Genomic DNA, 72,089 nt, shown 5'->3' with positions numbered 1-72,089 from the left:
AAGTGGAATTCTTACGATATGATTTCATTCAATCTCTGCAAAAACCCATCTCTGACTATGTGTTCAAACTGCATTACTACATTTTTAGATGAAAGCTTGAGGCCAAGCATATTGAAAAAGCCATTTGGATACCTTGCCTCCAGATAAGAAAGATAAAACCTTGACTTCCTTCAAGAACCTTCGAGAGAATTTTGAGAGAAGGCCGACACTGACACAAATTCTTACTCGAGAGACACAGGAATTAGACAAAGGTCTTGTCGCACCATACAAAATTAGTAAACTGCTAAGACTGGAAATGCTCACAACATTGGCGAGTCGCTTATCCTGCCTTCAGTGTCCATAATAATATCTGATGTCATGAATTTTAGTGCCAAAACAATTCAGACAGTTCCTTTGAGCAACTCCATTGCTGCCAGAAGAATCAATGAGATGGCACAGGACACTGAAGAGGGATTGATCAGTTCAGTCCCATTCAAGAAATTCTCTTTACAATTAGATGAAACTACTTTATAAGATAAGGACACTCTTCTTATTTATTTATTTATTTATTTATTTATTTATTTATTTATTTATTGAATTTGTGCCCCTCCCATTTAGTCAACTGACTACTCTGGGTGGCTAACAACATATAAAATAAACAATTTAAAATTGTGGCTTATATGAGATTCTGGAATGGTTCCAAACTGACAGAAGATATGTTTTTTGCCAGGAGGATTAAAATATATACTAAGGGAATGTCTATTTTTGAAGAAGTTAAAAGTTATTGAAGCAACAACAATATACCAATTGAAAATGTAATTGCTTATGCAAATGATGGTGGCGGTCAATACAGAGGATTCATCATCCATCTGAAAACAGCTATACTATTCATTGCATCATTCACAGGGAGCACCTACTATCTAAGAACGTGGGAGGATGCCTCAATATTTTGCTTATCACAAAGACCATAAACTTCATCAAATTCCATGCCCTTCAGGATTGTCTTTTCTGCCAGCCATGTGAAGAAAATAATGGAGACTTCCAGGCACTGGTGCTGCACACTGAGGTTGGTTGGCTTTATTTATTTGTTACATTTATAGCCCGTCCATCTAGTCATACCACCTACTCTGGGTGGGTAAGAACATATCAAATCTAAATACAGTTTAAAATCATAACACCATATTACTAAAAAACACAATGATCCAGATGGGAGAAGGCACAAAGAACAAAATCAGACAGTGGATGGAGGAAAGGCTTGCTTGAACAGCCAGGTTTTCAGTTGGCGTTTGAAGATGCCCAGGGAAGGGGCCTTATGGATCTCAGGAGGGAGGCTATTCCAAAGACGAGGGAAACTGCCTTCAAAATTTTGTTACATCTGGGACACCATAGTTTCTTTCATGTCTGATAAAGAGCATGGAGAAAAACCTGTTGATGCTAAAGCAGATATATTTTATCTGGCACATACTTTTCAGAAACTTAATTTCTTAAACAAGACCCTACAGGGCAAAAACAGTAAGTTTGCATACAGTAAGGAAGCCACTGTTTCTTTCCTTAAGAAACTCAAAGTCTGTTGGCACAATATAGGACATTGGAAATGTTTGCAATTTCCAAACCTGAAGAGAATTGCAGAGGCACTAAAGGACAATGACCTGACTGCAAGAAAGATTAAAGGATATACAAGAAAGATTAAATGACCTGTTAAACCTGAGTATCCTGGATTGGATTTTGAATCTATCTGAAGTACAACGCACCCCAGTTGAGGAAGAAATTAAAGAGTTTGTTTGATCATCAGAGTTATTTAACTGCAAATCGTCTGTTCCGTCAGTTTCAAAATGATTTTTGGATCAAGAATGATCTGCCAAATAAATTCCCAACACTGTGTGAGAAAGCCCCAGTTTTTTATTGCCTTTTCCTCAACGTATTTGTTTGAGTGTGGATTTAGTAAGGTAGTTTCCTAGACATAATCTGGGAACAGAATTGATATTGCAACAAGAGGTGACTGCCGACTGTCATTGTCTAATAGCATGCCTGATATCATGAAATTTGCAGGAAAGCACAAGGCTCAAGGATCATATTAGGCCTAACAAATGTTTAATTTTATGCCGTCTTTTAAAAAGTTTTGTCAAATATGTCAGAATGTTCATGTTTTCATAATCTTCAATAATAAATGATATTATGTTTATCTGTTCATGTTGTATCCTTGTTTGATGTGGGGGGCCTGGAACCTGAGAAGACTGCCTAGGGGGGAACATAGCCAAAAAAAAGGTTGAGAATGGCTGATACAGAGGATTTAAAACATGGGACAAAACTGTGTTTTTTAATAAGGAGGACAACAATTGCAACAAAAATGCACAATATGCCAAAACTAAACTTTGATTTAAAAATGCATAATGCATGATAAAAAGCAAAAGGCAGTGTGCTACTTATATACCACCCCATAGTGCATAGAGCACTATCTGGGCCATTTACAGTTTAAATATGCAGGCTTCACACACACACATACATTGCAAGCTGGGTTCTCGGTTTACTCACCTCGGAAGAATAGAAGGCTGAGTCAATTTTGGGCTGGCTACCTGAATCCATTGGGATCAAACACAGGTCATGGGCAGAGTTTTTGACTGCATTCCTGCAATTTAAGCATTGTACCATGAGGCTCCTCAGAGCATCAGAATGGGAAGAATGGCTCAAAAGAGAAAGAGAGGGGTGTGTGCTAAATGTTATTATATCATGTTTGAAAGAAGGACATCAAAGGCTGCTGCCTCTCCCTCTATGCTGAAATAGTAGGGTCTAAGTCAGATTTGACAAATCTTTCACAGATATAAGAGGAAAAACAATTACAATAACTTAGATTTTACAGGTATTTATTTGGAAATGTGGACCAAATGCATTCCATCATAAGCAATCATTTCTTCAAAAACTGAGGATATTTCTTATTTTTAAAAAATGTGGAAATCTTGGCAAGTTTGAATTGTAGAAACAAAGAAGTTTGGATAGATACTAAGACTGGTTTAAAATATTATTTCATAAATAATAATATTATGTTATCAAAATACACCATTCTCATTAAACAAATGCAGAAATAAGTATTCAAGAAAAAATAGAAATTTTCAACATTTTTAATCAATGGGAGAAAGTTGATAGTTCAGTTGTATACGAAATTGTTGAACAGAAAATGTTACAATTTTAAAAAAGATGTCTGTATGTATGTAATAAAGAATTGGGGACTTACAGAGAGGTTTCAGATGAAGTATGCAACTATTTGTATTCAGGTCCCCTTTCCAGAAATAATTCAGTACAAGGAGCTAAAATGACTATAGGACAATGGGTCTAATGGAATGGGAAACACGTTCTATCATAAGTAGAGAAGATGTGGTAGAATGATTAGCATTATGCTTTTTGGGGGTAATATTCATAGAAACATTACTCATGAGACCCTCTCTAATTCCCCTGATTTCCCCCAAAGAAGTTGGGGACTTGATTCAAACTCTCCAGAATGGCAAGGCGCCTGGTGAAGATATGATCCCCGCTGAGGTCTTTGCTATTGACATTCAATGGTGGTCTCCCATCCTAGCCAGTTTATTCACCTACATTAATAGTACAGGCAACCTTCCTACAGGTTGGCAAACTAGCATTGTTGTGCCAATTTTTAAGAAAGGTGATCCTCTAGATCCTTGTAACTTCAGACCTATCAGTCTTCTCAATGTGGCCTCTAAGCTCTATGCTAGATACCTCCTGAATAGGCTTCTTGACTGGGACAACAAGCATTCTATCATCTCTGAAGAACAGGCAGGCTTCAGAAAAGGCAGAAGCACAATAGATCAAGCCTTCATTTTACATCATGTAATTACTAAATACACCAAACCTCCAAACAAATATCTTTATGCTGCCTTTGTGGATTTTTCATCAGCCTTTGACCTGATAGACAGAGAACGCCTATGGTATAAATTGGGAAAAGCAAACATTGATAAGAGACTCCTGTGGCTCATACAGCAACTACATAAAGAAAATACGATGCAAGTGCATATAGGCTTACAGGGAGCTCTATCACAACAGATTCCCATTAGCCAAGGGGTGAAACAAGGTTGTATTTTAGCACCTTTTCTCTTCAACTTTTATATAAACAGCCTTATCCCTCAAACGGCTTCCCCCACGTTCTTCCCTCCAACCACGGACTGTAGGAAGATCTCAATACTGCTCTATGCTGATGACCTGGTCTTACTATCTTTGAATAAAATTGGTCTTAAAAGAATGCTGGCCAAATTTGGGCAGCTCTGTAAAGAGGAACGGCTAACAATCAACTACACCAAAACAAAAATCATGGTCTTTGGGAAGAGAGCACCTAAGTATAACTGGTCACTGGATGGGCATGCTATCGAGCAGGTACACTCATTTAAATACTTGGGCCTTCAATTCTGTGAGAAACTCTCCTGGAGACAGCATTTAAATGCCACCATCTTACTGAGCACCAGATCATTAGGGCAATTAAAAAGATTTTTCTACAGCTGGTAAATCCTGCCCTCAAGGTGTTCGTTGTCAAAATTCTAGCACAAATGCTCTACGGGACAGAACTATGGGGAGAGACAGTCAAGCCCAAATTAGAAATCCTGCAGAACAAATTCATGAGGTGGATACTGGGGCTCCCCCCAGGAACTCCCTCGGCTCACCTCAGAGCTGAGCTAGGCCTACCCTCAATTGCAGCTAGAATCGATCTGGCCTATCTTAGATATTGGCATAGACTGAACAATTTGGAGGACTCCTCCCTGACAAAGTGCTGCTGGCTAGAATAACTAAAGTCTGGTGGATGGGCACAACAATGTCACCAAAAATTAAAGGTCCATAACCTTCAGATGGAAAAGTTCCTTAGTTTAAACTCTCGTGACCTCAGGAACTGGATCTTTGATCTTGACGCTAGTCAGGATAGGGCGGCTATTGTTGGGTCCCGTTTCTCTACCTGGTATCCCCAACTTCAGGTGAATCATGCCAAACCAAATTATTTTGAGTTATTGACTTTTTCCCAGATTCGCAGAGCATTTACAGAACTTAGATTTGCACAGATGGCCTCAGCATATCTTGAAGGGAGGTATAAAGGAATCCCAGTTGAGGAATGAAAATGTGTCTTTGGCTGCAACCAGATTGAGGATCTAACTCACTATCTACTGTTCTGCCCTCTCTACAAAAATTCTAGGGAAAGATTTCTGTCACCCATCATTCAGATGTATTTTAACTGTACCACCACTGAAACAGTAGTAGGATTGCTCGCTGATACACAATTGAACATTACATATGCTGTAGCACAATTCGCACTAGCAGCTAAGAATCTGAGGCTTCGATTTGTCAGGGATCATAATGCCACATAAATGCTGAATACAGTGGATTGACGTTCTGTGCTATGACAATATTCTTACACCTGGCTTTATTGGTTTTATTAGTTTTATTGGTTTTATTGGTTTTAATGGTTTTAATTGTTTTAAGGTTATTACCTGTTTTAATCGGATTTTATATGCTATAGTAGTCAGTACGTTGTAAAGGTCTATGGCCAGAAACAATAAAGTTTATATGTATGCATTAGCATTATGCTTCAAAGTATGGTGGTTGAGATGATCAATGAAATGTTTTTGTTTAATGGATCTAGTTATCTATTTGCCAGATTTTGTTTAAATGTTTGCCCCAGGAAACAAGCATCTATTCTGTGCATTCTTACTAGATATGTGCACCGTCTTTGGATGGAAGTGCAAAACATAAAATGTCTGAATCAGGGATATTTGTTTGATTTGGGAACAACTATAGGGCAGAGCACAGAACTGATGTTCACACCACGGTGGAGCAAAACCCCAACAGAGCCTTGTTTTATTTGGTATTCATAGAGTAAAAAAAGATAATCAACAATATGAATTGAGGAAAATGGAAAACAGTCTTGGCACATGATATTTCTAGTACCAAAGAAGAAGCTGAGTGAAAGCTCACCCCCCCCCGCCCATCATCACCAAGCCTAAGAGCTTTCCTGGACATTCTAATCACACAGGGGAGGCTCTGATAAGACCGCCACATACTCTGTATTTTCTTGCAGTCACTACACTAGCAATTTCATAGAACTATACAGCAAAAGGAAAAGATTGCATCACAGCTTAGAGATCTTTTTGGCATTCTGAAACAATCTTCTTTTTCTGTCTCCTTTCACTTAGCTTTGTTTACAAAATGTAATTGAAATATTACACTATTAGGATTGAATGTGTGAGTGATTGTGGAAGGATGATTCCTGTAAGAACTTTGACTGGATAGATCACACAGTTATGGCATTAACGTCTATATTTCCTCCCATATCACCATCTTTTATCTTCTCTTTTTTTTTTCATCTGGTAAACACCAGATGCTGTCTGCAAGGAGCTTGGGTCTACCCCATGTCGCTGTAATGGGTGACACTTTGCCCCCCCCATTGTAGCCTTCTGCATTCCCCCTCCCCATTTGCATCTAGAGAGAGAGAATAAAGTGGAAACAGACAGCTAATGTCTTGGACTGAGTCAGAACATCTCCTAAAGGGTATGGGATGGGCCAGTCCTGATCTATAGGTTCATAATTTGGATACCCAGTGGATTGGGAAGCCTTCTGCACATATCTGGTTCTTACAATAGTTAGAAAAACAGATGCAGAAATTTGGAAAACTAATGAACATCCTCACAAAGCAGAATGAAAATGAAAAAGAGAGAGCAAGACAATCAAATTGACCCATTTTTCAAGAAGTCCAAATAGTTCTAGCAGAACACCAATGGGTTGAAACAAATTTTAATGTTTTGGAGTTAAGACCAGGTTTAAAGGGGCAAGATGCATTCTGTGATAACATGGAATTGATATAGGTTAGGGTTTTGAACTTCTTTCAAAGCAGAAGTAAATTATAACTGTCTAATACAGTCTCTGTATTATTGCTTTGTATTTATTGTTATCACTGCAGTCAGGCCTCTGCTCATGACCCGAATTCGATCCCAGTGGGTTCAGGTAGTTGGCTCAAGTTCACCCCTTCTAGTGTACCCAGCTGACAGTTCCTTCTAGTGTACCCAGCTGAGTGCCCAGCTTAGGGGGGGAGGGGCAAAGTGTTCCTTTCATACTTATATTGTAAACTGCCCAGAGGGTGCTCTAGTTCTATGGTGCAATATGTAATTCTGGATTGTGATCTGATTCAATGAATAGTAGCTTCCTACGTGCCTGTATGGACATATTCTGTTTGGGCATAATGCCTGAAGGAGGGTATCAGTCTTAAATATTTATTTATTTTATTCTATTTATTGACTTCTCATTAATTGTTTTTCAATAAATATATCTACAGATGGGTGTGTAAAAGTTGTCATATTTCATGTTGGATCCTTGATTCCATTAATTTAGGGGTGGGCATCCCCCCAAGTTCTGGGGACCACACATGCCCCTCACTGCATCCTGGAGGGCTGCAACTGTTCTCACAATCCCTCCCTCTCCATTTTTTTCTTGCAAAACAATGGCAGTTTTTACATTGAAAAAACATTGTGTACCCAGTATTGGCATTTTTAAAATTACGATATGTGGGAAGCCCCAGAGTTATTAGAGGGCATCAAAACACAGCATATCATACTCTAGAGGGCAAAAGAGTGTGTATTGTGCCTCCTGCCCCAAAAATAAATTAAATTGGGGGTATGCAGGGGGGCTTTTGGGGGGGCCACATGTGGTCCACAGATCTTATATTATTTTCCACCCATAAGCCCATAACAACTTGTCACATGTCTGGCAATACTACCCTTAGCTTTCCTTGACTTTCATCTGCCACATGACTGTTCATAGACCTGCTATGGGCATGATGCCATTGAAAATATATAATGAATCACTCAAGCTTAGTCCCATCAACACTGGCTGAAGAATGTTTATACTCAAGGACTATTTAATAGTAACAAAGTGTGGGGATATGTTCCTTACTAGTACAGTAAATCATTGCTCAGAAGTGTATTTTTATTTTATTTGCCTTGCAGCACCTGCTTTATCAGTAACAGTCAGAGTTCCCCTTATATATTGGTAGCTAAAAGAGGTTGCTGGCATATATCATGGAAAGGGTGGTTTCCTTGTTGTATCTTGAGACACCTTTGAAATAACTGCAGTGGGACATGACACGTTTTTCTAAAAGCCAGCAAAGACAAAAGACGATAGCTTCTTTTTGTGTTATATCGCATACTTTCAGCCAATCCACTCCTTTCTTGAGGAAAGGCCTTTCTCAAGATTTTTTCATCCAGTCTCTCTCTCTCTTTCTTTCAAAATCTCCTTTTAACATTATGCTCAAATTGTTCCATGGCCACCACTTCATGCCAAAACTAATATCCCCCATGCCTGGCCCTACCATTCGGCAGAATGAGGCAGCTTGCCTCAAGTAGCTGATGCTAGAGGACTGGAGTGGCCACCCAGTCATTCCTTCCAAGGCCACTGGGCATTTTTCTGTCATGGAGGACAAGAGATGTGTGTCTATCCTTCACCCCTTAAATTAGTCCGCAGCCCTAATGTGTGGTAAAGGAAACTAGTGCTGAAGTAAGGTTCAGCAGATGGTCCCTTTGGCATCTGTGTGTGGAATCTAGTTCTCCTTTGGAGGAAAGACAACTTGAGCCACCCCACTATGTGAGTACAAACATTATTACTTAGGTGTGTGTTTATTAGTGCCAGCTATATTCATGATACTTTGCAAAGAGCAGGTATAGCAGGTCACTGTGTCAAGGGGCCTAAAATCTTAAATTGACACAAGGAAACAGACCAAAGGAGATATTGAGATATAAGCATGTAAGGAAAAATATGTGAGTACCAGAAATGTCTGCCTCTATTTGTACTGTTACAAGGATGTTGAAATTCAGGGGGTGTTCCAAAAGCTTCCTGGAAAAAAGAAGATTTTTATGAGTGATCTGGATAAAGTAATGGAGATAATTGCTCGGAGCCATTCTAGGAGGCAGTTCCAGCTATATGGGCATCAGATTCAGCTAAGATAACACTGTGATATTTGTATTGGGTCACCAACATTTAATTTATTTATTTGTTATATGTATATCCTGCCCATCTAGTCATTCAACTACTCTGGGTGGCGATTTAAGGTTTACCATTTCACACACAGCTTAACATATGTTTCATTCAATATAATCTGATAAGGTGCACCAATGTCGTTCTAACACACATTGTTATCTGGATCCAATATACTCTCTCTTGCTATTGAAACACCCAGCCAGCTATTGATATAAGCCAGAGTCCTAGTTAGCCTCAAACAAGCAGAGTCCCACCAACATGGTAATGAGGGACCATGGCAGTTGCATAAGTTAGGCAAGTGGAAGGCAGGTTTTCTTCATGGCAGTCACCCCTGGTTCCCTGGAAAGATGTGTGCAAGTGGCAAAATGACACATTACTGAGCTGGCAAGACTTTCCATGGAGCAGAAGCTCAATGGTATACTGGCCATAAGCAACAAATAAACAAGGTTGGGCATCTTTACTGGTTCCAATAACTCCATCCTTCCACTCCCACTGCCAAGATTTGGGCACGAAAAACAGAAGTTAAGTGTGGTGCATGTCAGGGAAGTTGTAAGCAAGCACATTTACATCATACAACATACATCATAATTGCTGATTGTGTTGGGGTATTAGTCTTACTCCACAGTTTCCTGGCTTTGTGGAGCATAAGTCAATATGGATTTGCCTTAAGTCAGGTCTGAAAAGAGTAGTTTAAAAAATTGCATTTGTCTTTGATCAAATTAGTGACTCAGCCTTAGAAGGTTCATTGCAGGTCAAGATAGACAGTATGGTATGCAGGCAGAAAACATCAGGTTCCACCCTTGGCACCTCCAGATAGGCCTGAGAAAGCTATCTGTCTGAAAACCTGGAGAATTACTCTCAATTCAGTGGCCATGGAAGGGAAACTTGAAGCCCTCCAGATGTCGTTGGACTCCAACTCCCACCATTCCTTACCTTTGGCAATGCCATTGAAGCCAAATTAGCATTCCTTCCCATAGCCCTGAATTCCTTCTCTCCAAGACACTAGGATTGCTTCTAGAGTTGTTCCCCTGGAGATATCATCAAATGCATATAAGCTATCGATAGCTAATGGATCTGCCATTGCTAAATACTGTATCATCCCACTTGGGAGGTTGGGTTACTAAATCTACAGCAAAGCCTTTGAGCAACCAGCAAATAAAATTAATGTTTTGCCTCCAGGCTTCATTCCTGCATTTGAAAAGCAAATTATTTGGGGTCTTTGGGGACACAATTGGTACACTATTATGTTATAATTGCCCCACCACCTGTGGTCATCCTTGCAAAGGCTCTTGGAATGGCCCTGGCTTTCTTCACTGATTCCATGTGGTCCAAATTGACACTGAGATAACCAGAAATTCTTGCTTTGCATCAAGATGTTTTAGGAGAATTTGATCTTTCCACTCCGGTTATTCTCAACATCCATTAGTTTCCTCACCTTTTTTCTTTTTCTTTTTTCTTTTAATGGCAGCCAGTTTGAGACAAGTTAATGAAGGGTCATGTTTCTGTTGACTCTGGGACTGTGTTGGTAAACAGAAGAAACAAAGGTCTAGGCAAGCATTTGCAAGCTGATTGCTGGAGACACTATTTTCTTGTTTGTACTTTCATCAGTGACTGAAATTACCCTACAGCTTGCCTGCCAATTAGCAAACGGCCAATATTTGGTTTAGGGCATTAGAAAAGAAGAACTGGAGATAGAAGAAAGGCACTGGAAAAGAAAAAGATGAGGGAAATATGAGAATGAGAGAGATCATAGTTTTAAAACTTTTTCTTCATCCTTTCTACACTGATTTGTTTGCAAAGGAACCCTTCTGGCTTCCCTGAAGATTGTTTCAATACTGTGAGCAGGAATCACACAAGCTTTGCTTTCAAACAAACTATACATTTGCAGTATTTAGAGATTAACAGAACTCTCTCCCGGTTGCTATGAGCTGTATCTCCTAGACTAGAGCCTAGATCCAAAGCACTGGGCAGTTACTGTTTCATCCCAGCAAACACAACCCTTTAGGGATGTATATAGTATCTCTATTTGTAGATTCACCAGGATGTCATGTTTGCTGCAAGTGAAACTAAGAGGGAAACAGAAAACAAAGGGTGGAAAGGCAAAATATTGTGGCACTTTAAATACCAACAACTGTTTTGATCTGTTTGTTGCTCTCACTCTCTCTCCCTGTCCCTCCTTCCCCCCCCCCCCAGCTTCCTTTTTTGTTCAGTTTTTGGTACATGGCATACAAGCAGCAAAAGCTGAATAGGAAATCTATGAACAGAAAATCTATGAAGATCAGACTACAACTATTACCAGCACAGAGTAAAGAAAGAAAGAAAAACCTGAAAAAATAATCCACTTCTTCGACACAAGAAGTGTAAATACTTACATACTCCCACAGTGGTAAGAGTCATGGCCTGGTAAGGATGCAGACAGACAATAAACAAAGTGACAATGCATTGTTAAGGCAAGACAATTAGCAAAATGTTAGTCACTTGCAATTACTGGTCATAGGGTGATAAGATGTATATTAGATATGCTTGGTTGTCATAGAAATGCCAAAAGTAATTTCTGGGTTAGAAGTAAGGGTCTGTCAGGGGAAACAACTATTTTATACCCATGAAATATTACAGGAAGCTGGGTTATTAATCTATGTAGTGCACTAAGAATCCATATTTGTTTGGCCCTTAATTTCTGCTGTCTCCCTCCCTCCCTTCCTTCCTTACAACAGCCACTTTGGGATTCATAAGAGGATGAAGTGTTCCTAAACTGGTTTCCCTGTGTTGTCATTCCTGATGTCAGATCCATGTCCAAGTATTCTAGGGTACCTTCTCCTTTTACACAAGACCTTCACCATTGCTTTGCTTTAATTGTTCCCAACGTTATTTGCTGCATGAGGACATTTTCTTGATATCACAGCTGGAGGTAGAAGTTGTTTTTCTCACACATACACTAATCTGTATGTTGTCTTATCAACACTATTCCATGCCCTCCCCATTTATGCTATTTACATTTTAAAGAAAAAATGGATTGCTAATGTTTTAAATTGCTAATGCCTTGGGGCATTCACATTTTATTGCAACTCTGCACTGTGGAGAATGATCAGTAATGGCATAAATCTAACCCAACTTTTAGAAAAATATGTATATTGTGAATGATTTCAACTATCTTTTTTCAAGGATCCCCTAAAGGTTTTTCGTTAACTCAAGAAAACCAGTTGTGTGGTTTAAATGTGCGTTGCAGTAACATGACTCTGCCCCCCCCCCCCCGCTAGCTTTGAGGACACTAGAGATGCCACTAGTAAAAGATGTCACCTCCCTTGTAGTCTCCTGAGTGCACGGGTTGACTGGTTTTGGCATGGGGGTGGTTTATTGTCTAGCATGGAGAGGTGTTATGGTCCCAACCGAAGGGACAGTGGCCCAGGGGGTAGCTGTAGAGGTGCTGTGTTTTATTCTCCATGTGTTTTACAATCAGTGCACGGCTGATTGCTTGTTGTGCACTTTTATAATTGCATTTTGTGTGTTTTGACTATGTAGTATGTTTTATGGATTGGCTATGCAATTTTGAGCTGTATTTTGTGTATTTTGGCCACATGGTATGTTTTGTGAATTGTCTGTATATTTTTGAACTGTATTTAGTATATTTTAGCCATGGATATGTTTTCTGGGCTGGTCACCTGACCGTAATAAATAAATTCTATTCTATTTTACCACTAGTATAGGTTGCCAGCACAGCAGCACCATTTTACTTGAGTTCTCAGGGCCTAACCATAAGCAGGCAAAATTTGGGAGGGAGGCTGGAATTCCTTCTGGGATAGCTGACTGTGGAAATAAATAGGCATTAGAAGGAATCAGGGTAAATGGGCCAAGAACCTGGGTAAAATCCAGGTAAAATGGCAACCTAGAACCAGGAAAAAAAATTAGAAGGTTGTGCTCCTGTCAGATTAACTCAGCTAACTCCTGAAATGGCCCACCCTAGAAGCCCTACAAAATTTTATGGATCTTCAGGGAAAAAATCAGAAATTTGTAGCCATCAAAGCTGGCATTTATCCCATTAAGGAGATAATTCCAGAATGAAACCAAACAACCACTGACAATCATATCAACATTCATCTGAATATCAAAGTATAAGTCTTTTCATTGTTGCAATAATTCCAGGCAACAACAGCTTGTCTGTTTGTGCAACCTTTATTTATCTACATTGCTTCTGTGTTCCATAAGCACAAAACTACTTGAGTGTTTTCTAAAATTAAAAAATATATAGTTAGAAAGGAAACTTAGACACAAGTACTTAAAAATACATCCTTGCAACTTGTAAAAGTTACAAGTGTGATTTCCATCCAAACAGTCTTACAACTATGAGACATTGCAGACATTCAAATGCAGAATTTTAGTTGTAGACAGAATAGAAATCATGTTTGACTCCAAGAATAAAAGTTTAATAGCCTTAAAAATGCACATTAAAACAGAAAAGGATTTTGCTCCAAAACACATCATTTAAAAATAAAAGGTATTCTCTTTAGCCTTAAAGCATATTAAATATGCTAAAGATATTAAAAGCCAAAATATATTAAAGAAAGTAACTTTCTCAGCCTCTAAGCATATTTGGATGCACACACAAGATAGTTCTAAATGCTCAACCCTCTACCAGTTAAAATCTATGGAGGAAAATCCATGACAACTGTTGCTCTTCAGTGCCTGATGCCCAAAGCAGTGTGGAGTTGTGATGATGTGATGAAAGCTGTGTTTGTTGTATTTGTCTTATCTACATATATTTATAACTCTAACCAATTGCTGTCCTTTTCTTCTTACTATAAACAATTTCTTATCTGCTCACCCAGGATTTATAATAGTAGGAAACGACTGGATGTGCTTCTGAAATACAAAATCTCATAGACTTTGCATCTGCTTAAATTCCTGTGTTAAGAATAAAAGTTTTGGCACACACATATCTTGACTAATTCTTGCTACCCTAGGAGATTCTTACCTGATATTTTTGCTACTTTAACACTGACACTGTAGTCCTAAAACCTACATCTCATGGATTCACCTTTTCCAAAAGATGGTGTTCTAAGGTTATAAAATAGCCCTTTTTCATTCGTCCACCTATTATTTATGATACTCATCGCTAAGTTTAAAAATCATAACCAAAACAGTCATTTAGTTGCCAAGATTGTTTATAATATATTGGCCTTGCTGTGCAGGAACTGGCTAATTGTTTTGCAATGACTTATGTTTAAAAAAATTAAGCCACAGGTTTTAAAACACTTTCACTTTAGGGGAAAATTTCCTGCATCTCCTTTAAATTTTCTAACTGTTCTTAAAAACACATGGTTACAAACCTTGATAGAATATCCATAGCAGCTACAGTGCTCGTGGCCACTTCTGCTAGGATTTCCATCCTAAACAGATACATATTTACAGTGTGCATGACACATGGGGCGTGCTTTTTTTTTCAGACAGTCCACTAGGAGTCAACCCAGGGCACTGCACTCCTCTTGTTAGAACATGTGCAACAAAAAGCCTCATGAATTACTGTGCTGGGGCACCACACTCTGCTTTGGTCCACACTCTGCCAAATGGCACAATGGGCCCAAAGGTATGTACCTACCAGCTATTGCTTCAACCTTTTCTTTTGGGGCAGGAGACATAGGAAGTCTTTAATGTTGAACCATTAAGCCCAGCTGGGAATGGAATGTGTGTTCCTAGATGTTAAAGCTACATTTCATGCAAATATCAGCCCTCCTTTTCCTCCTTTGTTCCCTTCCTTGGAATCTGTCTCCCCAGCTGGAGAGGCTGAAAAACCCAACAATTCCCAGAGACTCCTGTGTATGTTCTGTAGCCTGAGGGCCCCACACCTGATAGGTCTCTTGTGCCTTTAAATGCTGGAATCTGTGTTATTTTTCCTAATATGGAGATGCAACAATGGACAATGCTGGAGCTTGGGGGGATCCTTTTGCTGTTAAAAGAAAAAGTGTCCTGGGATGGAACAAGAATCAGGTGCAGTGGCACAAGTGAGTAATTGCTGGAGAGAAAATGGAAGAAGTTGCTGAATTCAAGAGCTGCCTCCTAAGAGGGAAAAATGTGCTGTGTAAAGCATATGTACAAATGAACAACTGTGTGGGGAAAAAAACCAGCGTGCCTGTTTGATTCAAAAACAAACAACAATTCAAAGAAACATTGGCAGTCTTTAGTAACCGTACATAGAAATAGACTTCCTGTGACAGAAGGTAAATGTGTGTGCTTTGATACATATGCCAGTGCTTGACAAGCACTGAATACGTTGCCACAGGGAATACAAAGCTGCATTTGAACAGGTGAGGTTGCTTTTTTCAGGCCAGGCCTTTGCTAAAGTTCAACCATTACTCAATAAGCATCAAATTCCCTTGTCCCCCTATTTACCATCTCAAAGTGAGCTTCTGACTTGAGGTGAACTTTTGCCTGCATCTCACCATCTTGCTTGGGATGATTTATTTTGAAGAGAACAAGACATACTTGTTTCATATTTGGGAGCAGTAGTCAGTGATGTTTGTATGTATGCTTTCTTATGCCTACAGAAACAGATGTAGAATTTTTAGCAGATAATAGTGTGCATTCTAGGGTTTGTAATTTACTCCTATTACTGCAACATATACTCTTATTTTGCTTGCATATGTACTATTATTAGTACTCTTAGTAGAGGTAATGAAAGGGCTGTGGAATTGCTTAAGTGGGAGGCATGTTGATAATTGCTTATGTTTATTTTTTAAAAGTGGCTTCAAACCAAATATGTCATTCTTCTGTGGGCATTTTCAAGGTATATCCTGGAGGGTTATTTTGATCAGAAGTCCTACTTTTTAATATATTATTAACTTTTTGTGTTACAATCCACACTAAAGATCATTACAATATCCTGCTGTTACCCAAGCTGTAATGTTATTCTCTTCTTTCACAGTTCACCCAATGTCCAGTTCTTTCTGCCATGATTTCATAAGGTCTTCTGCACTGCTGATGTATTACTTCCTATGCACTATGATGGAGGAAAAATGTACCTCTTCAGATAGCAACTCCTAGAACATACAAGTCAACATGTTAACTCTGAGTAGTACAAGATGGTAATAATGAGGAGAAAGAGAAAGAGAAGGAAAAATTTCCTTTTCCTCTTACTTTACAGAAGCTGGAGTTCTATCAACAGGGAACTTCAAAAGTACAGAAAGTACCAAAATTACAAAGTATTAAGGCAGACAATTAAAACAACATGGAAGCAAGATCTGGTCACCCTCCTCTCCTCACTCATTTCAGAACTGGAGTTGTTCCAAAATGTTTGCTTACCAGTTTTTTAAAAAATGCCAATAATGACTTCCTGAAATTAAAAAAATAAGAGATTTTGCAAACATGTCATCTCACCCAGAAATGTTTATGACTTGACTCCTGGTTTTTATGCTAGACCTTTTGGTCTGCATCCTTGCAACAGCAAAACTGAGAAATAAGAAGTAATCATCACCATCATAAATTTATTTGCTGAAATCCAATAAATCTATGGAGATGTGTCACATAAGGATGACGGCATCATAAACTGTGGTGATTTTTTAAAAAATTAAATATTAGGCCTCAGGCTTCTGTGGGATCCTTTTAATCATGGGGACGCCATTCAGGGCTATGGCTTCCTCATAATGAAAAGGATTCCACAGAAGTCACGACCTTTCATGGAGGAATCAGAATTTTTTTTATTTCTGAAAAACGGTTGTGGCGGATGATGTCATTCCTCCTTATGTGGCATAAGTTACAATGTAAGGGGATTTCATCTGTAATATTATACTTTCATAAATATGATTAGAAGGTGGAGGCCAAAATATCTTGCGATAATATTGCAATTTCAATTTTATTTGTTTATATAAAGCAATGAATTTATTTGTGTACGTAAATAACCACCTGAGTTCAACTGGCAATTAACACTTGGTTAAGTGAAATCACGGTGATGGGAAATTGCAGTTTAATTGACAATGTCCTGATTTAAGTCCTGAGCACATGCCTATCGAAGTGTGTACCCAGGAACTTAACTAGTACCGAATCAATTATCAATAATTTGCTTCCATGACTTCAGTGATTTTACTTATGCAAATATAAATTGGCCTCTCGATTCTATGGCTTATTTACTTATATAAAGAAACCAGGATATTTTAATAAATTTTACTTATTTATATAAGAAAATGATTTACTTATATGCATATTATTTATATAAATACATATACGCACACACACACACACACACACACACTTGGTTGGTTTGTTGGTTTTTAAAAGTGTTCCCAGGTCACTGGGAATGACCCCTGACTTTTCTGCAGGAAATAGGCGACACACACAAGACAGCTGTCATTGACATGGAATTGAGTAGGCTGCAGATGGACATTGTTGCCCTGCAAGAGATGAGATTGCCAGACTCTGCAAAGAAAAAAAAAATCTCATTCTTCTGGCAGGGAAAACCATTGAATGAGACCAGGGGATATGGTGTTGTTTGCTTTCTGGTTAGAAATACTCTGCTGACATCCATTGTTCCACCTACTGCGTGGAGTGAAAGAATCCTGTCTCTGCAGCTCCATTCATCAGCAGGACCAGTCACCCTCATTAGTGCATACGCACCAACACTGTAATCTACAACAGAAGTCAAAGACAAATTCTAGGATGATCTGGCAACTACTATCAAAAAAATCCCCAAGACAGAGCTGCTGTTCATTCTCGGAGACTTTAACACTGGAGTTGGTGCTGATCACAATTCTTGGCCCAATTTTTAGCATGCATACATTGCTGAAACAGCAATGTTTACATTGGCTTGGGCATGTCATGAGAATGGCTGATCTTGACAATTCAAGGAGAGGGAGAGGAGAGAGAGAGAGCACACTTTTTTTCTCTGTAGAGTCTCTGTAATTTGCACAGACATTTTGTGGACAACTGCACTCATCCCTTTGAGAGTCAAAGCACAGAGACAAAAAGCACAGAACAATTGGCTGATGGTTTTAAAAGATGCAAACAACTGTTCCAATGCTTTGAATCTTTAGAAGTCCATATGATAGCAGTGGTCATATGCCATTGTCATTGGTGTTATTTGCATTAGAATACTACAGATCTGCTTAATTTAAAAAATGTCATTTTCTTCTCTTGCAAGACAAAAAATACTTTTGTCTGAGGGCAAGATAAGCAAGGATTTACATCCCTGTGGCATCCTAAGGACCCACTCTCTGCTGCGAGGGTTTGGCTCTGAAATCTCAAGATACAATGCTGTTGCCTTGGCAACCCTGGAAGTGGATGTATATGCCTGCACCTATAATGTAATAATAATAAAACCCTTAGTGACATAGAAAGCAGTAAGATGTAATCAAACCAGTTTGTTAAGAACCCACATTTACAAAATCTAAAAAGCAGAACAGCAGAAAGCAGAATATCGCTTCGTAACAATTGAACCAAAAATATCTGCAGCTCTTTCCATGATATCAACCACCTCCACAGATAACATAAAACAAACTTTGTCTAGATAAGATTTCCCCTCCAGCTTTAATAAAAGTCAAGGCAACATACGGTACTTTGGATTTGCCAAAGGATTATATTTTAATTGCATTTTAATTGTTTTGTCTTTTTATTGTATTTTAAATACAATAATAATACACCTAGAGACCTTTGGGTAGTGTGGGCGGCATACTGTATAAGTTAAGTTAAGTTAAGTTAAATAAAATAAAACAAAACAAAACAAAATAAAATAAAATAAAATAAAATAAAATAAAATAAAATAAAATAAAATAAATAAATAAATAAAATACTTAGTATAGTAGTCCTGGTGGAACGGACACTGCAAAAGCATATGAGCAAAGGGTTTCGAAGGGCACCCTGCTCACATGAGCTGTGTCGTTCAAGATGGGGGGGATTCCATTCAACCTGTCACATGGGAAGGCTGCTGGCATGACCTTGCATCTGGCAAGAGAAAAAGCCCTCCACTCTTATGGGCCTTTAAGCAAGGAAAGAAAAGCAGCCAGTTGACCAATTTTGAGGGGAATGTGAGAAAAACAATTGAAAACATGTCTTATTAGCTGCATTCCGTAATTCCTGAAATTCAGTATCCAAAATTATTCTTTTAATTGTTTGAAAGGCTAGCTTTTGACTTAATGAAACTAAAGAATTGATATCTAACCCAATTCAATTTCAAATTTTTGGGAAGAGCAGTTGACCCAAAAGGAGGATCGGAACCCAGCAAAAGTTGGTAAACACGCTGTTGGGTTGTAAAAAATGATCAACCAGAATTGAAATGATCTCAGCCATGCCATCTCTGTAGCTCGCAGAGGATTAGTCACTCCTGGTAGGAAGCAGGATGACGAGCCTCTCTGCCAGGTCGAAGATTGGCTAATCCACCATGAGCTCCGGAGCGATAGGAAGGGATCACAGAGCCCACAGCAGCAGTGGAAAGGTGAGTGGACAGTTTGGCCCCAGAGGGGGCGGACCCTTGTTACCTCCACCTGTGTGTGGGGGTATTGATGTTTGTATACAAATATAAATATTCCCATCTCTACTTGTATCTGTTCAATTGACTGGTCCATGGTGTTTAACTAAGCTGGAATATCATACAGAATTTGTGAGGTAATTCTGGACTTTAAAACATGTAATGCTGCTGGGACATAGTGGCTACCTGTACTGTAATAAGAACCGAAGTATAGACTGAACAGTAAGCCTAGCTACATTTAAAACCATTTTATAATGGGGAACCCTGGAATGTTTATAATGAAAAAGAATACCTAGATATTTGTACTGTTTAACTTGTTTGCTATTATTTCCATTGAAATTCCTTTGAAATTGTTTCCATGACTTAGCAAAAAACAGTATTTTTTATTTATTATAATTCAATTGCATTTTGGTTTTGTCCAAATACTTCATCCATCTGTTAATTAAGTGTTTCAAACCAGGACGGGTGCGTGAGATGATAATGGCATCATCGACATAAAATAATAACGAGAGAAAATGCATTCCCAGTTTTGGAGGGTAACACATGTAATGTGTGATGCACATGTGATGCATTCCCCTCTCTATACAATTCTTTGTCCCCACAAAAAAAAGGAAAATACTGTGTGAATGTTGAGAATGGATATGCATTCATCCTATCAGCATCATAAATTAAACTGTGCCTCCATGATGTACAGATAAGTTTGTATGCCCACAATCCCTGGTGATATAAATTGCTATGAATGTTTCTTGAGGGTTTTTTTAAAAAATGATGCAAAATGCTCAACAGAATAATTATGTCTCTCAGAGGGAAACCCCACTATATAAAAGGCTGTGCTCTTTTAAGCATTGAATGTTCTGTCAGCAACAGCCAAGCAACACTATCTCAATCGAGTGTCAAGCTTGTTAGACCTGTCTGTATTTTCAAACAAGAAGGATTATATTTGTCACAGCTTTTTGTTCTGAAGTCACTATTACAAAGCAGAGTCAAAGTTTCAGGTTCCCAAAGGAGCCATTAAATCTTGTAGACAGAGCTTGTACAATAATGGAAACTGGGCGGCCATTTTTTTTCAATTCTTCTGGTTGTATATTCTATACACTTCTATACACCTACACAGGCTCTATTCAGGCATTGTTCAACCCGGCACAATGAACACACTTATTGGGGAACATGTTGCCCCACCCCTTCCATTATAGCATTCTTCACAGTTTTAGCACTGGGTCTGAAGGAAGGATTCTGCTCACGTGCAAACTTATGTCAGGGAGAATTCTGGAAAATCTGGGTTCGTGTTTGTATGTAGAGCCCTTCTCCCCTTCAGATTCAGCTCTGGAACTGTGATGACACACAGACAGAGTGAAGTTAGGCCCTGCCTTCTAAACTTGTTCACAGCCTAAATAGATATTGAAGCATTAGGGAAAAGCCAGATGGAACACTTCCTTTCCTTATGGCATGTAAACAGCATGGACCAGCCCAAGCCACTTTGCTACCTAAGGTGAAGAAATCAATGGTGCTCTCTCTCATTACATGTAGAAAAGCTTAAAGGACTGGGAACGCAACCTTTCTTCAACATTGGCTACTGGAATAGCATCCTACCCTACATCTGAAAGCACTTCCTTCCAGATCTATGCTCACTATATCTCCACTATATTTATAAATGAGTGTTTTGTTATTTGCCACTGCACAGACCTCTCTGATTGATGTTTGCAGCCTCCCCCTTGTGATGTAAAAATTAGGTTCCAGATTATATAATGTTATATCACTCTGTACTTAAGTAGAAGAATGCTATTTAGAAGGAAAAGGCAGACAGTATCTCAAAGAACAGTTTGCATTCTTTAACAGCCAAGAAATGAAGTGCACAACTAATGTTGAATGGCTGTCAGCACCGGACACTCCTGCAATTTAGGATGTGCTCTACTAATTTGCAAAGCCATTTGTAAATAAGAGAACAAAAATGATTATTCAGCAATGTTTTAGATTAGTAATGTTAAAATATATTTATTTGCATCTATTTTTAAATGAAATACGGATACTACATTGGAGAGAAAGGCAGGAAAGTATTTAAACTACAGGAAATTCATTATTTGTTTGTTTATTTATAGTACTGTAGAGCAAAATTTTGGGGGCAGCTTACAGTCCAGTTAAAGTATCACCAAAGAAACCACTCATATTGGGGGAGCAAATGTTCCTGACCCACCTAACCTTACCCCAGACCCCTCTAGGGTGTTCCATCAGCTGTTATTTTACTTTAGCATCTGTGGGCCATGGAAGATCTCAAAGAAAATGGCTGCTGTAGCAACGACTACAAGGAATGCTGGCTTTACTTACTTAGAACCTAAGTAAGCTAAAGTTGGGGGCTCACAGTATGACAGGCTCAAACCACCACCACCACAAGGAGATTTTAAAAATCAACCAAGTTTCAGACTTAAATAATGTTGTGGATCCTTTCAGATGTGGTATGGCTTAAACCAGTGATCTTTAACCATGGGTGCCTAGGTGTTGTTTGACTAAATCTTCCAAAATTTCTGACCGTTTGCCATGCTGGGCAGGACTTCTGGGAGCTGAAGTCCAAAATGCCTGGAAGATCAAACACTGAAAGACATTATTTATTTATTTATTTATTTATTTATTTATTTATTTATTTATTTATTTATTTATTTATTTGTTTGTTTGTTTGTTTGTTTGTTTGTTTGTTTGTTTATTTATTTATTTATTTGTTTGTTCATTCATTCATTCATTCATTCATTCATTCATTCATTCAATTTTTACCCCGCCCCCCTAGACAACATCTACTCGGGGCGGCTTACAAAAATTAAAACACATTAAAACAATGTAGAACAATAACTAACATAATGCAATTATTATAATTAATATTATCCAAGATGGCAACATTAAGAACCAGAGAAAAGGGGGAAAAGAACTTAGGTGACTGGGGGGAAGGCCTGTCTGAATAACCATGTTTTTAGTTGGTTTTTGAACACACCCAGCGAGGGTGCCAGCCGAATTTCAGTGGGAAGTGTGTTCCACAGCCGAGGGGCAACTGCCGAGAAGGCCCGGTTTCTTGTTTTCTCCTTCCAGGCCTCCCTCGGCGTCAGTCCCCTCAGCCGTCCCTGCTGGCTATGTCGGGTGACTCGGGTAGATCTGGGTGGGAGGAGGCGATCTGCCAAATATTGAGGTCCCAATATTAATCTTGCATTGTTCTCAATCATCCCTGAGTGCCGGACATACAACGATGGGCTCAAGTCACAGGAAGCAGGTTTTGGTTGAATATCAGGGGGGAAAAACTCCTAACTGTTAGAGCAATACGACAATGGAGCCAATTACCTTGAGAGGTGGTGAGTGCTCCAACACTGGAAGCATTCAAGAGAAATTTAGACAACCACCTGCTAAATTTATTTGTATTCCTGCACTGAGTAAGGGGTTGGACTCAATGGCCCTTCCAACTTCATGATTCTATGATTCAGTAAGGTTTCCCCATTTAGGTACTTCAGGTTGCTGCTGTTTATTGTTCCCAGTCCTAATAGCAGATGCAAGGGAGACAGTGTGGCTGAAATCCAGTAGTAAGTCACATCTAGAGTAGACCTATTAAATTAGTGAGGGTTTGGTGAGTCAAGTTTCAGTGGTTCAATGGTTGTTGTTGTGTGTTGTCAAGTTGTATCTGACTTATAGCAACATTATGAATGAGCAATCTCCAAACTGTCCTCTCTTCAACCGCCCTACTCAGTTTTTGTAAACTCATGCCTGTAGTTCCTTTAGGGAGCCCGTCCATCTCGTATTTGGTCTTCCCTTTTCCTTATGCTTTCTACCTATCCCAGCATTATTGTTTTTTCCAGAGAATCCAGCCTTCTCATAATGTGCCCAAAGTAGAACAGTCTCAGTTTCAATATTTTTGTTTCCAGATATAGTTCAGGCTTAATTTGATTTAGGACCCACTTGTTTGTCTTTCAGGCAATCCAGGGTATCCACAAAGCTCTCCTCCAGCACCCTATTTCAAACAAATCATTTTTTTCCAGGTCCAGGTTCAATGGACCTCCTTAAAATGTCACTTACATCTGGATTTCAGCTTGTGTGTCTGTCTGCCACTATGGAGAAAAGGTGTTTACAAATCTCCCCCACTAGTCTTCATCATTCTTCTTTATGGGTCAAACCTGGAGGAAACACTTCACTGATAGTGCAACTGTGCAAACATTTATGTGCTAACATGTTGACATTTGCCAGCAATACTTCAGCAATTATATCATTTCAGGATACAGCACACGTCTTAGCATACTCTTGTGAATTACTCATTCATTTTTCATTGTGAAGAGTGGCTTCCCAGCTATATTTGCATTGCCTATCCTTGGCAATAGCATTTTTTAGGAGTAAAGGTGACCGTCTTGCTCACTTTTAAAGATTTGTGTTCATTCTAACTTATAACTCCTTGTAGGTTAACCAGCTTTTTGGAACTCTATCTTGTTTCCTCAGGAGTAAATCCCTTCTGGTTCCAATTGGTTGAACTTCCAACAAAGGGTCAGTTTATAGCTTCAACAAAATTAAATTGTAAAGTTTTTTTCCTGGACTATTTTTGATACAAGGTAGAGATTTTTAGGGTATAAATAATTCCACTGTGAAGAAAATTTAACCTGGGGGGGGGAACCATATTAAAGGAGGAAAATTAAGTGGATTCCTGCTCCCTGACATGGAGATTTTCCACAGAAAATGCCAAACCTGAAGGAGAATATTTAGAAAACAAAACTCTAATGCATGAAGTGGTACCGCCCAGGAAAAACTTTTATCTCTTGATTCTGCCGAGAATAAACCGGCCCTAACTGTCCTCTGGATTGCAGCCAGGGAGTTTCTGTTTGTAGAATGTTAGTTGCTTCAAGGAGTAAAATGTTACTTCTGTATGTATATATATTTAATTCAGTAGGGAAGTGGGATGTGTAATTAGTTGCTTTGGATACATTTCTATAGCAACCTTTTGAGGTTTCTTCCAGACCTTTTTTCCCCTTGCCATTTTGTGGGCATGCCAGCTTTAAATGGCCCAGCACAAAAGGCTTTTCAAGACAATATCCCATTTTGTCTCTATGTATACCTTAAAATGGCAATTGCCACAGGTGTGTGTGCATGTGTGTGCGGGAGTGTGTGTGTTTAACTCTCCAGTGTAAATATATACTTTCTGAAACCTGTTTTGGTCCTTTAAAATACTAAGAGCAGCTCTTAAGACCTCATGACAAGCAAAACATTTGTTAATCAGAAAAATTACAGCCTATTCATCCTTACTGTTTGATTTATTTCCATGCAGGCCTCACTGATTTCCATTGTAAATTGAGCTCATAATAATAACGTCTATTGATTCTCCTTTAGCCAGACCTTATGAGGGCAACTCTTCTTATCATCCAGTGATTTATAGGCATAATAAGAAGTTGTTGAATGGGTTGCTAGGGTTGGAGAAATGTTCTGATTGCGATTAGTTATTCTTTATCTGCTCAGAGTTGAGACCTAGTTGAGATAAGCAAACACAATCCCTAATATTAAGCTGGGATTTAAAGCACTCTTGTTGCTTTCTTTCTCTTGACAGCTGAGAAAGGGGTTCAACATCAATGGTGTTGCTTTTCCAGTGCATTTTGCTAAGGAACCTTGAATTGTGCCCCTTCATTGCAAACTGGGTTGTGTTGTGCATGCCTTGTGAAACGATATATGACACAAGCGTGCAACAACTGTATGCATTTGAATGCCAGCTCCAACATGAATAGCGTGCAAAAGTTGCACTTTGCTTTTCTTCTTCACATACTATCTCTAACCCTTCCATGAATGTGGTAGTGGAGATTCCAATACATGTTGCTTTCTGAGTCACAGGATAAGGTCACTCTTCTCCTGTATGTACAAGAGGTGACAGCGCTAGCAGCTGCATGTCTTTCACTGCAGCCAAGAGAACACCATTTGCTCTACTGCACCTGAGATCAACAGTCTTGCTTTGGGAACTACAGGCAGATTTTGTGGCACACACACCTCTATTGCTGCACTCAGACTAATGGTGGGACTGCCCCAACAGCTTCCAAATTGAATGGTATTATTATTGCCATAAGCATGATTGTTTTCCTCCATTCATTGGATATTGAGCAAATACAGTGGAAACAAATTTCTCACACTTTATGAATGATCTTGCAATTTGTTATCCTGTTGTTTTCAACGGTATAATATCCTCTTTGAGATGGGGCAAGCAGAACTAACCATGATGTTCCAATGTAAGCTGATGTAGTGTAGTGGCTAGACTGTTAGATTAGGACTCAGAAGGACTGAGTTAAAATCCCACTTGGCCACAAAAACTCACAACATTGTTGGACCACTTACCATCTGCCAGCCTGATTTACCTCAGTGGACTGTCGTGAGGATAGTGGTGGTCGGGAGAGCCACATACACTATTTTGATCTCACAGGTGGAAAGGAGGGAAATAAACGTAACACATAAAGAATCTCATTATACGTAGCCATGATCATGTTTCTTATTTTATCCTTAACCTCTTTCCTACTAATACCTTACGAGATGTTGGCTTGACTGCCATTGCAAACTGAAATTAAATTTTCAGTAATTTTCCCACAACATCTGCAAGTTCTCTACAGTTTAGACTAGGGGTGGGGGAAAGGCAGCTCATTGGGGCTCAAGGCTCCCAACACCCCCCCCCCCATTTTACTCAGCAAGTTCCCTTGTGCTTTTCAGGAGGTGGAGAGGCGATGTCCCTTTGGACCTTTCTCGTCTGGGTAGAATTTTTTTTTTTCAAAACTAAAAGTCACTTAGAATAGCTCAGAATCAAAAAGTAAACTTGCTGCCTGCAATCTGCAACAATGGTAATGTAAAGCGCAATTAAAGTAGGCCCATTTGAATTGATAGACCTTATGGAGGAGCTGACTCGCAAAATCCCTATTAACTCAGAGGGCCTACATTTGTGTGATTTACTATGCTAAGGAGGAGAAGCCACCAGATCTTGTAGACCCTTGGCCCTCTAGAACTCAGAAGGCTAAAACCCAGAAGATAGAAGACGACAATAGCATAAAGGCACAAGCCTGGCTGAAAAAGTGCTCAGCTGCAAGGAAAAACTTCTCAGGAGAAGGGGCCCCTTCGAGAGCTGGAAGCAATATCCTTTCTTCCAGGGAGGCCAGTGGGCTAAATCAGGCAACTGAATGTTCCAGCTGGCCAAATGCCTACAGCTTTAAGATCTCACTTATATTCACTCCGGGAGTTTTATTGGAGTTAACTTCTCTTTTTGTTCCAGCCCCGTGCTGGTGACTCCTTGCTGTGTGTGAATGGCTTGACTGTGCTCATTGGACTTGTACCTCTTTTCAGATACTGCTGGCTTGGCCTAACATTGAACTGCTCATGGACTTTATCTTTGCATCTATGGTGGGATTCAGTCTGTGAGATTTCTGCATTGTCTTGACCCTGCTTCTTGACTCCCCCAGCGAGACTTGTTTTGTGCCACAGACAATCAAGATTTTGCCACTGCGGCCCAGGGCAGAACCCTGACAGATTGTCCAGCTTATGATCCTTCTGTTTTTGTTTGCACAAGTGTTTCCACAGATAGAAGACAAGCACCAGTGGGACACCCCTCTATTGCAAATTGGACTGAACATTAAACAACAGGTTAGAAGAAAACTTTGTGTCACTCAGTCTTCTTACAAAGCTGGCAGATTCAGTCTCTGCAGCAGTAATTTCAAACCATGTGCTGTGGGTAAGAATTTCTGAGCTGCTTCAAGAACAAAATTCACTGTTGCAAGGCTCCTTATAGCCCAACTCCCTAATCTATCCAGGGGATGGCCACACTGCGGCTCTGTATGATTAATTATTCTGCCTTTACCAATCAGCTTCCTCCAGGAAGGAATTTTGTTGCATCCCTATGACAGCTGTGTGACTGAACCATGCAGTCCTTCTCTGGACTGTGACTTGAGAAACACACCGCCTTCCAAACACTGATGAGCTATAAGTCCCATCAGGCCCAGCAAGACAGCCCAAAATGAAGAGAACTGTAGCTCAACATCTACCTATAGGGCCACATAGTCCCCAGCCGAGATCTGTGCAAAGACACAGAGGAGGCTGTGTGTTGTGTCATTGCAAGACTCTCTATTTTATATCTGCCTCCCAGTTAGAAGCTATTCTCATAACCATGGCTCATAGAGTTACAAAAAGGAGCTTCTCTTGAGGGGGAGGTACCTCTTACTGATTCACAGGCTTCTTTCTGACAAAGCTCTTTCAGACACATTAGTAATCCTGCGGCATTTCCCTAATGATACTTCCATCTTTTTGTACTCTGTTGAACAGAATTTGACTTTTTAACGACGTACTTTTTTTTAAAGGACCCCCCCCCCCACATACTAACATAGATACCCTTAGTGACAAGTTTTGATGAGCCTCTTGTAAGGCTGATAGAATTCAGCATACATTCAATATAATCTTTAGGGCAGGCAACATTTTATTTATGCTTACGTATATAAATCATTTTTGTTTATGATTATTTTTCTTTAATTATTTCCATATTCCTTGGACTCGTAAAGGTTATTTGGCACACTTTTCTCTGGTTGTCATCAAATGGAGTTCCAAGGACAAAAATAACAAAGCAAGTATCATACTGCTGGAGGAAACCCTCCCCATAATATCCAAGACTTCACATTAATACCACCCTGTTAACTTTTTCAAGTACCCAGATCTTCCTATAATAAACATTTTCCACAATGACAGGTAAAGCTCAAGTCACACACTGCCTTTGAAGTTTTAATGGCCACTCCAACCTCACGATAAAGCAACTCAACCTTTCGTTGGTAGTAATTTCGCAAAGCCTGAAGCGGCTCAAGTCATCTTTACTGTTTAGCTCCCAAGGACGAAGATCTCATAAAACTCTGAGCTTCAAAGAAGCAGCTCCTTTTCTTTCCCCCTTTTAAAAGAAATTTCTTTCTGTGTTCTGCATGGAGCCCACACCATTTAACACCCTCCTCCCATTTTCAACCTGTTCTTCTAGTCACCATAAGTGTCAGCAGCCACTTACGCCACTATGGTATTGGCAATTAAAAGGCTCCTTTCCTCTCTTTTTTCCTGGCAGGAATTCAGCTTTTGACACTCTTCTGAAATGCTGAGAGATAAAATTATTAGGGGTTTTTTTTTGTTCTGTTCTGTGTGTGCTATGTCTTACAAAAGTTTCATTGATTTAAGTGATGCAATTAGATGTTAGATATCTATCTGTTGGAAGGATCCCCATTCGTAATGGTTTCAACCCATTTTGTTTTGCAATATCCCTCCCCAAGACACCCAATCACCCACCCACCCCAAATCATTTGAACAATGTTACAAGTGAAGCAATACATTTCAGCCCGAGTGATGAACTTTATTTTAGGTGATAAACTGACATTCCTGTAGGTCAGCTACGTAGCAGTCACAGCCAAGGTAGAAATGGAGAGATAGACAGCAAAAGCAGGTCTCTTCCATGCTCAGGACAGGAAACAAGTGTCAACAGGAAATCAGAGATGATCAACTGACCTATCCTAACCTCTAGGTGTAAGAGATCTTGCTTGGCTGACATGAGGTTGCAGCTTTAGACTCCCATGAAGTAGGCTAGATCCACTAGGCCACCCCCAGTAGCTGAATGTCATCATACCTTCCTCTTTACCTCTTGAGGTTCAGTCCTGGCCACCAACGCCCCCATTTTTTCCCAGCTGAAAGAGGATAATGGACATCTTAATGACTTTGTAATACTAATGAGTACCAAGGCATCGGTGCTCATTTGTGCTTTGCACTGAGCAACATTATTCAAGTGTGGCAGTGATTCAGCTAAAGAATGAGGCGGGCAAACTTGCATGGGGACCCTCATGTTACCTTGGAGATATACTGCTTGGAAACATTAACTTTTAGAATCACAACTCTTTACCATACCCCAGCGATGAGATAGAATGTAGCTGTTTATATCATACTGTCCCAAAGGACATGCATATCTGAACTCTTAACCATGGTAAGAGACTAGGTGTAGGCACATGTATCCTGTCCTTTTCTCTTTTCCTACAGAAAATCTGCCTCTGGCTTTGTCAGCCTCATCCATGGTTCAGCACTGCAACTGCAGGGAAGTGTTCAATAGGGTTAATGCCAGATAAATTCCCTCCAAAACAAGGTTTGCAAATCTGCTTTGAATTCTCATCTCAGACTCTGTGTAGTTCAGAAATCCTGCTTGGCATTCAACGAGAAAACTGATCAACACTTTTCATATTAGATTGCCCATTGTTGTAATAGTGGTATGCAGATTAGTGTTTTTCAGCTTCAACTTTATGAATTTCCCAGGCAGTAGACCCATTGAATCATTGCGATCATTGTTGATTTGCCATTCACCAATTTATCCATTTAGGTCTGTCCCAGTGGATACTGCCAACTGGATTAAAGCCTTTGATGGAAATGAAATGGGACTAAACTATGACTTGTGTATTTCCCATTGGTTTAAAAAGCATTTAAATCAAAACATTGTCGTTGGTCTGTACCCCTTATTTCTCTAGAGCCCTTTACATGGACTTTCTGAAATACTTGATAGCTGACACATTTTCTCCTGAATTATAGCTAGGGATTTACCTTTAGTGTGTGTTAAACATTAAGAAGATTATTCATACCTTGGGAAGTATCTCTCATAAGTTTCTGTGTCAGTCAAAACCAGACTAATGAGGCATGAACAGATGCAACACAGAACTTTCTGTAAATGTGAGTAATGCTGGTGGCTCTGTACATAGACATAATGGAGAACCCTATGGCCTGTCAGCTGAATATGGATCATGAGATGCCCCCATCCAGGCCACCCGCTTCTCTGGTGCATAACTCCAGTCACAGACAAGAGAGTGTCCCCCCTTCCTCCCTTGGTGCCACATATAGTTTTTAAAACTATATTAAAAGACTCAACCACATGCTGCAGATGTGGCATAATGATCTGATCTTGGTGGAGTGTGACTGCAGATAAGCAAAGCCAGCACATGAAAATAGGAAGTGATGGGTAGGTAACTTTCTCTGTAGGTAGCTATACTTCGAGCTCACAGTCGATTTGAACAGCTTACAATGCAGTCTTATACATGTCAATTCAGAAGTACCAAATTCCATTGCATTCAGTGGGGCATAGTTCCATATAAGAGGGTGTAGAATTTCCACATTAATTACTTTATAGTAGCACGTAGTTGGGGAATTACTGCTCTAGGTGCAATTGAGGATTGCAGCACGATCTAATCAGAGGTTTTCATTAGACTGTTTGCTGTTAAGAGGACCCCAAATCCAATAGAAAAACAGAAACCAACAAGTTATGTCTGGCCCCTAGCAGTTGTTAGGAATAATGGTGTGCACATCCATAGCCTCTACATTTTAGGTTAATCAAAATAACATTGGCAATCACCATGACTAATGTATTTGCAGATGGTACCCGCTAACATCATTTGATAATCAGGTTTCTCTCCTCTTTGTAAGGATTTGCTTCTTTCAGACTACTGAAAAGCCCTTTTATATCACAGAAATTAGCCGAAACATCCGGAGGCACGGTATGTACTCTGCAAAATGCTCACATTTCATTTGATTGCTGCTGTTAATATTCCAAAGATGAAGTAAGTTCCACCACCACCCGCCTCTCTGGGGAAGGCCATTTAGCAATTTGTGTGAACTTTTTTTTAAATGTACAAGCGGATCTGAGTCCTGCCTTCATCATAGAAATGGCAGAAGGAAGGCTACGTACATGGAAAATAACAACTGCACGGAACTATAAACTATAAAATTGGCATTCATATTCTTGCGGAGACTAAACTATACTTTATGTTAAATATGTTTTTAGTACTTCTTTAAAATGTACAGAAAGCCACAGGTGTGGGATATCCATACAGGGTTATTGGTGCTGGAGCTGATGAGGAGTTTACCCTTTCCTCCTTTGTGGCCATCTTGATAAAAATCATTATTTTGTGTTTGCTGTTTGCCCTGATAGGGAATCTTCAACTGATGCCAGTGACTGCAGCAAGGAGTTAAGGTCCTCTTTCCTGCTTTCTGTGATCCCAGTGATTATCATGTATCGGTAACAGTTGTTATTTACATTTTTAAAAAAATCTGTATATTTTGTTCAAAAGTACATTTAACATTCTATCCAGTTTGGATCTTACCCACCCACCCCCCAAGGAGCAATCCAGCCAGAGTTAATATACTTTCACATTCCAGTGGCCAGAATCCAATCAGTCCTTGTATAAGATCGGCATAGCTTGCCGTGACTAATTTTGTCCAATTGACAAGTTGCTGGAGCATGTCTCTGGTCATACTGTACACTCACTTGTGCAACTGAGATGCAACCCAGCACCTTGGCAAATGTATTTATTATTTCTTTGATTTTGCAGTGCACTATTCTGCAATAGAAAGTTACATAAACCTTACACAAATGCCAGAAGAAATTTGGTCACTGATTTTCAAGAGAAGAAATAACTCTTAATTCATAAACTATAACTGCTGCAGTTAAAGGCATCCTCTCCTCCCCTGCTCAGTGAGACTGAAGAGTGTGACCAGATGGCAATATAACTTGTGTTTTGGACTGCTTGTAGCATGGTCTGAGGTTTGAGCTATTTTGTGGGGAATACGCTACATACAGAAAACCAGACCAACCCCATTCCAAGCCCAATCTGGACCTTTTTGGTCCAGTAGCAAAGCTGCTCATTTTTTGGAGTTGGACTGGAACAACGGGGACCAGAAGCATCGCTTTCAAAGAGAGTACAGCCAGCAAATTTAACCCTTTCCAGTGCAATCGAATGGGTTTTTGAATTCATTCTGATAACGAAAAGCATTTATGTGTTGCAAATGTGCTCGGAGGTATTCTTAATTCCCAGTATATGCTTCCTTTCCCCTCTGTGACACTGTTGAACACCTAGTTTGGGTTAATCGAGTACAGATTTCCAGCAAAGAGAAAAAGTGTATTATCAAGTCTGACTACTGCCAAAGCTTGAAGAAATAATTCTGCAAGCCTGCCATGCCAGCTTGGGGGGGGGGGGGGGAGGGGGGGGAGCTGCAGTCTCCAAAAGTAACTTTCCCAACCCCAGACACCCCTGTAGCAGGAGACTGGTGGCTCTCTCTTCTTGCATATCCTATCTGCATACCTTGCTACTATCTGTTTTCTTCCCGAAATAAGATAATCAGTGGAATTAATAACTTAATGTGTTAATGGCTTAAACATGTGGAGCACTGTGTCACTGGCAACTCCCCACCACCCCATATAAAAAATACCACCAGGCAGGCCTAAAGTAACTCTTGCCCAGTGTCTCATTTTGTTTAAGACATTAGTGCAAAGAGTTATCTCCTTGAACAAATAACACACACTATACAGCAGATCAGGTGCAGCAAACACTGAGGAGATCCTTGTTGTTTTCCCTGACTAGGGCAAAGGAAGCTCATTTGGATTTGGAAACCATCAAGATGATAAAAGCTTCCAATTTGCAAATGTCCGGTTCTTACAGAAGGTTCCAAGACATGTTCTGTTACTGCTTAAACACTACATTAAGTACAAGCCAGAGTCATTTAAAGCATTCCTGCATATGGAAAAATCCTTTCTCCTAAGGATCACATTAAAACAACTGTTCTGAGAACTGTTAAATGAGAACATTTAAACTCCACGATTCTCAGATGGAAATCTCTGTACCATTGATGAGATGTGGAAAACACTCCGCCATCTGGAATCCAAGCCTGAAACATAATTTGATCCACCTTTACCACAATAGTCTTACATGGAACCAACACAAGGCTGTGTATGCACAACATAAAACATTCTGTGAGTGAAGTGAGCCAACAGAGTGCTGCCATCTAAGAAGGCAAGTGCCAAATACATTCAGTGTGCTTCACTCATTCTTGCACCTGTTGCACGTTGCCGGTGCATCTGCAAAGTTGCATGTGATGCCTGCAGTCCGAAAGTTGACTAATATTGTTGACATCTAAATGAAGAAAGTTATGAGCAAAATTCCAAAAAACCTATGCTTCAGACATATTTTGAATACTGCTGTCATTTTAATTTAGCAGTTCTTAATATGGCCAGACAGCCTTATGAGAATAGCTTCTCTGATAAGAAGAGGGGCATTTTGAAATCAAATGGAGGAAAGATTGCATCTGCAAGAATATAAAACTGGGCATTTTCTGTAAGTTCAATCTTGGGGAGGTCCATCTGAGGGAAAAAAAAGATGCCTTTGGATGTTGATTCCCTATGTGTGAGGGAAACCTAAAGCAGTGCCTCATATAGAGCAGCACTAACTGGACTCAATGATCCATAGGGTCCTTTGAGCTCTGCACTTTAATGATGGTGACGATGATCTCTCTCAACACCCTGGCACATAGTGTAGCAGAATCATCCCCCAACTCCAATTGACTAGCTTGGAAAGGATTATGTGTCAATGACAGTGCATGTGTTAGATATGAAAGCTCTCTTGTTCAATTCTTAACACCTCCATGCAGGGTGGTAAAGACTTTTGTGAATATGTGGAGAATATGTAGCCCTCTTGTTGTTGCTGGAGTTGAACTTCTCTCAGCTCTAGTTGCCATATCTCACAGTGAGGAATAATGGGAACTGTAGTCTCGCAATATCAGCAGGATGACATATTCCTTGCAGTAGACAATCTTAAGTCAGGTGCCTCAGTGGTCTGACTTGGCATAAGGCAGCTTCCCACATTCCTCTTATCTGAGGTGGCTCATCTGCTCAAATACTGGGGAAGATACTTGTGCCCTTTCCCGTTTTCACAAGTTAATCTGTCTATGAAATGAGCACTCCACTCAAAATGACTGGTCACAGAGAAGGACACGATTACTAGAGTCTGGAACTCTTTCTTTATATGTGCGTTTATCTCCACATGGGGTGGAAGACTCTGTTTAGTCTTCTCTATGTGAAGAACTGCACTGTCTCAGGAGTTGCACAAACTAAGGCAAAGTGTACTTCATAAAAGAGCAAAGAGTCATGTTTCTGGCAAGAGTGCAAGGGAGTGTGGCTGCTTCCTTCATACACTTAAGGTTTATCGCCAGTGAATGAAAGTACAGTATCTCTACTACACAAATCCACTTGATACTGTTTTAGGGTAATGGCTCCAGGATATGGAATTCTGTTTGGTGAGGTATTTAGTGTGCTTGTTTCAGAGGGTTAGAGCACTCCCCTGAACTTCAGTATTCAGGCTTTCTAGCAGGAATCCGAAATAGCTTACTAAACTACAAATCCCAGTATTCCATGGGCTGGAATCATGGCAGTGAGATTGCTCTAAGACAGTTTAGAAACACAAATGCACCTAACTAGAGATCTATTACAGGTTGATGATTTAAGATTTCTACCAAAACCTTGAACATATTTGCATACAAAGAAATGCTTTTAGGCACTTTTTTATTGTCAAAAATTGTCTTTTTATATATAAACCATTTCAATCTCTATCAACGATACAGCTGTTTGCTCGATCATTTGCATAGAATATATCACCATACAAAAATAAGGAGAGAAATAAGAGGGTTTGGGGGATAAAGCAGCAAAACAGCAACCAATATATGCTTGAGTTTTTCCCCCCCAGGATTAAACATTTGAAGCCTTACCAAAAAAAAAAATTGTACATCATTTCCCCGTCATGTATTTACAATTCAAAGCAACACTTTTTAAAAAAAGCTGTAACAAACAACATTAATTTATCAAGTTCATGGAAAATTGTGTTCTAAATTTTTTTAACCATATACCACAAAAATAAATAAATGAGGCCAACAATAGTATGAACAAAGTTTTACTTTGAACTTTTTTTTCTTTTTTATTTCTTTCTCTTTTTTGGCTAGTAGGTTAGTCACTTTAATTTCTACCCTTTGGTTGACAGCATGATATTATACAGCTCAGTAGCTGTGACACAGAGAAGCTCCTGCAGGTACATGGAATGACCTTCAAGCACAAATTGAAGCTTGTCGCCCTGTGCCAAACAGCAGCACTATGCACAGCATCAGAAACAAGTCTGCCCATTCATTACTCTTCCACCCTGGAAACAGGCAAAACAGGCAGCCTTTTTAGTCATCTCCCCTCCCCCCCCCAGAATATTCCTAGCATTAAGTGAGAAATGGGTATTAGATCCTAAAATCTTATTTCTGATCTTAGCCTGAATCCAATTCTGGCTGGCAACGTCTGCAATCCTCCACTACATCACAGAAATTCCAGCTGAGTGAGACTTGTTTCCAGTTTAAGAGTGAGAAACCTTATATATTTTGATCTTTAACTCCCAGAAACATCAGCCAACTTGGCCAGTTGTAAGAGCACTATGGGAGATGTGGGCCAAAACATGTGGGAGGTCAAAAGCTCCCTGACCCATCCTAAGTAGATATGATCAGGATTGCACTGTAAAAACTTGAATGAATGAGCAGTTTTCTAAATTGCTTTCTGAACTGCAGCTTCTGCAGAGGTTTGTTTAGCATCTGTTAGGAAAGGAGAAAGGACTCTATTGTGGGTGTAGAGCAGTGGTCCCCAACCTTGGGCCTCCAGATGTTCTTGGACTTCAACTCCCAGAAATCCTGGCTAGCAGAGGTGGTGGTGAAGGCTTCTGGGAGTTGTAGTCCAAGAACATCTGGAGGCCCAAGGTTGGGGACCACTGGTGTAGAGCTTGCCAGTTACCCTTCAATATCACAACCTGTATGTTGCTACCTTCTGTTGGAACTTCAGCTTCTCCACTCTTTTATCTGTTACTTGGAGACAAAGTTTGTGTGCCAAGTTCCTGGCTGGCAAAAAAGGGTAAAGCCTAGAATTCTTATACTCTTAGCTTAATGCAGTTTCATAAACCTGGAACTTACCAAAGGATTCTATGTAAGAAAACCAATTGTGACAATCAAGCTTTCATGCAAGGCAACATGTCTACCTTTATTAATCTTCTCCCACAGAACAGGTACAGTGGTCGTTCTCCAGGCTGCCTAGGGAAATCAAATCGCCTATATTGCCTGCCCAATTTTGGGGACAGAAGGTCCCGCAAGCCCTATTGACTAAACTGGATGGAACAAATGGAAATCAAAGCTTAAAACATCTGGAAGCCCAGAAGATTCTTATTCACAGTACATACTAGATGTTCTGTGAAAGAAGAACAAAAGGTTTTTCCACACAATGTGAATGTGGAAATGATTTCTAGAGTAGCTTTGACTTTATTCTGATTTATTTATTTACACTCAAGATAAATCCACAAATCTTCTGCCATGCATGCTTTCCAAAATCAAAACCACCAGAGCATTTGTGCATCATGCATATGGAGGCAAATATGGCACAAGACAACTTGGTTTCAAGTGGACAACCTACTGAACTGAATAAAGATATGCAATGTATTTTGACAGCACATCTTCAAGAGAAAGAACTCTCAACATACTCTCTCTTTCTATGGAAGTGCTCTTTCAGAGCACTGGTTCTACAAAAAATATTGTGTTGCATAAGATCTGCACTGGTGAGATATGCAGCCTGAAGAGAACTATGCTTAGGAAACAAAGGGACACTTTATCTTGATATTCACTCAGAAAAGGAAGAAAGGAAAAGAATAATACAAACCTCTCACAATTAACTTTGCAGGGCTTATTGACAAGTAAATGTGTATGTATGCTCTTCAGCACATAATTAACTGACCCACTGAAGTTAGCAGAACCTAGAAGTGCTTTGGTTTGTTGGGATCAAACCCACTCCTCAACTATAATGACTGGGAAGCTAATCATAAACATGAAGGGGTATGCTTCATTAACCTGAAGGGAACTTTTTTCCTTGCTTCTTGTAAGAACAAGGATTACTATTCATAAACATCCCCTTAACTGCCTTGTACTGCTTCAATTTCTTCCTTTAATTTATGAAATCTCATATTGAGAAGATACTATTTTGATTTTTACTTTAAATAAACAGAACTCTGAGAGAGTTCCTGAAACACAAAAACGAGTAGCACTACATCCTTTAAAAGCTGAGCATTTTTATTTGCTCCATCCCTTCCAATGTTGGCAGGAGTTCACGGTTCATCTCTTTATGCTGTCGTTGTTAGTTATGGTGCTGTTTTCTTTTCCACTTTAATGTGTCTATGCAAAGTACCATGGATTTCTCTCCTTATGCAGGGCTAGGTAGATACACAGGCAGCAGCATTCTGAAACAGTAGTGTTTTCTCACTTTGGTAGGAATATATGGGAGAAACAAGTGTGATGTTTGGTAAGACTGGCAATAGAATAAGCATGTGTACAAAACTGCCAGTTGTGGCTCCTGACCCATCCTTAGCTGCAGTAATTGGAGCTAAACCCTACCAACAAAATATTCTGTATTCGTGCTACAACTCATAGGCACAGCAATTGGGAAAAATTGTTTATATTTTAATTAGAGATTTTTTAAAAAACCTATTACATTATCCTTTACCTTTTGGAAAGCTGCACAGTCTCCAAGACCCAACTATACATATTACATAGATAAATACACAGAAGGTTTCAGTATACATTATCACTGGATGGGCAGAGAATCATCCAGATCAACAGCTGCTGGGTGTTTGATTCCCTAACCTGATCCTGCAACCAGGGCTGCACATATATATCGCATAGGCTAGCAGTCACACCAATAGCTGTTTTCTCCCCCCAGTTGATCAGTGCAACTGTAGCTTCTTTCACATGTTTTTATGCATATAACCCTGGCTGCTATACAGTTGAATCAGGGGCAAATTTTACACAGAATTAGATTATGCTGGTGTTGAACCAGCTTAGTGTTTTTACTATTCTAAAACCACATTCTAAATCCTTCTTTTTCAAGCAATATTAACTTTAGCTTATAGTAAGAGGTTTAACATTATGTATCATAGCCACCCTTGTTATTTAAGCATCTGACAGTTGCTTAGCATTTCCTATTTTCAAATTTTTCATTTACAACATTTAGAAAAAAATGACTGTTTTGAAAATTCAGTGCATCATATCTGTGTGAAGAAAGTGTCTGAATGGCTCTCTGATTATGAAACTAAGGCGGTACCATTTGGAGGTATTTAAAAATGGCTGAATTTTAGATGTGCCACATTAAACTGCCAAAACTAATATGTCTGCTACTTTTTCTAGCTGATTTCTAGAAAATTCTTTTGTAATAAAACAATTAAAAGCTGATTTGCATATTTACAAAATCTTTGTCATAGCAAACATGCAACATACAGAACATTTTGTTCTATGGCTATTTATGAATTTGTCTCTCTATATATTTATTTTCCACAGAAAAAAATAAAATATAACACACGTATTAAAACATCCAGTAAAATTCTCACAGAAAAGAAATTGTGGCTTGTCCTCTAGATTCAATGGACTGTAAATTCAAATTCAATTAGATTTCCTAAACACTGCTTGCTCTTGCAAGAATGTTTTGGTCAGGACACTAGAAATCTAAGTATCAGAGCTTTTGAGACACAATACAATACTTAAATTTAGGGACATACTTCCTGTGTTGTATTTTGCAGACATGATGCAGGACATAGCTATACAACACATTTGTATCAGCTGTATATCATGTAATTGCTGTTGCTTCTTGCAAATACTGCTTGGAATTGTAGTTAGGCATGTAAGAGATTCCCATGGAAAACAGTGCTTAGAGTTCCTTGGGAAAAGGGAAAGATTATTCAGGTTAAATCTGTTGCTTAGATAGTCCATTCTCACTTGAGTCTCCAGAGAGAAGAGATGACATGTGAGCATGCACTGTGTATGTAACCACACCCATACCAGTTGCATCACACACACACACACACACACACACACACACACACACACACACACACACACACACACACACACACACACACACACACACACACACACACACACACAAAAGAAAAGAAAAATGTAACTGAGGGTTGGGTGACCTGACCAATTCATATCTGCAAAATACGTAACAAGAGAGGCAGCCCTGAGATGATACCTGTGAAGGGGAATAAAATCAAATACATAAACAGTAAGTCACATGGCCACAAAAGGGTGAAACAATCCAAGTATTGCCACACAGTGTCATCCCTGTTTCCTCATAAATATACAAAATATACATTTCCAGTTTCTTTCATTATTAATTTTTTCCTGTTTTAAAATGGAAGAAAAGTTCATACGCATATAAACACTTCGCTAACTCTAACTGAATGTATATATTCGAGTGACTAGGACATTGCATAGATACCAAGAGCTTCAATGGACATGTCCAGCTCAGTTCTGATGTCTCTTCATGTGCAGAGCCAAGTGGTCAGACCGTGAGAAGCTGCGACTGCACACCGCGCACTGGAACGGTTTGGCCCCAGTGTGCTTCCTGTAGTGGCGGGTCAATTCATCCGAGCGAGCAAATCTCCAGTCGCATCCTTCCCATGTGCATTTGTATGGCTTCTCTCCTAGACACATTTTTTTAAATAAAGCACAAAAAAAGAGAGAACTAGTCAGTCACCCTTTGCCCAAACACCAAGAAAAATCATCTAATTAATGTGGTTACTCTGGTTTTAATGGTTGTTGTGGGTTTTTTGGGCTCTCTGACCATGTTCTGAAGGTTGTTCTTCCTACTCTGGTTTTGTTTGTTTTTTTAAGCTCCCTGAATATAGCCAGCAAGCATGCCAGGGAGAGGACAACATTTTATTTTACTGGAGGTGGGACACTTAGTATATGGCAGAGTATTCCAGAATATCACATCCAACTTGCAATCTTGCAGATGTGGGGCAACATCAAGGTTGATTATCACTTCATTTTATATAACGTGTAGATGGCTCTCAGGGGCTCTTCTGGAATTACTTTTGTACTATGAACACAACCTTTGTGCTATTTCTTCCTGCAATACCTTGGTAACATCAGAATACATGGTAACTAGGATAATGCTGCAATGAGGAAGAGATGCAGCGTGACCTGGCATTGCCGAATGCCTCCCACATGATTTGAAGGGCCCATTCAGAGTCTTCCCAAGGTATCCAGCATACTTTTACAGCTTCTTAACTCAAGGCATTTGTCACTCTAGCCATATTTACTCATGTATGGCAGATGATAAATAAAACAACAGAAGAGGTAACATGCTGAATTAGACCAAGGAAGACCATATATCATGGTATGGTAGCCGAAGGCAATGCTACAGCCTGCAATTTTGATTTCAGGTTGCCAAAATTTTAAGTTATTAAACAGACTCCACATTCTTCACCAGGAAATAAATGCATGCATAAGGACTGAGAGCATAACGCAGTGAGATAAATGGCAGTCCACTCCTGCTCTAGGAAAGGAGACCATAGGTATGTTTGGAGAGGTCAGGTCTCCATGTAGGATTTCCTCCCAGTATAAGCCTGGAAGCAGGAATCGCTTTTTGCTATTCAGCAACAGTTATTTAATAGTATGGCTATTTAAGCATCAACAATGCTCATGTGAGGTATGATGAGGGTTTCCAATTGTTCTTTTTAAAATTACTGACCTCTTTGTTTGCATAAGTGGCACAATCTACAATTTAACTCCAAACCAAATTACCTGACATAATTCAGTTTTATTACCAAGTCACGTCTTGGCTAGCTGGCAGTTCTACATTCATTATGAACACACTCACAAATTATATTTTCTCTATGTGATTATGCAAGAAAGAGACTGGATAAATAGAAATTAAGTTTGCTTTCTATATCAATTCATAGAAATCACAATGCGCTGGTAAATGACAGACACAATAAAGTAAATGACAGAGAGACTATCTGAGAACACTGTGTTGAAGGTAACTTATATGGTAGCTCAAGTGAAAGCTCTATTACACTTTTTCTGATCAGACGCAGGTTTCAAGAATTCACAATTCTACAATTACCAGAGCACAGTCTTGTTTTTAGAGGGCTGCTTTAAGCAAAAGCACACACAAAAATTTTTACAATTCTAACTAACATGCAAAACAAGTACCTGTACTGGATGGCTATCATCCCATTTTGTCTCCAATTTGTTACATTGTTACAGATACTGTTCCAAGAGAAATGTATTCAGTTGAAAAACTAAGATAATTTCAACACAAGACTGGAGAGACTAAAGTCTAAAGACAGCAGAGCCACAAGCATTATATATGTTAAAAGAGTGCAGAATGACTATACAGTACTATAAAAATAAAAAGATGTGGTTCACCTGCCAGAACAAGATGAAAAAACAAAAAGCCTCAATCCAGCTAAAATTTATTCAAACTAAATCCCACTGAGACTAGTTAAACCGGTTAAGTCACATCTAATGTGAAGCCCTACTGAAAACAACAGGGTTTAAGGTAGCTGCTCCTTGTTTCGCAGTTTTCAATGGGATTTAATCATAAGAATTTTTTTACCTGCCTTTGTATTTACATTGTCTAGAAAGGGACACATGAACTAGAACGGGTGGAGCAAAACTTATCTAATTAGCAGGTAAGAGAAAGATTACAGAACGATGGAGGCACCTGTGCCATATGACTCAGAGGACCTGGTCTATTTTAGGACTTCTGAAAGCTTTTCTTCATGTTCATGAGATGCAGCAACATACTTTGCTAAGCAGAACATCAGATTCTCAAAAAAAAAAAAAAAAAAAAAAAAAAAACTTCATTTGAGACCTGCAGTCTGTACTCTCTAGTCTACATGTGGCTACAGCAGTGTTCTTGTCTAACCAGTGTGGCTAAAACATAATACCTTTGCAAGTAAGGATCAGTCCCAAAAGGTTTCAAACTGGTAACATATGGTTAGCAGTATAATGAGCCGGCTATTCTGAGGTGACAAGTACCTGCAATTCCCAGTGACTTCAACTGGCACGTACGATACTTAACACCTTTGAAATTTTGACCACAGATTTATGTAAGTGCCCAATATAGATTTAATTGCAGAGCTTTACACTGTCAGTTTGGAACATGTTGTCACAGATAGCTAAATATATGGCCATTTAATTTAGTACTCTAAGTGGGATTTTTTAAGCATACCTATAAAATTCATAACTATGTTTGCTGAAATGATGAGAAGTATATTCACAGACGTTGGGCCAGGGAGAAGGATTTTTCCTCATAAGCACGAATGAATCTGTTGAATGAGACTTGGGAAATCTTATGGGGTCAGACTTCATCTCTACAAAGATACAGTACATTTTAGGTCGACTTCTATAGCTTACTCCTCTACCTAGACACAGACACACACACCCCTAGAGTCTGAAGCGCTACATCACAGAAATATATTCATCACATCACTTGTTATAGAACTAGGCTTCATTGATCAAGGAGGAAAGCATGTTTTCCAAACTATTCTGCTTTCACTTAGACCCATTCTTTGTCCTCATGGAGGGCTGATCCATGCACCATTTCCTCTGCTTAACTCCCTCAGCAGATATTTCCAGGTTCAAATCCTGCCATCTTTAGCTAGAAGTGCTGACGATTGCTGCCAGAATACCTATGCAGCTGTTCCAGAGTGTGACAACCACTCTAGCTGTCCCGTAATTTGGCTCAGTATATGACAGCTTCCTATGTTCCTACTCCTAATCTACCAAGAATATAAATACAGGCAAACACCATCCCTACCACACCAAATCATTCAATTATAGTATTACAATAGGAGGGAAAAGAGAAACAGTAATAAGGATCAATATGTAGAATGCAGCAATTTATTTTCAGCCCAGTTCTACATTCGTTTCCATCTTGGGTTTTGCTTGGTTGAGAATCGGAATTATAGGATAAAAAGAAAATATAGTTGCAGGTGTTTTTAAAGAGAAATTGGTAGAGCGGTGTGAAATGGCATGAGGTACACAACAATGAACCCAGAGCTTCTGCATCCGAGATAGTTTCACTAAATAATTATTTCAAAGTGGTTTCTGAGAACATGTAACACTTGGCAAATACAGGATGTTCACACTTATATCACTTGTACAAGTAATTGAGCCACTCTCAGTTAAGAAGATTAACATCCCTAAAATGAAGGCAACATACTGTTATGCATCGAAATATCTTTGCATGAAAATGTGACCACTTGAGCAAGATTGCCAATTCTGTTGCTTGCACTCATTAAACATTATCCAGGTTCTTTCTGGACAGCAAAAGTTGCATTTTTTAAGATGCAGTAATCTTTGCCTGAACTCTTTGATCGTAGAGACACACTTTTACTCTGAATTTTAACAGAAAACCTTCTCAGGTGCAGAACTGAAGTATGAGAAGACTGAAAGTCTGAGGTACCTTCCCCGTTTCACTACCTTAGGCACTGTCCTGGGATAGGAAATTTTGCTTTGCAGCTTGATTGAAAATCTGCATTTGCACTTTTATTTGAAATATGCACTTCTACTTACTAGTAATTAATTCTTTTGATACAATCTCTGCTGAGGTAGGTTAAAGGCAGTTAATTGTCCATAAAAGCTACAAGCAAACTCCTCTGCAGGGAGATATGTTAGTCCAAGGGCCAGAACAATGAGGCTGTTGACCTGCATTGAAGTCCATTGCCATTTTGCGGCCGTGGAGCTTACAAAGCAATTTTAGTAAAGTTTCTGCCCATTTACGGGTTGCCTGAGATCCAAAAACAAAAATGAAACTCATCTTCCAGCCAGTTCTGGTTTCATTTGGAGGACCAAGGGCTGCTGCTGCTACTGCTTCAGGCTCCTACAGCTAGAAAAAAGCTAGCCCTGGGACCTGTGGAGCTTGCCAGATCCTGGTTTAGGTTGACAGGCAAGTTTTACTCTTTTAATTTTTGCAGAAAACCAGCAGTTCTGTGTAGAGCACTGCTGTTTGGGAATTACAGCACTGCAAGCATGCTTGGGGGAAGAAAATCTAGCAATTATGATTTTGGACTCCCCCCCTTCTCGCCACATTCCTTTCTGTAGTTACAATTTTGCCCTTTTTTACTGCTTGCATGCATAATTACCAGAACTTGTAATGTTGTCCTTAGAACTGCCCCCCCATAGTATGTTATTATTAGTACTTTCCCCTAAACTAACTTGTTACATCGTCCGCATCTTAGAACTGTAGAGCTGGATCATTAAGGAGGCACACTTGGGAATCAAACTCCCAACCTCTGGCTCTGCAGCCAGATGCCAACCATAGAGCATCAGTCTTTTTTTTTCTCTTGAGAAAAAAAATAATTATATGTATTCTTTTACAAGTATCAAACAGAGAGCCAAACTAGATGAAGAGTAAGTGAAAATTGGTGGAAGAAACATCAATAATTTAAGATATGCAGATGACACAATTTTAGTAGCAAAAAGCAGCAATGACCTGAAATGACTTTTAGTGAAAGGGAAAGAAGAAAGCACCAAAGCAGGACTGAAGATGAATGTTAAGAAGATTTAAAAATAGGCTACAGAACAAATACACAACTTCTGACAATGAAGAAACTGAAGTGGTTGGAGATTTTGTATACTTTGGTTCAGTTATCAATATAACTGGAGACTGCAGCCAAAAAATCATAGGAAGATGTGACTCAGAAGGGAACTAATGAAAGAATTAGAAAAGATAATCAAGAATAAGGATTTGTCACGAAGATCTTCCACACTCTTGTACAGTACTCCCAATCACCCAATCACTTTTACATGGGTGTAAAAGCTAAGTAAAGAAAGAAGACAGCAAAAAAATTGATTTGTTTTAAATGTGGTGCTGATTGCAAACTTTGTGGGTGCCCTGGATTGCCAGAAAGATGAACAAGTGTGTCATAACGCAAATCAAGCTTGAACTATTTCTGGAGGCAAAACATGATGAAACTGAGTCTGTCATACTTAGGGCACATCACGAGAAGGCAAGATTCTCTGGAAAAGACAATAACGGTGGGAAAGGTTGAAGGCAGCAGGAAAAGAGAAAGACAAAATATGAGATGGATTGACTTTCTAAAGGAAGTCACATGCTTGGATCTGCAAGAGCTGAGCAGGGCTGTTAAGGATAGGATATTTTTGAGATCTCCCATTCATAGGGTTGCCTTAAGTCAGAGGTGACTTGATAGCATGTAATAAAAACAGCAACAAACTGCACCTTATCTATTTTTCATTTAACTATGTTGAACATCCTCATTATACTCACACTGCCCTAATCAAAAAAACTCTGGCTATGGGTCTAGCGATCTCTCCTACTACACACATCTGTGGAACATGGGCAGAAAGACTTCTTTCTCTCAAATCCCAAGCCAGACCCTGAGTGGGGGATCACCAGGTAAATGACAGTCAGGGAAAGAGGTAAAGATTAAACCTCACTCCTCAATGTGCAAATATCTTTTAAAAGTGAGAGAGTGAGTGAGTGAGTGAGTGAGTGAGTGTGTGTGTGTGAGAGACAGAGACCCTCCTGACTGTAAAGAATAATAATGAAGATGAAAATATTGCTGTAACAAAATGCAAATTTACAGTGAAACAAACATTCTTTATTCATGAGGCTGCTTATAAAATTTAAGGTTAAATTTAAAATTTAAGGCTTCTTTTAAATGTCAACATCCACAGAGGCTGGCTTAAGATATTTAGTTGCCTGAAACAGAAAAGCAAATGTACACTCGCACATCACACACATAACACACACCATTGTGCATAGCAGTCAAGTTTGGTAAAGCTATTTTAGCACCAGAGGCAGAAAATCCAATATATCCCTCTTGTCCTTCCCTGGCACTGAAAACACAATAACTAAACTGATATAATTTTCTTTATTTATTTTTAAATCTACTGTAAAATACCTTTTGCACCAAGTTTGGAAACTTTTTTGTGACATGGGGATTTTCTTGGCACTCATGTAAGGAACACTTCTGACTTCTATTTCTACATTAGGAATCAAGGAGGACCAGCCAACTCTCATAATGCAGTTTATGCCATGGTAAGTTTGATGGTTAAGAGTATTGGAAAAGAATCAGAAAACCTGGATTCAAATCACCATTCACTCAGGTGTCCTTGGGCCAACTGCACTTTCAACTTGACCTCTCTCACAGGGCTCTTGTAACAATGGGGGGGGGGGGAACAGAACATATATTGCCTCTCATTCACTAAAGCAGAGTAGCATATGAAGGTACACAAACAAATAGATGCAACTGGTATCACACTTTAGAACAGAACAATATTACACACTATCAAAAACACTGTGGTACGTGGTATTATTTTGGAAGATGAGAGGTTTTCTAATGTTTTTCTTACAGAACAATTGAGAAGACTATTAATGATGAATATAAATGCAGGGATAAATGAACAACTGTGCAAGAAAGTGAAAGAACATAGTTTGGTGGTATCTCTCACATATTTCCTCATGTTTCTCTGTCATTTACTTGAGAGAGAGAAAAACACTGGCCCAAGTTGCAGTGCAAGAAATGCTCCAAGTTATTTTAAAACTTATTCCATTTCTTTCCTATGCCCAGCTTTAAGGAGCAGAGGAATCCGAGGTTAACAAGATTTATTTGCTTTAAAAGTAAGGAGACACTGTGCCCTTTATTCTCTGTCTACGGGCTATACAGCGTTGCAAGACTAGTTTAGCCTAATGACTGTACAAAATACAGAAGCTACAAAGTTTCAGAAAATAGTTGATTCTTCTCCAGAAATTAAGAGTGCACATTGAGAGGTCGTGAAACCCAAGAATGCCATTGGTCATCAAATATGACTGTGTTGGAACATGGGCTCTGTATTAAAACAGGCATTTCACTGTAAAAGGATTTAAAGGGGAAAAATACACCAAAACCCCAGAAACACTAGCAGAACTCCTCCACTTCTGAGCAGCTTCCACAGGATTTGTTAAAATGTCAACACTGTTCAACTAAAACAGCTTGGAGGAAGCTGGTACCAAGTTCTGGCCAAACAGCAACACTCTGGCTCTTTCTTCCCAAGCCAGAAATATTACACACATCACTTCTGGGAAAACAGAACGGCTTTCCTTTTAAGTTATGTTTCAACAGAACCTCCCCTCCCCCAACTTTAACTGGATCTTTGCATCATCTTTGTCCAATCTTTCAGATTTCATATATTTTGTTAGGCTTGACTCAATCACAAAATATATTTTAAGACCTTAACATTGCCCATATACATACCTTCTAGCAAAAAAAAAAAGTATTTATTTATATTTTTTAAAGTAAGAAGTTTGGGAAGCATGTGGAATACATTTATGTAAAACTGTCAGTTGAAAACTAACATTTAGTTGGAAACAGTTTAGAACAAGCCTGCGCCATACAAGATAAGAAAAGGAAATTTGGGAGAAAATAATAGTTGGCTGAAAATCTTTTGTGCAGTTGTGCATAACTTTTAAAGGTGAATTGTCATAAGTTAAGAGCTCTCCATAGACATTACCTGTAGTAGACAGAATCCTGTGACTCAGTATGTCAACACACTGTGTTTATGGAGATTTCTTAATTTTTTAGCAATTCACTTCCACAGTTTGCATAACTGTGCCAACAGGATTTCATTCATTGTCATCTAAATCTACTTACTGAGGGGCAACTACAAGGGATCGCTTGATGTTCCATTAAGTTAAGTGCCATAGAGCACAGTGTCCCACATCCAGTTTGCCCATCCTGCAGCACTATCCAGTCCTATACCCCAAAATATATTGGTGCCACAGTACTGCCCGTGTTTGGTTTCAGCTCCTGAACCATGCCGAGATAGACTAAATATATGCTACATGCTTTGACTTGCAACTGATACTAGAATTTCTACTAGGATGTTGTTTTATCAACAATGGATGTTGTCATGGGTGCTGCAATTCTAGCATTTGGGGGGGGAAACACGCAACTATACCACTTTAGCTTCTGAAGAAGGCACCCTTAAAAAGAAGCAATATGTTCAGTTTTTTAAAAAACAAGGTGGTGTAGAATAAAACTTTTGGCAGTAGCAGAAACACCCATGACAGTGGCAGAGAATATTTGGCCATCTAAATGTTGACCTCTCCTGCCAACCCCATCCAGCATGGAAGGGAATGTGGAAACTTAGTCCCAAACAACTCAAGGGCAAAAAACTCCCCATCCCAAACTATGAGAATCTAGTCCTCCAGACAGAGACCTGTCAGCTTAGAAAATTTTGGTAAAATGTTTATTTGGTCATCGAAAATCAGCTATACTCACAGCCCCACCTCTTCAGGCTCCTTCCATAGCATGGCGAAAGTACAGGACTGCTTTATACTGTATATTTTTGCAATATATGGAATACAGCCAAGGTATAAGCTGGGGCCTCCCTCCATACAACTGTCTTCCCCCTCCACACAGTCATCGCATTAGGGGGGCAGAGTTGCACGTGTGCCCAGGAGCAAAGTCCCAGAGGTAGCAGCACAGCCCCAGCCAGCAGAGCTGAAAGTTAGTGGGTACGTTGGATACAGCGCTTCAGAAAAGTTTTTTATATAATAATTCTGCATCTCTCTTTCCACTTAGCAATGCATATGCTACATAATACGACAAAGTCCAAAATTTAACCTGTAGAAGTGGCACCCCTGACTGCGTTAAAAAATAATAAATGCCTTGGATTCTCCATCTTCTTACTTGGATGGTTTTTCCTTTGCACAGCAATAGCAGAAGTCATGCTCAAAAGCCTGCCAGACCTTGTATGTGTCTCCAGGCTAGGATTCAATACTGTTATTTCTACAGCATGGTTAGCATCACGTTTTTCTTTCAAATGTGGAAAAGGACATGTTTTAAAATAGATTCATAGGGTGGAGTCCTAGTTTCTCGGCAAGTCAGAAAGAAAGATCCAATATTTGAAAACAAAACCTGTTCAGGCATACAAGGTTCATTTCTAAAATAGTCCCAACAAATGGGAAAAAATAGATAACAGGAAACTTGATTCTATCAGTAAAGGCAACTGTGAGCTTCTCTCCATAAGGTAGTTTATTCCTCACTGAGAGGAAGAAGCTAAAGGTAAGCTAATTATTTGTGCATTTTCTTTCTATCCTCTTCTTTATTACCACTTGCTGATAGATATAACACCATCCCACTTTCTGTTTTAAACTGTTTATGTTTGTCTTCTTACTAACTTCATGTTTTTTCTTTCTTTTATCTATAGGCATGGCCAAAAATATTGGCACCCTTGCAATTCTGTCAGAAAATGCAACCCTTCTCTCAGACTCATGTGTTCATTTCTTTGGTTTGCGGTGGAACAGCAGAAAAAGACATAGAAGAAAGTAAAATCTGATACAATCCCACACAGAAATCCAAAAATGCACTGGCCAAAATTACTGGCACCCTTAACTTAATATTTGGTAGCACCCTCTTTGGAAAAAATCACTGAAATTAATTGCTTCCTGTAAGCATGAATGAGTTTTTTACACCTCTCTACTGGGATTTTGGACCACTCTTCTCTTTCAAACTGCTCCGGGGCCTTCAGATTGGAAGGATGCCTTCTCCCAACTTTGAGATCTCTTCACAGGTGTTCTATGGGATTCAGATCTGGAATCATTGCCATTTCAGAACTCTCCAACGCTCTGTTTATAACCATTTCTGAGTACTTTTTAAAGTGTGTTTCGGGTCATTGTCCCTGCTGGAAGACCCATGACCTCTGGTGGAGACGCAGCTTTCTGACACTGGCCACTACACTGCACCCCAAAATTCTTTGGTAATAATCAGATTTCATGATATCGTTCACACAGTCAAGGCTGATATCGTTCACACAGTCAAGGCATCCAGTGCCAGAAGCAGCAAAGTAACCCCAAAACATCTTTGAACCTCCACCATGTTTGACTGTAGGGACTGTGATCCTTCTTTGCCTCATTTCTTTTTCTGTAAACAATGCCATGATGTCCTTGACTGAAAAGTCTGACTTTTGTCTCATCTGTCCACAGTACATTCTCCCAGAAGGACTGTGGTTTTGTCACATAAGTTGTGGCATACTCCAGCCTTGCTTTTTTATGCCTTTGTGTCAGCAGTGATGTTCTCCTGCGTCTCCTACCATAGCATCCCATTTCATTCAGATGGTGACGGATAGTGCGAGCTGACATTGTTGTGCCCTGTGTCTGCAGATCAGCCTGATCTGCAGACACAGATGGGGTTGGCAGGAGATCTGCTACCTCTGGGACTTTGCTCCTGGGCACACGTGCAACTCTACCCCCCTAATGCAAACCTTCTTTGTAATTTTTCAGTAATTTTGCTCTTCCATCCATGTCCAGGGAAGTTAGCTACAGTGCCATGGGCTGTAAACCTCTTGATATTGGGCACAGTGGACACAGGAACATTAAGATCTCTGGAGATGGACTTGTAGCCTTGAGATTGTCAATATTTTTTCACAATTTATTCTCTCAAATCCACAGAAAACTCTTTACACTTCATTCTTTTCTCCATGCTCAGTGTCACACACAACACAAAGGTTGAGTCAACTTTTCTCCATCTTAACTGGTTGCAAGTGTGATTACTATATTGCCCACACCTCTTACTTGTGAAAGGTGTATCTAAAAAGGAGCATCACATGCTTCATGCTTGAAAAGCAATTATTTCTTACAATGTAGACAGGGTGCCAGTAACTTTGGCCAGTGCATTTTTGGGTTTCTGTGTGGGATTGTATCAGATTTTACTTTTCTTCTATGTCTTTTTGTGTTGTTCCAAAGCAAACAAAAGAAATGAACACGTGAGTACCAAAACATTTGCAACTGCAACAATTTTCTGAGAGAAGGGTTGCATTTTCTGACAGAATTGCAAGGGCACCAATATTTTTGGCATGAGTGTATCTGTGGCACTTATCAAGTCAAGATATTGTATATGGGCTTCTTTTCTTTTCAAGAATACTTGATGACTCAGCTTTTGACCTTCTCCTTGCCTTCAGGTTTGTTTGTTTTGTCTAAAGTTTAGTCTCTGATGGTATTCAAGATTATAGCCCTCAATACAACAGCCACCTTTTAGGTGCTTTGCAACAGTCCCATCTAAAATATTGATTTATGTTGTTTAATTATTGTGCACAGGCATGATATATAGAATTCAGATACTCTGGTATTGTGGTACAATGGTTAAAGTGTTGGATTAGGACCTGGAAGACCCAGATTCTAGTTGCTTTTTGGGACCATGAAACTTATTCACAAACCTTGGAACAGGCACCCTCTCTCAGTCCAACCTACCTGAAAGGGTTATTCAAAGGATAAAGCAAAGAAATATGTATATGTTGCCCTGAGCTGAACAGAGGATGGTGGGGTATGTATGAATGTAATAAACAGATGCCAAAGCCAAAATAGCATCATTACCTATTTAAAAACACAGGAAAAGAGACTAATTTCCTGGACTGCTCCACTCAATCCTCATTGAGAATGAGAGAATTTGGGGAAGGTGGGATTATTCTACAAGTAGCCATCTCCCAGCATTCCACACTGACTCGTCCACTGAGGAACTCCACTCAATGCAAAGTAATCTCCAGCATATGCTACAACACACATTACACTCCAGTGATGAGCCCTGCCCCAGCCTGTTGTCCATCATATCACATGCACAGCATAGCCTAAAACTCCCCCCATATAATAGCTGGGAACCCTAAGATGTTCCATTAGACAGCATGAAAACCATTGTTCCAGAACAGCAGGAATCTTCCTTTTCTCACATCTAGAGTCTCCTTGTGGCAGATGCCAAGAGAGAAAAAAAAGCACAACAGCTGTCCTTCCTTCATACAGAAGAGCTTTTGTTATGAATGTTCCATGCCATTTAATGGAAACCTATCTAATAAACAGACAAGAGGCCAGTTTGGTTGGAGAATGTTATTCCCCTATGGATTTTTCCTCTACCCCATTTTACTAGTAACCCTAAAAGCAATCTCAACCCTTGCATAAGAAACTACCCCCAAATACTGATAGGTTATATTCACAAAATGTGTGCTTTTGTGGGGGGAGGGCTCTACTCTTGCCTGATTCGGGGGATCCCTGTTGCTCCATTACAACATCCTTTAATAATGCTGCAACTAAGAAGTATTAGTATGGCAGAATGGGCAGAGTATCCAACTGAGTATATTTGTATTCAAAACCTTTCTAAGCCAAGAAACTCACAAGATGGCCGTGGGCAAGATACTGTCAATTCACCTTATTTTGGGATGATGAACTAATAAATCCAATAAAAACAAAGCAAAACAAACTTGCAGTCTAATCTGCCTCACAGAGGTTTTGCAAGTGTGAAGTGGAACAGCTCTGTATGTCCTGGCAGGAATTCTTTGGAGAACAATTAAGGAAGAAATATGACAAACCCTTATGGTAATCCAACATAATCTTAAATTGTTAATGTTGTCTATACTACAGATAAAAGAAGCCTTTCATGTTCTTTTTTGTTTGTTTTTAAACAGGGTGAAGTAACCATCACAGCCATGAAAGCAAATAGAGATATTTACTACAATTATTAGGCAACTGAGCATTGAAAGTACATGAGAAAGTTTAACCCTAAATAGGATTATAGAAGCACTAGGTACTGACACGAAGTTCAGGCTTATTAGATTCAAGGATGGGAGATGTTATTTACACGGGTGGAACTGACACATATTCTCTCCATCTCCTTCCACACTAGCCAGAAAATATGATTTCTCTCATGACCTTAATAATATGATGATCCCAAAAAGCAAGGAACGTTACCACCACCAAGTATCTGCAGATGAACTATTCCTAATCCAAAAGTAGGCAACCTCTACCCCAGCCTTATTGATATTCCTCAGAAAATGCTCTCAAAATGTCTGCTTCTTCAAATGAGAATGTGACAATATTTGAACTACTTTTCAATAACTATTAATTCCACTTTACAGATGAGAAAAGAGGAACTCCGTAACATGAGGTAGTATCTCCTGTTATCTCTACTACTAGTGTCTCCTGTTATCTCAAAATCTCTTAAGATTAGGGGTCCTTCCCCCTCCTTCCCCCCAATTCCTCTTTTAAAATCACAAATCATCCCAATAAAAGACCGGGCTTATTAAAAGGCAGCAGCATTCTCTGCAGCATAAATAACATCAAGGGTACAGGCAAGTTCTTCCACCAGACATACAAACACAAAAGAGACTGTCAAATTTTAAAAAGAGGGTCTGTAATAAATCTACACCATCTGGCCTGTATATTTATATGTCCTGTATACAGGGAGAACGTTTCCTTGTGTATGGTATGGGTTCCACAGCTGCTCAGCTGCGCTCTGCCATTCTCACACTTCATGTTTCAAAGATGGCACTTCTAGGGTAAAAGCCACCATTGCCCCCACCTCCCATTTTAATAGTACTATTTATTACAGTTAGCTTCTAGAAAGTTTTATTTGATCAAAAGCTATTTGAAAACTGAATAGACCTTTAATACAAATCACGGAGTATGTATTTATTAAGTGAAATTTGACAGAACAAGAATTCTGTCAAGATACTCATTACAGAATCTGGGCATTACCTAAATGGCATTATCAAAAATAAATACGATGAAGAAGTTACATATTTAGAGGCTCTCTCAAGTTTAAAATACCCACCCACAGAGGCACCATGTCCACTGCATCACCACAGTATTTCACATACAGAAAATGCCCTTTTTTCGAGCAGTTCATGATGCATACTAAATGTCTTTCACCTAGTGACGTTAATCCCAATTCCTGTAATGTCTGTGCATACCATGCAGCACTGGGGTTTGGTTTAACAACCAGTGCCACAAACAGCTTTGTCACACCCTGGTAAGCCTTAATTAGGGATTTTGATTTGTCAAAATAATTTGAGTATTTTAAGTGTTTCTGATCTATCTTCAGTGAAACGACTGCACCAGAAAGTTATCTGCCAATATCACATGCTTTAGAAACAAGCCCAGGTGATGAGACAATCCCATATAAATTCAAGAAAGGAAACATATGGAAGTTCCAGTTGCTGGCAGTTTCTCTGATTATTAAGGCCAGAAGCGGGGTGGGGGGGGCAGGATTGTGAGGGACTCTCAAAATGAATGTTTACAGCTAGCAATAGTCTTCCTTATCAGGCATCAAATATCCTGGAACTGAAGCATACTTAATCCCTCTTAGAGAGCAAGTGACATGCTTGCAAGAGACATATTAGGCATTTAATTAAAAGCAATTTTTGTTGGGTTGTAAGAACTAAAAAAACCCAACCTCAACAGAGCTGGCACTGCCGAGCCTATGCTGACAAATAAGAATGATGTACATGAACAGCTTGATAAGCCTCCTATTCCAAAAACAAAAACATTGGTTTCTAAGACAGTAACCATACACAAATGAAAAAGGAAGAATAACCATACACATGGAGGGTCCACTTCTAAATTCTTGGCAGCTACTTTGTTCTCCAGACAGTAGTTCCTAAGCTTGCAATGACACTTTTGATAAACCAGCTGCTCCCCAGTCTGCCCTGATTCCCCAAAGCAGCCCAGAACAAAATTAGGGTTGATTCTATCCATCAGGAAAACTTCTGGATCCTGTGTGTAATGCCTCAGCACAAAATATGCATATTTATTTTGAAAAGTTACCACATAAAATCTTTGGCAATCTCGAAACTTTATTTTTTAAAAACAAACTTCAAAGAATATGTTTGAAAATTGGTCAGTGTTTCAATCCTGCCTGGATTCAAATTTGGTTGAGAAGAAATCAAAGATAACTTAGGGGCCCGAATCCTGCCCTGTAAGCCTGACACACACACACACACACACACACACACACACACACACACACACACACACACATATATATATATATAAATTCTTTATATATATATAAATTCTTGTCATTCAGGAAATATTTCAAAAACAAAGTACCCTTTACCACTTTCACATATACCCCACCATTTTCCTCCGTATGAAAGAAAATGTGTTTACACTGATTACAAACAAGGATACCAACGGTTTGCCACTATTGTTTTCAGGAGCTTTTTCAACATTATTTTACATTAATCTCTCGCCTGCCTGATGTCAATGCCGTTATTTTCACTTGGGCTATTTTTCACTTTGCTCCTTTTTTAGCCATTGTGTTTACCCTCTCTTAAGACAAATCCATTTAAAACTTATGATAAGTCTAATTGATGATTGAACAGAGAGGAAGCAAGAAAATTTCCTCTTGCCCTCACCTTGTATGCACTTAAGAAGCTGGAGACGTACGTACTTACAGCACACACATTTTAAAACTGAACTTGTCTTCTGCCATACAGACACCTGTTCACAGTTCGCAAGTAATACTTCTTCAAAAGAGAAGTAGTTGTGTTCACATGATTAATGCTGTTTTAACATTTACTGTTACTGCTCTAGTAATAATAAGCTGTCTACTCTGGATTAATCTTTATCTCCTATTATATGCCATCCTTTGTCCCAGAGGTTAAGGAACAGTCACATTCAAGGTTTCCTCTTAAGGTGTGCACGTGAGTCTGCCCCCCTCGGTGCAGCCTTCTTCCTCCTCCTCCGTGCACCGAGAGCAATCATTTTCGGCCACTTTGGTTCCAGTCACGGGAGGGGGCAAAGTCACATATGAGAGGGGCAGAGCCCGCCCAGCATGGCTGAGGGAACATTGGTCCCTTTTATTTGTTTGTCTCATTTATAGTCCTTCCAATAAGGGGACTCAAGGTGGCTCAGCATATTAAAAAGAACAGAATTAAAAACATAATTAAGTTATACATTTAAAAAAGCAAACTATAAAACTGATTAAAATACACTGAATGATTAAAGACTTACAAAACGATTAAAACTATCTTAATAAAAAACCGGCCTTCAGGAACTCAGTCATGATTGTAAAAATCCTGTCTGAAAAGGTGGTGTTCAAATGTCAGCAGAAGGATAAAAGGGAGGGGAAGGCAACTTGACTTCCCGAGGGAGAGCATTCCAAAATCTGGGAGCAACCACAGAGAAGGTCCACTCTTGTGTCCCCATCAATGGTACCTGCATGGATAATAGGACTGAGAGGAGGGCCTCCTCTAACAATCTTAAGTGCTGAGGAGGTTCATGGGGGGGGGGGGATATGGTCCTTCAGGTAGCCTGAACTCAAGACATATAGAGCTTTACAGTAATGACCAGCACTTTGAATTGGGCCCAGAAATGGACTGGTATCCAGTGCAGTTGTTGTAGCGGGGTATTATATGCTCCTGTAACTGACCCTACTCTTTCAGCAAATAATCTGCAATTTTTTCAACACTGCAAAGAGCAGTTATTGCCAGTACTGTAGTCTTATCCATGTTTTAAGGTTCTTTGACCATGTAAGATTCACCTGTCCTACCTAAAGATTTTAGATTTGAATGTGGTCCAAAGCAGCCTGACAAAAGATAACTTTAAACAATGTGAATGTTCCAGTCCCTGCTATCTATATAGACACTCTTTGCAACTCTAAATGCTTCCCACAGGACTTAATTTAACAAACTAACTAATGACAAGATTCTTGTGTCAAAGATGTGAATCTCCATACCATATGCCTGACTCTGTTTCATTTTTCTGCCTTGTAGTACAGAAAATAATGAGACAAAGACAGGGTACAATCACAGACAGCAAGTAGATATCTGCAACAGAGGCTCCCAGACCACAGTTTACTGGGCACACCTTAAAGACTAGAGAAAAAGTCAGCAGGAACAAGGGAAAAAAACAGAATAATGAAGACAACAGTTTGGATTTGAGAACAAGGAATACTGAACAGAGGGCAGTTTAAATCCAAGACTTCCTTCGCCTCCAACATTCTGGCATTCAACATTACTTTGATTCAAATATACAGTACATTGGATACATAAATTCAAGGCTTTTATTAACCCTTAAGATCACCCTGCAATTTTTATTCTTTTTCAAAATAAGCCACCCCTTCTTTTGAGCAAGGAAGCTTTTGAAACATATGTAAGCTGCTGAACTTGGCACGTGGACAATTCCAAGTTCAAACTATTGCTCAGCCCAAGGCATGTGTGACCTGAGGCCGCCCATTAATTCATAGTTCTCTTCTGAGAATAAAATGGGGAAGATGGAGAGCAATTTATAAAAGCTCTGCCCTGAACCCCCTTTTGAGGAATGGAGAGATTAAATAAAATGCATATATTTCTATTATCTGTCCAAATCCTTTCAATTAGTATCACAATTTTTTGAGTTGTTTCCCCCCCCAAAAAAAAGAATGGCTGGCTTTAAAAAAAATCATACCAGGGGGGTGTATGTGATATGGGGGGTTGTATTTAGGTCACTTGTTCATTCTTAAAAACAAAAAGTAATATTTAGGATAAATGTGCAGAGATGCCAATATTCAAGGGAATCTATAGGTAGATGAAACAGTTTCTTGCATTGACTGCAGAACTATTAATGGCACAGTGGGCATGTGACTCAAGAATACCTGTGCTTAGGAAACCAAAAGCTGGGAAAACTAAGAGGCTGCTCAAAGAACATCTTCCCTGTCACAACCTGAAAGCGTTACTTTAAAAAAAAAAAGAACTACAATTACTAAAGCCCCTCTCCAGCCAGCTGTTTCTTGCAGCTATAATCCAAAAAGGGACTTCTGCGAGCTGCTCCAAGCCAGCAAGCAATTGTTTCAGGAGGAGGGAGGAGGCAACCAAGAATTCAACTCCTCATTAAACCTGACTTTAAAGTGCAATCTCATATATATCTGTTCAGAATTAAATCCCACTAAGACTGATGTCTCAGGAAATTAAATATGACACTTAAATATGAACACTTTAGGTTCACAACAGAAAACATTAATAGTTTGTTTGTTTGTTTCGTTGGATTTCTACCCTGCCCATCTAGACCAAAGGTCTACTCTGAATAAATTTAGTTTCTGAATAAATGCAGTTCGCTTTTTCATACTAGTCATACTGTATACTAGTTCGTGTCTGTGGCTGACAGGGCTGTCCAGGATAAAGCAGGGCTCTAAAACTGATGGGTTACTTCTAAAGATGTTTAGAAGTGAGGGATGATGGGAATTGTAGTACAACATCATCTGTAGTTTGCCCAGCCAGTTTGAGCAACACTTTTCAAAGAAAATGAAACACTGCTACAAACATTGTCGAACTATTTAGGGTTACAGACTTAACTTCAGTTTAGAATGTTTCTAGTTGTGTTTGCATTTAAAAATCTTTTCATGTGCAAATACCATGGCAAACAAGTTAAGTACAGTTTTTTTTTAAAAAAAAAAAGCACTATTAACTTCTTTTTATTGGCCCATGGCAAGCAAGTCCAAGCCAAGTACCCAACAGATAATGTCTTGTTACTGACGGTTCATGGCACTGTACCCTATAACAAGTTATGGTTTTCATCCTGAGGATGATGGTTGCATAAGGCCACTTATGAAACTAAGGTTATTCCCATGTCTAATAAGAGAGAGGAAGAAAGCTCTGGATAGTTGTTCCTGGTTCTTTTCAAAGTACTTAAGCACCAGTTTCACTGTAAACATGAAGATCAGCTCTTGCTCTCTCTCTCTCTCTCTCTCTCTTTCTCTTAAAAGTCAGCTCTAATACTGGGAGCCTATAGTCTAAACAGGACATCTCATCCACTACTCTGGGAATGGCACCCCTTCCATTCAGCTTCACACGGTTACCATTTATGAGCCATTAGCAGACTCAGGCCTGGGGTGTCCAGCAAGACTGTGGCTGAATGAGGATTTACATAAATATTTTCCAAACTCCAACAGCCTTGGGGAATTACTGTAACTTTTGTGCACAAAGACAGATCAAGATTTGGGTTTTGGTAAACTAACAGCCTCTGATTTTTCACAGCTTGACAACAGCAAGGTTTGGTTACCCTTAAGGTACGAAGATCACATGTGAAAGAAGAAACTCGTGTATCATTACTGATGGTGTAGGAAGCAATACTTCTGTAGGTACAGGCTACGTGAGTAGCTGTATTTCCTGAAACTACCTTTCCTACACCACCACTAAAAATGCACCTCTGGTTGCCCTCATTAAAGTCAGCTTTGATATTTAACAAACTTACTAAATCTCTTTAAAATCTCTGGATGGAAAACACAACGTTTTACCTTGACCATATACGTATATATTTTCCCAGACTTGCCTTCTCTATTCTGTTCAGTGGGATTAACTCTAAAATAAAACTACAACTCACTGCAGAGTAAGTAAAAAAAAAACCACTACTGACCCTAGGCTACCCAGTGAACGACATGGCTGAGGAGGGGCACAAACCAGTCTCCCCGATTCAAGAGCAAAGCACTGTCATTTACACCACACTGCCTCAGTGTTATCCATAATGGCAAACACTGTGAGAAATATAATTTCAGAATGAAAATGAAACCATTACAATAAACTGCCTGACAATCTTTTTAACCACAACTGAGGTTCAATCAATAGACTTGGTATATTTCACCACTGAAATCCAATGGGCAGTCCCTATTTGGGTGGGCAACTGATAAGGGAAAATAGGCTTGCTCTGCTCTAAAGATATCAGCATGATGTTCTTCACAGCACAGAGACGGCATACTACATGCAAATATCTGCCGATAACATCGCTTAGAGCAGTGATTTTCAACCTTTTTTGATTCTCGACCCCCTTTTAGAATAGCCAAGCAACCTGAGATCCCCCATCACATTTGCATAAAAAGGCATTTTTAATAGGGTAAAGTCACACCTCAGAAAGTAGAGGCTTCTTTCTCCTATCTCTCATAAATACATGTATGTGCTAACTTTAATATACTTCTCCAAAAGATCAACAAAGAAATTATTCAACAACGGCTGCAATACATATCAAACACTTTGAAAGCCCCTTGAGGGGTCTCAAAACCCAGGTGGGGAAATACTGCCTTAGAGATCCAGCTAGTGAAACCACCTGATACTGGAGCACTAGTCTGCATATGCTGAGGCCCAACACTTGTATCTTTGGATCCGTTTCTACCACTCCCACACTCTTGAGCGAGCTGTAAGGCTTATGGTCCTTTGCCAACTTCTTTATTTCTTGCAGTTTCTAAATCCTGCCAGCTTGTTCTCATCTGAATGGAGACCCAGGCTGTTGCCGCTGCCTGCTGCCCACATTCCATCTCTCACCACCGCTGGTGCTGCCTTTACGTCTGTTCTGAAAAGAATGTCATTAAACTCGCAAAATGCCATTCAGGTGGAGACAGGTTGCTAAATAAATACTATGAAAAAGCATTAGGTTTATACTACAAAAGAAAAGTATACCAATGTCTGTTTTGACTTCTCAAAACACAGATTGCTGTTGCAGGCTTTTTGATTTTGGAGAGAGGGGCTATTTAAAAGTGACAGCTTGCTGAGAGAAAGGTGGGTAAGAGTCAGTTTAGGATGGATTGCTAGGAAGACAGAAACAACCAATGGTCCTTCACAGATACTAAAGAACAAGTTGAACCAGACAAACAGGTCTGTTAAACCCCTAAGGGGATTGGAAAGAGTATCACACAAAACTTTAATAACCTGCATTTCATGACCTACATTTATTAAAGCTCTCAAGCTAAATTGTTCACAAATTCTTCTGCTAAGAAAAAAAAAGCCAAATGAACACACAGAATGAAAGGATATTTTGGAGAAATGGCTACTTTAAGCTTCATAATTCAGCTACATTGTTCTTTTCACACCCTTCCTGGCAAACACTCCTAATTTTAAGAATTAATTGAAATCACATCCTCTACGTTTATTATGTATTCCATATGCACAACTGGTAGTAGTAAGGAAACATGTTTCCAATTGTTGTGCAAACACTTGCATATTTTATCTTTTTGCACTGAGAACATCATAGAAGTGTCACTTTGAAGAGGAACTGCCATTGAAAAAAATCTGGAGTACAGGATTGCAGCCTATTTCCAGACAGAAACACAGACATGAGGCAGATCAAAAGTAACACAGCTCAGAAAACCTTCCTTAGAAAAAAACACTTAACTGTTCAAATCTCTTTACTATCCCACTACTACAGCAAGATGAAGCCAACTTTATTTATTAATGGATTTATATCCTGCTCTTCAAGCAATACAGTGGTGCCTTGCTTAGCGATCGCTCCGTTGAGCGATGAAATCGCTTAGCGATGGGGTTTTGGCCATCGCCAGAGTGATCGCTTAGCGATGGCCCCTATGGGGAAAAATCGCTTTGTGATGATCGTGGGGAAGCGATCACCGCAAAGCCCCCATTTTCGGCCAGCTGATCGGCTGCCAGAAAACAAAATGGCCACCCACTGTGTTGCCTCGCTTTAGAGGCACCGAAAATGGCCGCCGCAATGGAGGATCTTCGCATAAGGTTAGTTTTAAAGCCCATAGGAACACATTAAACAAGTTTTAATGTGTTTCTATGGGCTTTTAAAAATCGCTTAGTGACATTTTTTCCAGAACGGATTAACATCGCTAAGCGAGGCATCACTGTAGTTTTACAGGATGGGTGGCACAACTCTTGCATTAAATTAATTCAAAGTATTATTGGTTGCTAAATTTAGCATTCAAGGACTGATGATAATCATGGATTAGCAGAGGCCTTGTAGCTATTTTACCTAATAGTTTATGAATTAGTGATGCATGCAACAAATCGGTACATTAATGAGGAAACAATTGATTAAGAGTTTGCTCTTTACTCCCTTGTCCCAGATGTACACACTTTCTAATAACCTATGAAGCTGTGCACTGTGACATTATCTGCTAAGGATGGGCAATTCTACACAAAACGAGACTATTGGCAGACACGCAACCATTTAGATATACTCAATGCAGAGCTGTGACAAAATGAACCCTCCCTAGTAAAGCTGCCACTTAAGGCAAGATCAATATATCATGCAGAGATACAACAGGCAACTCTTCCTACAGGAGGGAGGCTCTTAGTATTGTCAGAGCACAGAATATCTGCCTTAAAATAGCTTTTTAAAACTGTGTGTGTACATGTGTATTTTACTATTTCTTTTAGAGATAACTGCTTTGTTTATCAAAAATGCATTTCCATAGCAACACTTTTGCCTGGAGATATTCAGTCTTTCAACAATGAGCAATGACTGAATACAAGCCCTTGTTCTATAGATGAAATAACTCTCAGATCGTTCCCCAATTTAAAAAAAGAAAAGAAAGATTTTTGATTCGCTTTACAAAGATGAGAAAGCTGTTTCAGCCGCAAGTCCAGTGCATATAAACTACCCCCACAAGCGATCAAAAGTGCTGCTTTGAACATTCAAATTGCTTTGATGCATACATGTGTAGCATTTACAGGCTATTTTGAATATTTCAAATATGTGATCTACAGAAAGACAGCAATGACATAGTAGCTGATATACCAATTCGTCTATCCTGAATAATTCCAAGTAATCCCAAATAATTCTTCTATCCCAGTGCTTTAAAAAGCATTTTATATTAAGATTGTTTATTAATGTAGATATATACAGGCAGGCTTAGAGAAGCAGCCTTAACCCAAACCACCATTAGTACATTTTAGGGAGAGAGGCCTTCTCCACCCCCACCTAGAGATAGAGACTAAACCTGGGACATGCTGGATGCAAAATAATAATTCACTGTGCCGGGGGGGGATGTTATACTTGCATGTTATAAAAATGAAGTATGAGCTAGACCAACAGTGCTCTAAAAATCTAAACATTCAAGATGGTTGCAAACAGTACAATAACTTAAGTTAGGCCTTCACTTCCCCAAAGCTCTGAAATATTATTTTGTGTGGGACAACTCCCACAATCTCAAAACCACACCATGTTGGGGGGGGGTAGCTTCTCCAAGCTGCAGTCCAAAAGAATAACTTCTCTAAGGTCTGCTACTCCACAGATGAGAGAAAATAAAACACAACTGCAAATACTATACCCATGAAAACCTATTTCCGTGTGGAAGGCAGCTAACTGTGTCTGAATGAAAATGCATACAGTTCAGGACAGATTTAAATTTCTTGCACACATACTCAACTTTTTTTTAAAAAAGGTAATTCACAACAAAATAAGACTTGCAGTCTTAAAGAAATGTATATCTAATTTCCCCCCAGAAGTTTATTTCTGTGGAAACAACAATTTAGGGAACATATTTTGGCCAAAAAAACAAACAAACAAAAAAAAAAACAATTCAAACACACCTGTTAGGATAACATTTTTTTTACAAAATAAAATAAGGCAAGGATTTATCAAATGTAATTCTGTTTTATAGTGCAGTTTTATACAGATTTGCACAGAGGTAAGCCCCACTAGGCTTCTTCCTTGGTAAATGTTATAAAGCTGCAGTCTTAATTCAATTAAGATGATACTGGATACATATTTTTACTCTACGTACATGGCACACACAAACACACTGACACAAAAGAAACACAATGCCAAATAGAAGTCCAGCCCCCTTCAAATTGCAGCATAATTGTGCTGGAAAATGTTTCAGGAGGGTGGGAGGGAATGATAGGGCTTCAAAGCCGGTATTTATTCACTGCCCAAATTAAACCTCTTTATTTTAAGAAGTTCAAAAGTGTCAGTTTTCATTTTATTAACCACTCTGTTTGGCTGGTTTATAACTCTCAGCTTGAAGCAAACCAAGTGAAACCTTTCAAGCAAAGCAAGAGAAGGAAGGATGGCCAATATATATTTACAGGGTGCTTAAAAACACAGTAAACACATACCAGTATGAGTTCTCAGGTGCGCTTTTAAATGGGAAGATTTTGTGTAGACCTTCTCACAACCTAAGATACAAAAGCAAATAGAGACATAAAGGTTGGGAGAGTTCATATCTAGAAAACCTTAAGATTCAGTAGAAATACCAAAAGGTTGCTGATAGCTTTAGTTGACAGCACTGCTTTATTTTAAGAAAGTTACTCAAAAGTCTGGTATGTTGTACAGAATATTCCATTCCCTGTTAATGGTGAAAAGATAGCTCCTAGAACTGGCATTTAGCTCAATCATACACACAAAAATATATCACAGTCAGCCAAATCTAAGATGTCAGGTAAGTTTTCATATTTCCTGAAATCTATCACTAAATTCGACAGTGGATTAAATCTCGCCATTAGTTCCAAGTGGAGGAGCATCATTAACACAAAAATATTTGCAGAATTAATGAGTCCTGCTCATTCAGTGGGTTCCCCTCAAGTTGGAACTAGCCACTGGATTTAGACCAAAAGTAGTCATCCTGGCAAAATTAACATTTAAAAAGGGGAGCCCCAAAGGACAAAAGCTCACACTAAAACAACTGTGTAAGTCTTTAAGCTCCCATAATAGTTTTTTCTTTGGATTTAGACCAGTATCTTAACTTTTCCAGAACCACAGTTTTACTACTGCTTAGAAATTATATACGTTTTTAAGACAAAAGAAAACTAAAAGAAACAAAACAGAGATCAGAAAGGGTGCTATTACAAGCTATGCTACCAAGGAACTAGACAAGTGCCGCGTCCTGTTGCCAACAGTGCCACCATCTCCAAGGAAAGAGCTGTGGGGGTAGGGAGGTGCTTACAGGACACAGGAAGCATTAGCCCTCTGCACGTTTTGGAATGAAATCCCCACAACCCCTTACCCTTTACCATCTGGCTAGGGTGTTCTGATAGGTGAAGTCCTGAAAACAGAACAAAGATTATCCAGCCCTACTGTATAACAAGTGGGGAAAAATTCAGAGATGATTTTTATCTAGTAGAAAATAAAAGCAAAATAAAGAAAGTTTGACAGTATTTCTAGAAAGACACTTGCTGGATCAATGTATGTTTTGGGGTTTTGTTCGTTTATTTGTTTTTAAGAATTTTTTAAAATTTCTGCATTGGAACCCCTCAGAGTTCTATTTAATTACTACAAAGATGCACCTATACTAGAGATGGAGGTATTTGTATACGAATATCCCTGAACAGCTGGAAATAACAAGGGTACACTTACAATTTCGCTGCTGCTGCCGACTCTGCAATGCCTTCCTATCATCCAGTTGTCCGCAATAGATTACCCAGTCCTGGTAGGAGGTGGGATGACCAGTCTCTCTGCTAGGTTGGAGAGTGGCTAATCCACTGTGGGGGAACAGCGCAATAGGAAGTCGCCATGGAGGCGGCAGCAAGTGGGAAATTGTAGGTGGACAGTTGGACCCTCATTATTTCCATGTGTGTGGGATATTTGTATACGAATACCCCCATCTCTAACCTTTATATGAGTAACAGTTTTCTTTTTTTCCATACTTACCAGGATAGTCACAGAAGTGAATACGTCTCTTCTCCAGATCCGGATTACTCTTCCGGTTGTATCGTACTGTTGGGATAGCTGGCGAATTCATGGGGATATTTCCTGACAAACTGGAGTTATGAATAGCCAACTTAGAGGCAATTGTAGCTGCATATGATGGAGGAGGGTTCAAATTGTGTAACATCTCTGCCTGCCTATCTGGGCTGCCCGGCTCTGAGCTTGGGGGAGATGGAGGAAAGTAAGTGGCTTGCTGTTGAAGAAACTGGTTTGGCATGGGGTACGTGCACTGTGGGATCCCATGGAAGGGTTTCATGGTGGTCTGTGACATAGCTGAAGACAGTGTATTCAGGCCTGTCATGGCAGACGACATAGAGACATTGTTAAGGGAGTCCATCACTGCAGTGGCTTGCGTGGTTTGGTTTGGCATGTCCAGATCTGGAGAGCTGAGCAACTGATAAAGCTGGCCCTGCTGGGGAGCAGAGATGGAGAGGTGGACGTCAGGACTGGGGAGCTCTTGCTTGATGAAGAGGTTGTTCATGTCAGGAGCCTGGTGGGAGCTGAAGATGCTTGTAAACTCAGGAAGCGCCTGGGTGGGGTTGGGGGCTGTCGGAGCTGTCTCACTCTGGTGGCTGAAGGAACTGACAGGCTCAGTTTTGATATGGGTCACCGGTGGGGGCCTCTGTGATTTGTAGAGGCCTGTTCTGAGTTGCGTGACATCAGGCAGGTACAGGTTCATATTCACACTATAAGGCATGCTCTCGCCATTCGTGAAGAACTGGTCGATAACAGAGGCACTGTCTCGCCGGTACTTTTTCTGTTCAGGAACTGGAGGAAGCTGGGGTGCCAGGTATTTTTCCATTTCACACCGGGCCTAAATGGGAGTGAAAAAGAAAGAGAGAAAGAGAAGATTAGCTGCACAATAATTAGTAATCTAGCTAAACAGGGAATGCATACACTATTGCCAGTCATTCTCGACATGTTATACAGAGAGAGAGATTAAAATTTACAATTTTAAACAGATTATTCACATACAACTCCACTCAGTATTAGATTTCTAGAAAAACACCACCCTTGAGCCTACTCTAATCTGGAAACCATTCTTCTTAATCTTGGCTATATGGTGACCGTATACTTACGGCGGGGGTGGAGAGTCAGAAAACGCACCCTGCATCTAGCTAAGCATACTTTCATCTATTTCAGGAATAAGCCACTGCACTGGAAACATAAATCAAGACTGAGCCCCAACACAAATTAACTCCTGAATCTAAACACATTCATCTGTTTAGAAAGTCTTTGTAAAACCAACTGGATTTACTTCCAAGAAACTTACTAGGACTGGGATATTGAACACAGGCAGAAAACTTCTAGACACAATCTAGCTCCTTCTACAAGAAAGATTTTACTTTCTTGCCAATTTCTGCAAGAGCAATTTTAGTGACTGCTTAACTCTCCTGCTTCAATCAATGGGGCTTGTCAATTTTGGCTAGTTGCATTTTGATTCACATTTTTCTATGTTGCTTGCATTTTTGCCAATTATATTTAAAAAGGGGGGAGGAGGAGACGATTGAATTTCTCAGAATAAAGCCTTTTGTGATAATTAATAAAAGTATCTTGATACAATACTAACAAATCCAAATTAATGGTTGTTGTGGGTTTTTCGGGCTCCAAATTATTTTTTTAATAAAATGTTGTGCTTAGTCTTCAAAGTCTCCTGACAAATTCAGCAATAATGCTGTTACATGCTAGATCAAATCTAGCATATCATATCACAACTACAATTAAAAGTTCAGTGATGTTGTTTTAACAAGTGTTTTCACTCACACAATCCTTGTACTCATCTGATTAATTAAGAACTGGCCCTGTTAAACAGGCTACTAAAAAATTGAGAAATGGTTTTACAAAGAGAAAGAGGAGATGCTAGAATGAAGACTCAATGGAAAAGTTTAAAATCCCTGAATCCATATAAACCATGACAATTATCATGCGTATACTGTGAAGCACATCAGGAGCATCTGTTCTCACGGATTTCCAAGCCTTTTTTCCCATGCTCATCCTAAAAACTTGTAAATGAGGAGACTTCCAAATTGATGACCTTGTGACTCCGCTTCATTACAAATGGGGGGGGGGGGGTACATAAACAAGTAGCAGAGCTGTACAAAACAATCCCTGCATACACTAACCTAGCATGTCAGAAAGATTCTAGGAATATTTGCATTTCAAAACTTTCAGAGAAGCAAAATGCAACCAAATTTTCCTGGTTTGTGCCAAAAGTGACAGAATATAATCCTTAAAACACACACACTCAAATATATACCTGACTACTGCCAAATCCACAGGATTGGAGTGTGCATGAAAAAGCTCTTAAGTGCAGTATCACAATGTCTCATTCAACATTCAAGCAAAGACAGATGAACAAATGTTAATTCTACATACATGAAAGCAGAACTCAGAAATGTTGCCTGTTGGGATAACCTCCCCAGAAGCCCCCTTTCTTCATCACGATGACCACGAAGGAGGATTCTGGGAATTGTAGTCCAACAGGTAACTTTTCCAAGCTGCGCCTGAAAAGTGAGCCTTAGTTATAGGCCTCTGAATTTCAGAGCTTTTATGAAATGGTTAACCCGAGCAAAGTTTTTCTAACATTATAGTACCTATAAACATCCATATGCCTATATTTGTGTCCTAGAAGATATCTTTAATTACCAGTGGGAGGGGGAAGAGGGAGAATCATTTGACTAGGCTAGCAGTGCTAGGGAATCCGTGGGTGGAAGCGGCCCGATACATTACAAGCACAGTCATCAGCAAAGCATTTATCGTGTTCTTTCCAATGAGCAAATGCTACATTCCCCCTCGGCTCTGTAAAAAAGCTCATTGAGGCTAGAATTCTTCCATGCTTCTAAAAAACAGAGGGGCTGCTGACAAAACAGAACACTGGGGGAAAACGTTTATTTTCAGAAAACCTCTGGAGCCAAGTTGAACTATCAAAAAGAAGAAACAGGAACCCTCTTGTCTCTAATCTGGATCTGTCCCAACATGCCAGGCTATTTCCCCCCCCCCTCCACACACACACAGCTCTTGTTTATAACCCCAACGAAGCCTGCTTTGATGACAGAAACACTTATTGGGGGGGTTGGGGGAGAAACCACTGAAACCAAAGTAGCTCAAGTACTGGATAATTTCCCCGTTTCTCACCACCACCACCACCTCAGTGCACTGATCCAGACATACTAATCAATTCAAGAATATATTTCTCTCGCGTGGGAAGGGCACTCGGGTAGAAACACGGCTTTGTTTGAGGTCTTTTCCACTCTTTTCACCCATTAATAAGGCTCTCTCTCTCTCTCTGTGTGTGTGTGTGTGTGTGTGTGTGTGTGTGTGTGTGTGTGTGTGTGTGTGTGTGTGTGTGTGTGTGTGTGTGTGTGTGTGTGTGTGTGTGTGTGTGTGTGTGTGTGTGTGTGAGAGAGAGAGAGAGAGAGAGAGAGAGAGAGAGAGAGAGAGAGAGAGAGAGAGAGGATCCGCAAACGAGGATTTTTTTAAAAAGCGTACAAGAAACTGTTCAATCAGAGCAACCCGGGGCTGGAAACCGTTTCAAATTAAAACCGTTTCCCTGCTAAAAAAGAAGAGTCACATTGTGGTTTGTGCTTTCCCGTTTTAGCTCTTCCAGCTGTTTGCATGTGGATCCGTTTCCAACCGGCTTTCTGGGACGGGCAAAAAGATGTCCCCAGAAGTCAGTCCCCCCTCTCCTCTCTCTGCCCCCCCTCCACCGCTCCTCACCTCAAACCCATCTAAAATGACCGTGCGTGGGCGAGAGGGACAGGCAGCCACTCTAATTCCGCCGCTGAGCAAGTGCATAAGGCAGCAGCTGGAGCTTTCAACACACTCCTGGGGCCGGCAGGCTGGCCGGCCAACCCACCCACCCTTTTACCCACTTGCCGCCGCTGCTGGGAATTGGCTCCGGGCAGCGGAGGGTGGGGGGCGGGCGGGCGGAGAATCGCCCCAGGCTCTATTGGGACTAGGCGGGATATGAAGGGCAGCCGGTCCTCAACTGGGGAGACGCACAGCCCAGAGTTCGGGTTTTATTTTATTTTTCCCCACGAATCTTTCAAGAGGCGGCAAATGAGGCCACCCCGGCCCGCTCCCTCCCGAATCCTGCAGAAGGCCGGGGGTCCCTCGGGAAGGCGGCGGCGGTGACGGTGGAACGAAACTTGGGCAGGAAGAGAAGGCGGCTGGTTTTCTCTGAGGGGAGCCGGCGTGGTTTTGTGAAAGGCGGTGAACACATCTGCTCCAGGGCGGTGTGGGATATCCCCTCGGCCGCGCAGAAGAGGAATGGCATGGGGCAACTGTGAAGTCCGCGAGTGCCTCAGAAACCGCCAAGCGGCTGCCGTTGCCGCCACCGCCGCCGCCCGCATTTGGCCGAGCTCTGAGGGGCATATTAGGCGGCTGCAAAATCCCCCCCTTCCCGGGAATCGGCCAGCCTTTCTCTCTTCGGGAAGAAGTGCTCCTCACTGGGTCCGGCGGGCAGGGCGCAGAACCCCCTAACCCTTCCGCTTTCCCCGCCCGCCTGCCTGCCCGGGAAGGAGCGGCGCCGAGGTTTTACGCCGCCTTCTCAACCGCCCTGCCCGCAAGCTCTGGCTGCTTCACAAAAAAGGGAACCGGGCTTCCTGTTAAATGGCCCGTGCGCTCGGCCACCGACTCTATCCCGCCGCCACCCCGACCTCGGAGACCCACCGAGGAGTCTCCTTAACAGCGAAAGCGTTCCTCCCTGCCTGAAGCCACTTCCCCGCTAGCCCGTCCTCGCTCCGTCTAGGGCGGGGCACGGCTGGGAACCAGAGGCGCTCAGGCGCCCGCGATCCACCAGCCTCCCAGGAGCGGCCACCTTCCTTTGGTCCCTGCGACTCCCCCTGGCTTGGCTGCCTTCCCACCCGCCGGGGCCGCCGCCGCCGCCGCGCCCTCGCTCAGCCCAACACGCCGCCCCTCCCGGAGCCACGTGAAGGTCGACCGCGGGAAACACACCCAACGAAAGGTCCCGGGGCGCACCCAAGCCCAGCGCCTAGATGCTCCTCGGTTATCCCCAAACCGGCACTCTGGCCATGTTCAGGCGCCGCCTTGCTGCTACTGCCCAGTTCAAGGGACCAGGGTGGCCCTGCCGCGACGGCGCACCGAGTCGGGAAAAACCAAACGACGCAAACGGCTTCCCGCACGGCTTCCCGCTTACCTGCACTATCTCCTCCCCAGGCAGCCGGGCTCCTCCACTGGGCGGCGGCGACTTGATGTCTTCGGGCCCCGGCCCGGCGAAGAGGGTGGCTTCCCGACCTCCGCCCAGCACGGGCTTCAGCTGCGCGAAGACGGGCTCCTCGGGCCCTAAGCGAGCGCTCATGCTCAGCACCCTCGTAGCCATCGCGAAGGCGCCGCGCCGGTGCGCGAAAAGGGACGGGACGCTGAAGGGGAAGAAGAGCCTCGCCCGGGCCGCGCCTCACACCCTTCCGACACGGCGGCGGCGGCGGCGCATGAGACTCCCGCTTCCTCTACCTGGCCTAGGACAGTCCTCCTGGCGAGCCCCGGCCACATGCCCGCCTCTATTTCACCTCCTCCTCCGCCCAAGGGAGGCGGGCGCGGCGAGGCGAGGACCCGCCCACTCGGAGAGCCAGACCCGCTGCCGCTGGGCTCCGCCCGCCTCGGTGGGGGGGGCGCTGCTGGTCCCGGCTTGGCGGGACGGCCAGACGTCCTAGAGGGGCGAAGAAGGGATGGGGGGGTGTGCGGGGGAGGGGGGGGAGGGGGGGGAAGAGAGAGGCAAAACTAGCCCTCTGGGAGCAGGTTTCTCCACACTTTACCCCAGATACCCCGTCTCCCTTCCACACACTTTTTATGAACCGTTTCTTTTCCTCTCGTCTTCCCTCGGGCTCCCCATCCCCGCTCCCTTTTCGCAAAGCGCGCCAAAGCGCTCCCTAAGTGGTTTGCGTGACAGCTGGCCTAAAGAGGCCGCCGCGATGAAAGACCGAGCCCAGGCTGTCCTTTTTTTTAAATAGCAGCACTAAATGTTGGAAATAAGTGCTTCCCGCGGGAAGAACCTTGGCGGCTCCTGCTTGGGCACCGTAAACAGGGAAGGAAGGCTGTCGGGTGAAGAGGGGAAAACCCGTGAAGAGCCAGTGAGTTGGTCAGAAATAATCCTGTATATTCCAAAACACGTGTTCTGAAACTCACTGTCTTAGGTTCCCACCAAGGACTCTATCCTCTGTAAGAAGCTGAAGCCCACCATTATACCAAAAACCAAACAAAAACACATATTTTCCCCATTAAGGTCATTCATATGTTTAGCCCCATTCTATTCTCACATGGCTCAATGAAACATGTAATAATCTGTGGTCAATTATTGGGATGGGACAACAACGAACATTGAACAATACCACCAGTAGGACGAAAGGTCACAAAGGCAGGCAGGACCTGGTGCTTGGCGCTTGCAGGAGGGCGTGGGGGACTGAAGGAGAGTGGATTAGTAGTAATTGTTCTGAAAACCTTGTATCCCACCTAAACTGTTCCCATGTCTCACCAGTTGATGGGTCATTAATGGCATGTGAATCATGGTTTCAAAAATACCCGCGGGCCATAATCCTATTATGTCTGCTGGAGTTAAATCCATTGGCATAAATCTCAGGAGCAAAATGGCCACAAGTTACATTAGGTCAGCGTAAGTATTTGGTGTTGCACAAAAGTTGGGTGAGTTGGCACGTGACAAAAAAGGGCTACATTGAAGTCTTAAATTGTACCAGTTGGTGAAATTGATGTCCCTGGACATGCTGACATAACTTTTCAGTCGGATTCCAGCCATGGAGAAAGACAATATGGTAGTTCTTTCTAAGTATTGTCAGGAACAGTAATAAG

At 40.4% G+C, this 72,089-nt stretch overlaps 1 protein-coding gene across 1 annotated transcript; it reads right to left on the bottom strand.

Moving 5' to 3' along the window:
* Positions 1 to 37,732: 37,732 nt before the first annotated feature.
* KLF5 (KLF transcription factor 5) lies at positions 37,733 to 70,738 on the bottom strand. Its single transcript, XM_020783507.3, has 4 exons — positions 70,426 to 70,738; positions 65,211 to 66,081; positions 63,680 to 63,739; positions 37,733 to 39,774 (listed from the first exon to the last, which is right to left on the bottom strand). The coding sequence occupies exons 1-4, from the start codon at positions 70,606 to 70,608 to the stop codon at positions 39,596 to 39,598; spliced, it is 1,293 nt and encodes a 430-aa protein (XP_020639166.2). The 5' UTR covers positions 70,609 to 70,738; the 3' UTR covers positions 37,733 to 39,595.
* Positions 70,739 to 72,089: the final 1,351 nt, after the last annotated feature.

This window comes from Pogona vitticeps, chromosome 3 (genome assembly GCF_051106095.1).
Source record: "Pogona vitticeps strain Pit_001003342236 chromosome 3, PviZW2.1, whole genome shotgun sequence".
NCBI classification, from domain to species: Eukaryota; Metazoa; Chordata; class Lepidosauria; order Squamata; family Agamidae; genus Pogona; species Pogona vitticeps.
Note: the sequence above shows the minus strand (reverse complement) of the source record. Positions and strands in the feature narration are given on the sequence as shown.

Excerpts from the sequence above, each read along its gene's own strand:
- KLF5 (XM_020783507.3), bottom strand. The coding sequence starts at position 70,608 with ATGGCTACGAGGGTGCTGAGCATGAGCGCTCGCTTAGGGCCCGAGGAG. Across the intron at positions 66,082-70,425 it reads CTGGGGAGGAGATAGTGCAG|GCCCGGTGTGAAATGGAAAA; the intron begins GTAAGCGGGAAG and ends ACTCCCATTTAG. Across the intron at positions 39,775-63,679 it reads GCACCTGAGAACTCATACTG|GAGAGAAGCCATACAAATGC; the intron begins GTATGTGTTTAC and ends AAATGTGTCTAG.